This window comes from Lampris incognitus, chromosome 1 (assembly GCF_029633865.1).
Source record: "Lampris incognitus isolate fLamInc1 chromosome 1, fLamInc1.hap2, whole genome shotgun sequence".
NCBI lineage: Eukaryota > Metazoa > Chordata > Actinopteri > Lampriformes > Lampridae > Lampris > Lampris incognitus.
The window spans coordinates 126,139,448-126,211,536 of NC_079211.1; the positions used below are offsets into that span (position 1 = coordinate 126,139,448).

At 42.8% G+C, this 72,089-nt stretch overlaps 3 protein-coding genes and 1 non-coding gene across 4 annotated transcripts in view; 2 read left to right on the forward strand and 2 right to left on the reverse strand.

Annotated features, from left to right (window-relative positions):
* Positions 1–1,186: 1,186 nt before the first annotated feature.
* tent2 (terminal nucleotidyltransferase 2) lies at positions 1,187–15,278 on the reverse strand. The gene is made up of 15 exons (XM_056284610.1): positions 15,255–15,278; positions 14,804–14,946; positions 6,892–7,014; positions 6,527–6,776; positions 6,253–6,367; positions 6,078–6,166; positions 5,903–5,966; positions 5,092–5,158; positions 4,921–4,997; positions 4,607–4,735; positions 4,443–4,486; positions 3,875–4,011; positions 3,090–3,181; positions 2,914–2,993; positions 1,187–2,813 (listed from the first exon to the last, which is right to left on the reverse strand). Exons 2-15 carry the CDS (start codon positions 14,935–14,937, stop codon positions 2,727–2,729), a joined length of 1,488 nt encoding a protein of 495 aa, XP_056140585.1. The 5' UTR covers positions 14,938–14,946; positions 15,255–15,278; the 3' UTR covers positions 1,187–2,726.
* An 18,482-nt stretch (positions 15,279–33,760) lies between these two features.
* Positions 33,761–47,479, forward strand: homer1b (homer scaffold protein 1b). Its single transcript, XM_056285774.1, has 8 exons — positions 33,761–34,048; positions 35,830–35,961; positions 37,865–37,957; positions 40,292–40,443; positions 45,762–45,918; positions 46,416–46,526; positions 46,771–46,851; positions 47,210–47,479. Exons 1-8 carry the CDS (start codon positions 33,761–33,763, stop codon positions 47,399–47,401), a joined length of 1,206 nt encoding a protein of 401 aa, XP_056141749.1. The 3' UTR covers positions 47,402–47,479.
* A 1,867-nt stretch (positions 47,480–49,346) lies between these two features.
* LOC130117078 (junction-mediating and -regulatory protein-like) overlaps positions 49,347–72,089 on the reverse strand; it is a 31,145-nt gene continuing 8,402 nt past the window's right edge. Inside the window, exons 3-10 of the mRNA XM_056285230.1 lie at positions 57,885–58,035; positions 57,035–57,204; positions 56,510–56,675; positions 55,034–55,203; positions 54,524–54,607; positions 54,299–54,388; positions 53,601–54,141; positions 49,347–53,014 (exon numbers count right to left, since the gene is read on the reverse strand). Coding sequence (XP_056141205.1) covers positions 52,707–53,014; positions 53,601–54,141; positions 54,299–54,388; positions 54,524–54,607; positions 55,034–55,203; positions 56,510–56,675; positions 57,035–57,204; positions 57,885–58,035 — 1,680 coding nt within the window. The 3' untranslated portion in view covers positions 49,347–52,706. The remainder of the gene's footprint in view (positions 53,015–53,600; positions 54,142–54,298; positions 54,389–54,523; positions 54,608–55,033; positions 55,204–56,509; positions 56,676–57,034; positions 57,205–57,884; positions 58,036–72,089) is intronic.
* On the forward strand, positions 51,940–52,011 carry trnaq-cug (transfer RNA glutamine (anticodon CUG)). The gene has a single exon. It is a non-coding gene; the product is annotated as a tRNA-Gln (tRNA).

Consider the following 72,089-nt stretch of genomic DNA (forward strand, 5'->3'; position numbering starts at 1 on the left):
ACAGAACTTATCATAACCTAACGCCCTGTAGTTTATGTTTTCCAAGTATCTGATACTGAACCAGCTAGCTCAACCACTGAGTCGAACCAGCTAAGGGCAGCAGCCATGATACCAACCCAGAATGTAAGATGAACAAGAATTGCATGGTCTACAGTGTCAGAGGCTTTACTTAGGATGAGCTACTGAATATTCACAAGAAACCAGAATTGACCGTCAAATACCACCTCCAGGAATTTTGCGGGAGCAACATCAATCAAGCGATTGGTAGACCTCATCTGATATATAGCTGCTTGAGATAGGAGATGAATTAGTTTTGAAACTGCTAGAATCTGCAGACATCCTGCGTACAGATGTGAATCGGGTGAGGTTATTGAACTGAAATGTTATGCGTGCGATGTTATTGACAAAACTATTAAAAAGCTCTTCACAACTCTCTCGGGTGGCCTCCACACTTGGGGAGGAGTCGATGATGAGTCTGTTACATCAACCTAAATGCTCATATCATCACAGTACATAGTTATGAGACCACTGAGATAAGCTGCCCTAGCCTCTTGTCTCTTTATATGCCTTTCATTTCTTCCCATTTCACTACTCTAAGACACAGGCATAGTGATTGACTTCTAAACCTTACGAGGAGTGAGAGCTGCCAGACTGATAACATCATCCTCTATCTGAGCAGTTGATGGCAAACCAGATTCCCGAAAAGCCTCTGATAATTTACTGGCTGATAGAGAGGTAAAACCACAAGGACATACAAGTGCACACTGGATAGGTAGAATCTGTAAATGTGCATTGAATGCAAGAGATTTGCGGTCAGACTTGCAGACACTGCATTTCAACATGACTTCTTACGTCCATCTATCCATCCATTATCTGAACCGCTTATCCTGCTCTCAGGGTCACAGGGATGCTGGAGCCTATCCCAGCAGTCACTGGGCGGCAGGCGGGGAGACACCCTGGACAGGCCGCCAGGCCATCACAGGGCGACTTCTTACGTTAAGCCCAGAAAACAGCAACAAGTCAAGGACGTGTCCTTTGAGCTAATGTGTAGCTGAGCAAACAGACTGGACTGAATTGACTTTTTGGGATGAACAGAAACCATGGACATTATTTGAAACTCAATGAATGCGTTAAATCTATGGATTAAACAGATAAATCGCTCAGACAAACAATGCACTGACTTTTTGTTTGGTCTATAGAAAGACGTTATCATTTATTACAAAACCAAATACTCAAATGAGATGAAATTACCTTGAGGTAGGCCTTTCACAAAAGCTTTTCAGATACCAAACTCAACGACATTCATGTCTAGACCAATGGCAATTCTGTAAACAGTACTAACAAAAAGGGAATTTTGAGGTGATCCGATGGAAAAAGGTAATCGTCAGTTCAAGTGGTTGCTGTTGATAACAATAAGTTATCCTTTGCTCAAAATTTATCAGAATAGCCAGAATAACACCATTAGACCAATGATATGACTCCTTGGAAATGACCTTCAATCTGAAAATTAAATGCCAAAAAAACAACAAAAAAACAAAACAAAAAACAAAACACCTTCTCCAATGCATTTTGTTGTGGATGACAGCTTTTAGTGAAAATACCTATCACCATCAGAGTCATTTTGTGTATGTTAGCTTTACCTAAGAGCATGCTATGTTTCATATTGAGACTAACAACTCAGCATGATGGTGGTTGTCAAGGTTGAAATAAAGTAAAAATTAAAAACCTAATCACACAGCTTCAGAAATTTAATCCTTTAAACAAGCATCTAAGAGTATTGTGCAAAATGTACAAAATGAGCCAAGGAAAAATACAAACCAAATATACCTGGACTAATACAAGGGAATCACAACCAAGTCTCTTTGTAGTCTTGCACTTACCAACATCAACAAATTGACCAAACCTTTCCCAAATATGAATCAGATCAAGAATGATTTTGAAACAAACACAAAGTATGACATGTCCAGTGCAGCCCGAAAAAAAAGAGGCAAAGTAAATGTATATAAAACAATATACATCAATATATAAACTAAACGAGGCAACAAAAACATGGCATCTTTAAACATCTGTACAATATGGCTTTCTGATGGGGAATTAGTCAACTATATATTGACATAGATTGGAGATCAGAAGGCATAACCTTAGCTGAGGCTATTACAACTATTGTACGAAACACTGACCATGCTGTTGACTTTTGAAGTGGCTGTGTCTAGCTCGAGTTAGAATTATTTTGTCTCTTGGGATACTAACATTTATTATTACTTGTTGGCAGGAATGCGGTGTGTGATGGGGCTGGTCATGGTCTGGATGTTGGGGCTGTTTTAGTTGACCATGCAGTTTTCTACCAACAGCGCACTGGGTTCCAGTAATCAGCTTCTAGTAGCAATGTGATTTTGATTTTCTGGTCCTCTGGTGTCACTGCACAAGTCTTTTTTTTCTAGTTTCTGTTACTATATAATCAACAACAACAACATAGAACTGGCAAACAAGGAGGAAACCCTGACAGTGAATGTAAAATTTTTAGGATGTCATGGATTTTATGTAGGGCTTGTGTGAACAAGAATCTCAGGAGAATATAACAGATTAGATTCCAAGTCCTTCTGTCTGTGAGGCCAAGAGTTGCTGGGCATTCCCCTCAGCATGACTCCAGGTGTCTCATTATCTCTGGGGAGAGTCCTATTTTCAGGCATGAGACTGTAGTCCGCTCCACTAATTAGAGAAATCCCTTATCTCTTGGATGACTCTTTGTTAATGATGGCTCTGACAGGGAGGATAGAGTTCAGGTCCTTTCTCTGCTGTAGTATCCTCCATGACTGTTCAGAAACGGAGAAATGAGAAGCAGGATTATGAACAGCCCATAGCTGGGTCAAAGTGGTACATGGATAGCACAACTCAGCTGGGAAAATAATGTACCTCAGCAAACTGAGCTTTAATGGCATCAAACTTGACCTTCTCATGGACTGCTCTGGCAACGTTATTTCGTTCAAACGGCTCTGAAACACAGCAAAGGATTCACTGTCACTCACTGGACTAACCAGTAAATTTAAAAGGCAGTCATGTGATTGCAGGTTTATTTCAGTCATTGTTACCCTCTACACAAATGAATTTGTCTCTCCACTCCCGAGAATTGGTCTTTGGCAGAGCCTTGGCCTCTCGCACAGAGATCACCTGCGAATCCCACCTGAAAGACAAGCCACAAAACAATTTCCTTTTAACAAAAATTTAAATGAATATTGAACTAGGTTTTAATGCAATTCTGCTCTTACCCATGACTGACTTACTTTAGCTTCCAAAAGTATAAGAAAGTATGGGTAAATGTAATCATAGTTAAAAAAGAAAAGACATTTCACATTAACAAACGGATTCTGTTGAAAATGCAACAATGCATTTACATGCATGAAAGGATACATTTGGATTAAACAAATCGATGACAGAGTTTATTTTCTCTTGCACGTCACCCTTTTCCATGTTTGGCACTGTTGAGTGGTTTTCAATCAAAATATCAAACAAGTAGATTCAGTGCGTGTTTGGCTATCGTGTGTATTTTAGTTACCCCCATGTGGCCATGCCAAGACTGTGGTGTGGTGTGATAATATTCATAAACACCAGCCATCAGAGCATTTCAAGTAAGTGCTGCCTAAGGCCAAAGGTCCCACCTGCCACTGTCCCTCGGCCAGAAAGATGAAACCAGAGAGATGAGGATGCAGGATAGAGCCAACAGGGGCAAAGAGAGGGGAAAGGGGAGAATAGTGAGGAGATTAATGAGAAGAGGGAGGTGGGAAATTGTTGTCGGAAAAACAGTAGTCAAAAGCGTTCACTTTAAGGCTTCTGAGGCCCAGAATGATTAACCCAAACTAATTTTTTTAAAAGGCACCTGAAAACTGTGCTGTAGTACTTGAAGAAGCCCAGAAGGAGTTCTCCCAGAGAAGACTGGTTTCGAGAGATGTAGCGGGGGATGTGTCTGGGTCCCTCTGGAACCATGTCAATCTCCATTGAAGGATTGAAACACTCCTGATAATTGACAGACAGGACAGGAGGACAAATACTTAGCATTCGGTGAAAACTACTACATGTAAATGTGTTACTTTCTTATAATTAGTCTTATAATTATGTTACTGTAAATCAGAAGGGTCAAATACAACATATATAGATAAAACGACCCACAGTAATTCCATAATGAATGGCTATATGCTTTGTTGATAATGCATGAATATTTCAGATAATACAGGAATATATTTTTCCAGTTTAACTATCTTTTCATTCTAATGTCATTTTGGTCCTTGCACCACATAATTTGTTGCTTGAAATGTCGGCAACCCACAAATATAAACTTTCTCTAGAGCAGCAACAATTGTGAGCTGCTGTTGAGATTAATATCTATTAAATGCCAAAAATGTTGTTTTAAATGACATGAGGTTGGTGCCAGCTGTTAGGGCACTTACTGGATAGTCCTTCTGAAGAGATGGGAGGACAGGAATTTTAAGAGCTGGAGGAACAAAAATGCAAGACATTAAACAGTCACAGGTGAAACTGCTGTATCAACCCCCACACCCAAAAAAAGGGGGGGGGGGTTGCTGGAGAGGATTTGTTAAGAGTGTGTACTGACTTTGGAGGTAGTGAAGCACCATCAACACAAGTGTGTAGCTGCTAAGTGTTCCTTTGCTGGCGTCATTGATGTCTTGGTACCGTGCCCATTTTTTGATAACGAGGATGATGGGTCTTGTCCTGAGGTCCGCTGAAGCAGCCATACAACCAGAAGTGACAAACTGTATTACTTTTGTCTTTGGTTAACATTTTTGAAGTTTGCTGACTTGAATCTTACAGAAGAACCCATTGGAGAGAGGGGTTTAAAGAAACAGTCATGCCAAAAGATGACTAAGTGTGGCAAGCCTTAAGCAAAGAAGTGTAGCTCTGACTCACCATACGCATAACTCTTTAAGAGGAACGTGTTTCTGATGCCCACCGTGTTGTTGATATTAAGATCAAACTCCAGACCACTAAGGGAGAGATGGGGGGGGGGGATTAACCATCATTTCTAACTTGGATGGGGATTGTAAACTTTGACTACATAGACTGATGTTTTCTTCCTACCTGCCTCGCTCTTTGAATCTGAGGATAGGGACCTTGGCTCTGATCAGCTGTATCTTCTCTAGGTATGCTGTGAATAAGAATATTTGATATTGCCTGATGCTAGAGATAGTTGCTTTAGTTCCCTAACTTGTTGACCTTTAGGCACCGCTTCACCTTAGTAAATTGCTCCCCCTAGTGTACTCCTGGGAGAACATAAAATTGAAATCCCAGTATTGAACTCTATTTGGTCATACAGCCACAATTAAGGTTTATAGGCAAGGTTGGGTGGCATAGTAGACCGATACATGATATCCTGACTCTGAGGTTCACAGGTCAAACCCTGGTGCTGCCTTTGGTTCACTGGGCGTCACAGGGGGAACGTTTGGCAATGCGCCAACCAGGGTTGCGCCACTGTAAATAGTGACTCTTACAGGTAGTGCAGCACCTGTACAGCTGCAGGTTGATTTGGGGGAAATACCGTGGGCATCTGTTACATTCCCCCAGAGAAACCTGCAGCTGGCAGGTGAAACGAAGTGGTCAGTGACTCCACATGTATTGGAGGACACATGGTGTCTACACCCTCCCCGACCACTGTAGCAGCTGTGTGAGAACGAGGAATTGGACTTGTCAAACTAGGGTGAAGAAATCTTCCGACAGATTAAGATTAGGGTTAGGGTTAGAAATCTTTAACGCTTGACAGTGACCATCTAATGAGCCTAAGTAGCCATTTGTTTAAAAACCATGTTCAAGAAAATCAAAATATTTGAGAAAATCTACAGTACTTAAATATTCAACACATATCAGCCTGTCAAGGTGGTTCAAAAATACTCACACAGTGATTTGAACAGTTTTTGAAGTACAGTGAGTATGTAAATGGCATCCGGAAACCGATTCATCTGAAAGACATGGTTACAAAAAAGTGTGTTTGGTCTCTAACCACACGTCATACATCTGCAATCTGCAATAATCTTTGATGATGTTGGCAGTGCAAAGAGAGAGGTACTTACAGATCCCACCACGACCAGACACAGATCAGCATCACTTGTCCTGCAGCCCAATCCATTCATAGAAGAACCAGTCAAGTAAAGACGGGCCACTGTGAGACAGACCATTCCCGAAGATGGATCATAGGGCAAACCAGGACAAGGAATGTATGTGTGTATGTGGTTTTATCTTACATACTTGGAAAGATATTCTGTATGTCTCTTTGTAGCTGGGACCTGCATGTCTCTTTCCGGAGCAAATCGGAAGCTTGTTGTTGGCATGCTTCAAATAGCTCGACCATCTGAACACTTAACTGAGGGCACAAATGCATATATTGACGATAAGAAACTGGAGGTGCCTTCTTGAACATATGTGCATGTGTGTGTACACACACACACACACACACACACACACACACACACACACACACACAGGGAAATACCAGATGAAAATTGTGCTTATCTGGACAAACCTTGTCCTTTGCATAGGTCTGCAGATTGCTTGTGCTTCCTGGAATAGTGTGTGACGGCAGGTAGGGTTGGGGGCTGGAGTGGAAATTATTAGAACTGGACGGGGTCATCCGTGATGTCCCTGCAACCTCTTGGTCAGGACGGTGTAGGGGCAGAGGGGTTTGAATGAGAGGACTGTCTTTTTGTTGTTGAGGGGAGGAGTCAAGGCGCTGGCGCTTCAATCCATTGGAACTGTAGCTGTCATTGCGCCTCCTAAAAGAAACAGAGAAGTAAGGAAATTATCAACTATATCTAAGGGTAGGAAATATGGAAATGCAAAAAGGACAGAGAAACCATTCAATTAGGAACGAACACAGAAATGTCTTACTTCCGCCTGTTGGGCATATTCAATTTGTGAGGACCAGGGAGTGGAGAGCTGGGCAGTGTGGGTTTCCAGTGATATAAGGGCAACGTCGTAGGGCCAACCAACTGGGGTTGGGGAGAGAGGAAGCTAGACACACAAACACATAGTAACATGTGTCATGGAAATTTACCTGCAAACACTCTGGACTCAGAAATAATTACACGATACAATGATGGCTGGTGATAAAAGACACCTAGTATTGTACAATAAAGGACAAAACAAGACAAGAATAGAGCACAAAACAAGACAAGACAAATAGTATCATACAATAGGAGAACACCGCCCTGCATTCTCCCACTGTACCATACGGAGAAACACAGGTCAGAGCCCAATGATAATAATAATAATAATAATGCAATCTATTTGTGGGCGCCTTTCAAAACACTCAAGGACACCTTACAGAGCACAGTAAAAAACAAAAACAAAACAAGCAGCACTGTATCAGACAGCATAAAATCAAAACAAAGTAGGGTAGACAATAAAAAGTTAACACAACAGATAAGTATAAAATCAACATCTGCACAAAACTCAATGAAGGGGTGGATCAGACTGAATATGCCAGTTTGAAAAGGTACGTTTTGAGATTGGATTTGAAGGTTGAAAGAGAGTCAATGTTGTGAATTTCTTGTGGGAGAGAGTTCCATAGGTGGGGCAGAACGACTGAAGGCTCTAGTCCCCATGGTAGTCAAGCGAGCCGATGGTGTAGTGAGTTGGAGAGCAGAAGAGGATCTGAGATTGCGGGAGGGTGTGCGGATATGAAGGAGTTCAGAAAGATATGAAGGAGCTAAGTTATTAAGGGCCTTAACAGTGAGGAGCAGGATCTTAAAGTCAATACAGTATATAACAGGAAGCCAATGGAGTGGCTGAAGAACAGGAGTGATATGATCTATGGAAGGAGTTCTGGTAATGATACGGGCAGCTGAATTCTGGACAAACTAAAGCTCATGAAGACACTTGAGGGGAAGACCAAAGAGGATAGAATTACAGTAGTCAATACGGGATGTAACCAGGGTGTGAGTGAGTATGGCTGTGCTTTTAGGTGTAAGTGATGGCCGAAGATGATTAATATTGCGTAGGTGGAAGTATGCAAACCGAGTAACATTGTTGATGTGGGCTTCAAAAGATAATCTGCTGTTCAGGATGACACCCAAACTCTTAACCTGGGGCGATGGGGAAACTATAGAATTGTCAATAGTAAGAGAAAAACTATCAGTTTTGGCCAAAGTAGACTTAGTGCCAACTAAAAGGACCTCAGTTTTATTACTATTAAGTTTGAGGAAGTGGTATGAAAACCAGGATTTAATTTCTAGTGAGCAGTCAGAAAGGGAAGTGAGTGGAAGAGTGGAGGTAGGTTTGGTGGATAGATAAAGCTGGGTGTCATCCGCATAGCAGTGAAATTGAATGCCAAATTTCCTGAAAATGTGGCCAAGAGGTAGTAGGTAAAGAATAAGTAGGAGGGGTCCCAATACAGAGCCATGGGGAACACCAGTAGTGACAGGAAAGGACTGAGATCTCAAAATTTTAAGTTGGACAAACTGAGTGCGGCCAATGAGATATGATCTAAACCAGTCAAGGGGGGTGCCAGTTATTCCAATGGAAGCTAATCTTTCGAGGAGGATGTTGTATGAGATGGTATCAAAGGCTGCACTCAGATCAAGGAGGACAAGTATGGTTAAGAGCCCAGAGTCAGCTGCCATCAAAAGTTCATTAGTGATTTTCACCAATGCTGTCTCCATACTGTGCATGGAGCGAAAACCAGACTGGAATTGTTCAAACAGATTGTTGTTAGTCAAGTGAGCGTGTACCTGAGATGCGACTGTTCTTTCAAGTGTTTTAGAAAAAAATGGTAAACTTGAGATTGGGCAAAAATTATTCAAATTGTTGGGGTCTGCACCAGGTTTTTTGAGTATTGGAGTTATTGCAGCTGTTTTGAGAGATGAGGGAACAAGACCAGAGGTAAGGGAGGAATGTATGATATCAGTTATTAAATAGGATAGAGAAGGTAGACAGGCTTTTAGTAAATGAGTAGGAAGGGGGGCTAACTGGCAGGTAGATGAATTGGATTTGCGAATAAGACCAGATATTTCTGCAACAGTTGGGAGTTTAAAACTAGATAGTGAAGAACAGAGGGGAACATAGGAGGGTGAATAAGATGAACTGTATACAGTATTGTTTGACGAGGTCAATTGCTGATGAATATTTTCAATTTTGGCATTAAAAAAGGTCATGAAAGCATTACACTGAGCAACTGAATACAGGTGAGGTGCGAGAGTGTCTGGTGGCTGTAAAATATTGTTTACCACGGAAAACAGGTTTCTAGTGTTCCCTTCACCTGATCTAATTAAATTTGCGTAATAAGATGATTTAGCTATGGACAGAGCCTCCTTATAATGAAGTATGTGGTCATTATACATGTCTTTATGAACAACAAGGCCAGTTTTCATGTAAAGGCATTCCAGGCGACAGCCTTTAGCTTTAAGATGGCGTAGTGCAGGTGTAAACCAAGGGGCAGAGTGGGTAAAGGAAACAGAGTGGGTTTTTAAAGGAGCGAGATTGTTTGAAATACTATAAAAGCCATCGTTGTAATGAGAGACCAGTTCGTCTGGGGTGGATAAATTTTCTTTGCTGGGGAGGTTATCCATTTCACTAGTGAGAGCAGATAAATCATTATTTTTAATATTACGGAACGAGATGGAGTGTGACAAATTTGTTTTGGATACTGTTAAATTAACATCACAAGACACTAACTTGTGGTCGGAAATGGGCAAATCAGATGCATTGCAGTTAAGAGGAGTTACACTAGAGCAGCAAATCAGATCAAGTATGTGTCCTTTAGAGTGCATAGGAAAATCAATATATTGCTGTAATCCAAAAATGGGCCTGTCCCTGTATTTTCACTGACCAAAGGAGTTGTCAACCATATAGCTTGTTTGCATATGACGCGCGAACTGTAGGTGGAGAGCAGGAAGTGATTTTCTACATAGGAAGCACGCTCACATCGATTAAACCGAGAAACTATGAGGAGTGTTTATCGAGTACCAAAAATGGCAGTTCATAACGGGTAGAAATACAAGAAACTGACCGAAAACGCCAGAAAAAATGGCTTGCGAACTGTCGTCTACAGTCGGGAGGAGCGGAGTTGGATAATGCGCGTGTGTGCAGTGACCACTTCGTCAAAGGTAAAGAATCTTGTCCAGCATATCTTACTGTTTATACCCTTCTCTCATAATATCATCTAAACTAGCACAGTTTGGGCTTTCCTCCATTTCGTCCACTCTGCTTTTCATTTCCTGCCCTCCATCTGAATCTCGCGCGTCATCAGAATCACGTGACTGCAAACAAGCTATACCCTTCCAAGACAAAGAAAGACTTATCCATTGATCAATTTAAACTCATACATTTTCCCTATATGTTGTACCATAGGCTGCTTTAAACATCTGGTCATCGCCAGTTATATAGGATTACAAGACACCACAAATGCATCCATATAAGGAATAAGATAAGAGGCCTCCCAACCCCCATTCTTGAACATTCTTTACCCATTTCCACTCTGGAGAGAGGTAAGGGCCTAGCACAAGATGACACAGACCTCCTCCGTTCAGGAAATTTGACCAACATAGTATAGACAGTTTCACAATAGTACACAATGAATGAATAAATGACAACTCTTAATGCTTCATATTAATTTTCTTTCACACATTACTTAACCTGTGACGACAACTGACTTAATCACATCTGTTCCCAAGCTCTTAGGACTACATAATGTTGGGACTAGCGGGTCCCTATATCAATAGTTTTGGAGAGCACCCACAGTTGAAACTACAAGAAGCAGCATGAAATGAAGCCACTCAAAAAGACAGAGTCAGACAGCATAAACTTGAATCTGGATTAACAAGACCAAGAACACAGATCTATTCCAAGTTGCAAACCAAAATCCATGTCAGTGAATAAGAGTGTATAGTACAAAGCTTATCCATACATTAAAGGCCAGGGTTTTCAATCCTGCCAACAATGCCAAGTAATTGTGGAAATAAACTGAGTAATCAGTCAGGTTCTATCTGTTATTAAATGAGCTGCAATTTAATCATACATGTATGGAGCGAGAGCGACAGGATGGATATATCACTTCAAGTCATATCAACCCCCCCCCCCCATTTTCTCCCCAATTGTACCCGGCCAATCACCCAGCTCTCTGAGCTGTCCTGGTCACTGCTCCACCCCCTCTGTCGATCCGGGGAGGGCTGCAGACTACCACATGCCTTTTCCGATACATGTGGAGTCGTCAGCTGCTTCTTTTCACCTGACAGTGAGGAGTTTCACCAGAGGGACGTAGCACGTGGGAGGATCACGCCATTCCCCCCAGTTCCCCCTCCCCCCCAAACAGGCGCCCCGACTGATCAGAGGAGGCACTAGTGCAGCGACCAGAACACATACACATCCGGCTTCCCACCCGCAGACATGGCCAACTAAGGATGCCTGACCAAGTCGGAGGTAACACGAGGATTCGAACCGGAGATCCCATGTTAGTCGGCAATGGAATAGACTGCCACACTACCCAGATGCCCAATGAAAGGGTTTTTAAGTTTGCTACAGGGAGGATGGTGCATGAAATTTTCCGCAGCTTCAAAGTCTCAACAGTCTTCAAGGAAAGGACAGGAACACACTATCAGTCTGGTGTGCTATCATATCAGTCTGAAACATACTGGTTCCCAACATTGACCAGGCCATGTGTAATAAAATCAAGGCCTACTGGGGTCACTTCATCTTAACACAGAACGTATTATAACCTATTCTAAACTAACCAAACTCAGTACTGAAGAAGATAAATAGAACTTACATATTAATATACCAGTTAAGCATAGCTGATCTAAGACTATTTCATCTAATAACATAACAATGTAAATGTCCACCCATCCATTATCTAAACTGCTTATCCTGCTCTCAGGTTCGCAGGGATGCTGGAGACTATGCCAGCAGTCACTGGGCGGCAGGCAGGGAGACAACCTGGACAGGCCGCCAGGCCATCACAGGGCCACAATGTAAATGTGATTGGTCAAAATGACTATGCATGATCATGTAAGCAATGAATACAATGTTTGGCAAATAAACATTGAACAAAACAAATCAATAAAGGAAACTAAAAATGTAATTCCATAGATGCCAATGTCATCTGAACCCCAAAGGTTCCTGTGGGTTGCAGTATATTAACAATTTGTTGACATAAGGATTTCTCAGTGTCCACTTATGATTGGTAAAATGTGATCAAAAGCATTTATTCAGCTTTTTCTATTCAGCTGAAGTGCGCTCATTTGGCAGTCCAAGCTGTTTTATGCTGGTGTGGCTGATAAGCCTTTTTTCACCATGGTGATTTTGAGTAAAAATCGAGACTGATCTCAGATGATTTTAATTGTAGAGGCTACTGATATAACAGAAAATTTTGCCTAACTAATGATAGGAACATTGAATGTTTATTAAAGCAAACTTATGTGCAACGTGCATCATGTGTTGCATATTATATCAGGACAGATCTCTGGATAAGCACAGGATAAATCTCATAACATTAGCAAGCAGATGTAACATAACTTCATTGGAACAAACTAGTTTGGAAAATGGTGTTTTTTAATGTCTTTGGCTTTCTCTTGCCTACAGTGAATTTAGCTCTGTTAAACTGACATTTTTAATAAAGATTGCAAGATATTCTATTCACACTGTTAGCTAGCAAGCTGTTGGTATGACACAGACTACTTTTGGTAAATGCTCATAGTCAAATTCATATCTTAATAACAGCAACTACTGTATAATTGCACCTACCAAACTAAACAAAAACTTGTAAACTTAAGGAGGAATAGGAGTACTTGGCTGCAAGTTAGCTATATGAAAATCTGGTGGCTACTTGGGCAATTGTTATAACCATCTTAAACTACCTGAAATTGTCCGTTTTAAAGTTTTCAAAACTATGACATGTTCCGGGCTACAAAAGGAATTAAAACTTAATTCATAAACGTATGTTACCAATTAAACCATCAGGAAACAATGTCCAGGATTATCAGTAGTTTACTGGCATAACCTTAAAACTGGTAGAACAAGAAAGACCTAACTATGCTTCCACCCAGTCACAAAAAAACAGACAAAAACAAAAAAACAAAAAACAAAAACAAAAAACTGTGGGCTTCTCAAAGCTGTAATTTATGGCAGGGATGCCAGGTCAAGTTAACCATTATCATCCCTGAGAGGGAAATTCGATTGGTAGCATAAGACATCTAAGTTAAAAAGCAATGTTAAAATGCATGAAAAACATACAATAAATATAAACAAAACATGTAAGATCTAAATGTAGGAACATGCCCTTTGCCATTCAGAAACCTCTTTTATCCAAGGCCAAGGAAGTCAAAGGATGTCATCAATCCACCATGTCTACTGGCAACTGTTAACAATGGTTTTGAATCTATATTGGTTAGGGCTGCCAACTTTCCCGTAAAATACGAATTCATCCTCTAATTGGAAAGTGAAAAACATGTTCATTATTGAACTCACACAAGATGCATTTTGTTCCATATATTTGATAATTAATTCAGTGCCAGCATAAGGGACAGAAGAGATTGTTTATACTGTGTGATTATGGGCAAATTACTGTAAATCCTCTGCCTCTCTGTGGTACACTGTTCTACTACCCCAAACAGAAAATGCACCTCTCTCTCTTTCGCTCTCACATTGTCCATAAGTGACAGCGCTGCTAGGATACGTCTGACAGTGTCAGCAAAAAGGCAGAAGAGAATACACAAATATAGGAGGGAATGGGAAAATGAATACCCATGGCTAGGGAAAGTGAACAATAATTTCTACAAGGCTAATTGCACCATTTAACATGTTTTTGCTTTTTTTTTTTTAATTTGCCACAGCGGAATCTGCAACATTAAGCTATGTGTCTCTGGACTAAATCACAGGAGGAATTAAGAGTTTGCAGAGGACACAGGATGCACTGTCAACGTTTACCATGTCATTTCAAAGTCAAAGGTTATGTGTAGGCTCACAACACATTTAATATTTAAGGTCTAATTGCTCTTTATGGTCATACAACAGTCAAGGAATATGAAGCCATTTTACAGGTCAAGGTGCAAGCTATGGTGCATACTGTTCCCCTATAATGTTCCCATATTCCAAGACAATAACATCTTAATACACACTGCTAATTCTAGAGTGGTCTTCAAACGGCTTCCACGGCCTCTGCAATCACCAGATCTAAACATCACTGAAATCTTTAAGGAAAGTTCCGGAGCAAAGAGTGTGAAGTAGATTTCACTTCATCCATCCCTCAAAAGAGCTGGAGGCTTTTCTTCAACAAATAGTGTCCAATACCCCACTACACACAGTTCAGGATGAGTATGGTTGCATTCCAAGAGGCACTGAAGCTGTTCTGCTCAAAAAGAGCCCTATTCCTTATCGGGTACTTGATATTTATATACTATTGTTAGGTGTTTGTTGTTTCTTCCACCCTCTGTATGTTGTCCCATCCCTACCCTCGTAATTTTGTTATGTTTTTGTCACTATTGTGTCTTGTGCGTCGATGTCTTTTCGTTTCGTCTTGATTTGTATAGAAGCACTTCGTAAACTTTTGTTTTAGAAAGTGCTACGCTACTTATAGTGATTTTCACAATGCTATGGACAGAATTTTTTTTGAAAAAAAAATTGTCCTTACTAGATGAATGCTGACTTCGCGATACCCACAAATTCTAGCAATGCTTCAGCAAGTGATCACTTTTGTGGGGCTTCTACCAAAATGACAACCTAAATCATTTAGATTTTAAAAATTACATCCTAAATGTTGGTTTGGGAAGTCGATGAGCAGAAGATACACCTGTTCTTTCTTTGAGGGTACCTGTTAATGACATCAAGCTGAGCACCGGCCAGCCTTCGTGGGTTGTGTTGAGGATGCACCGGGGGTAAGGGCAAATGGCCATTGTAGGGATTGCGTGGTCGGCGCCCCATCGGCGGAGGACTGTGGGGATACATGCTGCAGCTCTTCACGGAGAACCAACATCAACGTCAGTCAGCCAGAGTCAACATTGGAGTTAGCCAAGTAAAAAATAATGTGAGAAATTGCGTCAGTCATCACTTACTGACGATAATGCGGCCAGTGTTGCCTGGTCAAAATAAAGCTAGCTAACTTAGCTAACGTTTACTAGCGTTAGTTAAATTATATTTTGGTTGCCAGACATTATCGCTTCATACAAAGAGCTGTTCTGTTTCGCTTCACATACAAAGTAACTGCTTATGGGAATGAGATGAAATAAATGTTTGATAACAAACCCCTACACGAGAGAACTCACCAAAGTAAAAGTCACATGTTTATAAAACTGAAAGGTCCCTCAGCTACCATAACTATTTCCGGTTTGGTCATATGACGTAATCTGTGTATGATTTAAAGGGCCCCGCCATTTTTTTTAAACGCGTCTCAATCTTACGGTTGGTGTCAACTAAAGGCATTCAGTTGAAAATCTTGGGTGGAAAAACCCAGTCCAGAGAGTAAAAATCCTAACTGTGTCTTTACTCCACCCATGTACTAAACCGTCAGGTTGCACTGACTAGTTTCACAAATCAGCTGGTTTATTACATGGATGGAGTAAAGACACGGTTAGGGTTTTTACTTTCTGGACCGGGTTTTTCCCACCTCTGAATCCTCCATCTAAAATGTCATTTAGTTTACATTATATGCGGCTCCATAGAAAGGGAGGTATATATTTGTGGAATTATCTATCACTTTTTTTATTTTGCTTTTGCATTTAGAAATAAACACACTATTTTTTGAATATTAAAGCAACATTATGTGCACCTTGCATCGTGTATTGGAGAGAAATAAACATCAGAGATGCGTTGCTATAGCAGAAACTGCAGGAGCGACTTAAGATGTTGCAAGTTACTGCTCTTGATGGTATTCCTTGGTAACAACAAAACTAAACAAAAACTTGTAAACTTTAGGAGGTTATATGGACATATTTGGATGCAAGTCAGCTATATGAAAATTTGGCGACTACTGGGGCAATTGTAATAACTATCTTAAACTACCTGAAATTGTCTGTCTTAGAGTGTTCAAAACTACACTCCAGGCTACAAAAGAGTTTATAACTTGATTCATAAATTTATTAGATTAGATTTAGATTAGATTGTTTTCATTAGCCACACGACCAAGGCCGGCGGAATTTGCGTTTGGTACACATTAACACATTATGTTGCCAATTAAACCACCAGGAACAAATGTCAAGGGTTACCATTTTACTGGCTGAACCTTAAAAACCAGTTGAACAAGGAAAACTCCTACCCAATCATCATAAAAAACAAACAAACAAAAACAAACAAACAAACAAAAACAGCTGTGGGCATCTCAAGGCTGGAATTTATGGCAGGGATGCCAAGTCAAGTTAACCATTATGTTGCATTTAGAAATAAACAAGCTTTATGCAGTGGTAATGTCCTCAGTCCTAAAAGGGAAAAACTGGACTCACCGGAATGTTCCACCCATGTGTCCATATCTATGCCATCTGTTAGGACTTATCCTCTATGGAGCAGTCATAAACCTTATACCTGATAATATATTTGACTCCTAAGATTTTCTTGTCTCCAAAGTCAGCTCGTGTTCATGGGTATTATTCAACTATTGCTGGGTCACTGAGATGACATAAAAGCACTCTTTAACTGCTGGGTTGTTTCCCCTTAAGGACTAATTCCATCACATTCACTGGACACAGTAGTGTCCATTTTCCACTCTTTTTTTGATTTGAGGAGACTGTTTACACTATCACGTTGGAAAATTTCAATAAATCAACTTTACACAACACTTCAATTATCCTACCAAAATGATTGGAAGACAGAATTAGCAGGAATGAAAGATTATTTTAAATATATATTGTTTTTGTTTATTTTCAAAATTTTGAATAGGTACACCTAAAACAAATCAACTGTTGTTCGTTCTGAATAGTTTGAGTATAGCTATGTATTCACAGGACAGTCTCAGTCTTTTGACCTTTTGGTTACATCTCAAGGTTTAAACATGGAAGTGTGGCACACGGGCAAAAACAACTGTCTTTTCGTTTTATGATTATTCTTCACACACAAAAAACCTGCAAAAAGAACAAAGCATCCAGTGACATCAGTTCCTTGACCACCAGATGACGTAACTGCGGAGGACGGTGTCGTGACGTAGGCAGGTGATTTCAGTAGGACAGAACCGGATGTATCAGCAAGATGTGGCGAACTCACACAGTGATCGTAAAACTCTCTGGGGTATACACCAAGACCGTGTATAGAGATATTGGTGTTTGAGCTTTCTGGATCCGTGACAGTGATCTCCCTACTAATAATTTTCAATAAAAAAAGAAAAGAAAAAGAAAATAATTAATTAGCCATAATCAGTCATTTCACTTATGTAATGGTACCTTATGAGAAAGCCAAAGCCTTCCGTTGGAGCCCCCTCAAATAATCTTGTTGACTAGATAATTGTAACACTTAACACTAACTCGTACCACCACTGGAGTCCAAGAATTAAACACAGCTGTAGTTTCTGGTCGAGAGGGGGTGTAGCCGCCTGTGAGCCTATGGTAATGAGAGAGAGAGAGGGAGAGAGAGAGAGAGAGAGAGAGAGAGAGAGAGAGAGAGAGAGAGAGAGAGAGAGAGAGAGAGAGAGAGAGACACGGCTGATGTGCGTTAGCTACTGGGTAAATGAAGGTTGTCTTTTTCAGTCAAGTACCAAAAGGTTTTTCAACCCGTGCAAGGGAGGATCTTTAATTTACACGACAGCAGTGGTGTGCCGGTCGAATCGCAACATAATTCTATTGGATCCCCGACGGCGCCGCTCCATCATTAAGCGCGAGGCGGACACAGCTGAAGGGCTGCCCATCTGAGAGCAAGAAACGCCTGTCATGCATATGCACCGCTAAACATTTCGCACGTTTCGTTCAGTGACAGTGAAGGGAATGGGGCGGCTGCCATCGAATTCCTTCCAAACCGCCGACGCCAACACGGGGGAGGCTGTCATATAGAGAAGACCTTCATACGCCACCAGCATCAGCGCACAGAGCGCTACGGTGGCCCGCTCGGGAAAACGCGCTCATTGCCGAACGCTAGCAAGTGAAGGATCACAAGTCAGGTGTTGCTTTTTTCATGTCGACCACAGCGATGGGGTAAGTGGCATTATTATATCACGGGCTGAACGAGTTTCGTTAACCCCCCCTTGCACTTTACATCAGTTTGGGGGCTGCTTCAGGGGGCTATGAACTTCCCAGCTTGTGTTGGAAACTATCATGCATGAAGTAATGATGATCAGAAATATGGAAGATGTAATCGTAACTATATGAGTTTTGTATGGTGTATTATACTCTGCACATGAATGCATAGCGCAGGTAAGATGGCTAAGGTGTGCTGTGATTGAATAGTGATTATTTGTTACGGGGGGGCTTGATGTGCTGGTGTCTTCATGTTGACATATCATTTCGTAATTTTTACGAAAGGCTTAAATTGTGAAGTATTACTCAGACTACTTATTTCCAAGTGAAACGAATATATCTGATAAATGGGATACAGTGTAGACCTAATATGATGAGACAGGATTGTTTTCGCATCATCAAACTCATGGGATTAGGATAATGAATTTACATAAGATTAGATGCAGTGTGGATAAGTAGTTGGTATCGGAATCCTATGAGCTATTGACTGACGGTGGCTTGCTTTTTCTGTGGTAGCATTATGACTACTATCCTATACCTCCACATCAACTGGCACCTCTCAGCATTAAAACAGTTTAGTGTGCAGGACTGTTCATCGTTTGTATGCCCTTTAACCCTGAGCACAACGCTCCATTTCCCTCTATGAGTTTGCTGTTTTGTCAACTTCTTGTCTCCTACAGTTCATTGTGATTAACTGCACAGCGGGGGTACAATAATATATCACAGGCCACACGTGTTTTATCAGCCAAACTCTAGCATTAACTATTTATGATGCACCAGAGGTTAATAGGAATAAGACTGCATCCCAGGCACCCACTCTCCCCTCCTACTGTGTGGGCAGTGCATCATCCCGCGGCCCTCTACTCATTCTGCCTCTCAGCAGCCTCTGCTCTCCACTACTGCAAAGCTGCTGGTGACTAAGTTGTTGTTATGCAACTGACTCAACAACTCAGTTTATCTATTCACAATGGAATTAATATAGGAAATTGTGCAATTCACAGCACATGGACCACACGGTGCAACCATATGGACTTTAAGCATGGCTTTGTGAAAGTGCACATTCCTGCATACATTTATGTGGACATGGGTCAAAGTGTATGTATCATATTGCTTAAATAGTATTGCGGAGATCTGTTGTCTCGAGGTGTCTCATCTGCTGCCTGTCTAGCAGTAATAGCAGAGACAGATAGAGTTATATTTGTCTTCTGGCCTTTTGGCTCAGTACCAAGCCACTTACAGTGCTAATGGTAATGGCATAGAGAAAGAACATTAAGGTTGGACAAGAAGTGGAGGTGCCTGTCAACACTTGCTGGTGCACCTCAATTCCCGTGCAAATAGAGTCAATGCAGACTGAGTGAGTTTGTCCGTCTGTACGTATGAGAGAGAGAGGGATTGAGGGGGAGTGTGTGTGTGTGTGTGTGTGTGTGTGTGTGTGTGTTAAGAGCCAAAGTTTAAGTGATTCAAGGTGCTCCCAATAGATGGAGAAGCATAGAGCTCTCTCATTAATGACCACCCGCTACCTTAAATAAGATCTGCCCACCTTAAAGCTCCACTGTTAAATTAATGAAACGCTCTGGAGAAAATGATAACCCCCAGTGCATTCAGAGAGGAGGAGGAGGAGTGAGCAAAAGACAGAGAGGATGCAGAAGTGGCAAGAGAAATTGAAAGATGTGTTGATGTTGCTTTTGAGGACTGTTTTATCATCCTTGTTTCATAGGCAGCTGTTAGAGAGAAAGCTGCATTTATACAGTCATTAAGAGAAAGGTCACATAACCAAGGAGGAGAAAAAAAACTCATCCTATCGTGTTCTAAACTGGTATAAGTGATTTAGCTGTTGTACTGACTAAGAGAAAATTCACATCTGTGTCTCAAACCTCTGATAGAGAATGAGCCCTAAAGGCAACACCTGGTGTCGCTCCTGCAATGGTGTGTGTGTAAAAACATTTTAGGCCAAAGGCCTCTTTCTCTATGCCATCACATACACACATCACGTGTGTGTGTGTGTGGGTGTGGGTGTGTGTGTGTGCACGCGCACGCACATATGTTTGGTCCCATGGGCTCTATGACATGCGGTCTGTACTGTGCATATTAAAACATGTTAACACACACATAGACATACACATAAACCTGTGTGTGACACAGATCTAAAGTATCCATCCTGAAAGCAGTCCAACATCAAAACATAATATTCAAAGCAAGCCACACCTCAGTCACTGTTGTCTCTACATGCATCCATCCATCTGTCTGTTCATTCATGTATCATCCATCCATCCATCCATCCATCCATCTGTTCATTCATGTATCATCCTTCCATCCATCTATCTCCCCGTAGATATTGGCAAAAGGTTGTCTGGGGAAAAAACCCATGGTATTTCAGCCCAACCTAATTTAATACCGTTGTGTGTGTGTGTGTGTGTGTGTGTGTGTGTGTGTGTGTGTGTGTGTGTGTGTGTGTGTGTGTCCTAATGTGTATGTTTGTGTGAGCAATCACACCCATCTGTGTAAAGGCCAGGTGAGCGTGTTTCAAAAACTTGAACATCCAGAGAGAGAGAGATTAAAACAATACAAACGTATGCTCAGAACCAAAGAAACACAGTACATCTCTGAGAAACTGACACTAATAAAGGAGTCAGTCAATACAAATCAGTTCTGGAATAATTGGAACAAACTGAAAAAATCCAAACAAGAAGAATTGGCAATACAAGATGGGGAAATATTGACCAACCATTTCCAAATGCTCTTTAAAAAAGTTGAATCAAACACAAACCCTAATCAGGGCCATATAAACAAAAGACTTGAAGAATTAGAATTGGCTATTAAAGATAACCAGAACCCACTAGACTTCCCTATTACTGAACAGGAACTTAAGGACAAAATCAAAAATGTAAAAACTAAGAAAGCACCTTGACCTGACAGCATCCTAAATGAGATGCTAAAATGCCTGAGCTCAAAATTTCATTTGGCCATCTCAGAATTGTTTAATTTGGTTCTGAAAGTACGTTATTTCCCTGACATCTGGACTCGAGGACTAATAACCCCGATCTTTAAAAATGGAGACAAATTTGACCTTAATAACTATCGAGGCATTTGTGTGAACAGTAATTAGTCCATGGGCCAGACGATATTTCGGTACACTCAAGGTGGCAAAACTTACTTATAATTTTTGAAAGGATCCATGTCTGTAGATGATATTTTGGTATGATAACCATTCCTGAGTGGCAGCTGTATCACAGTTATCAGCTCATGAAGTTAACCACCCGCTAAACTAAATTGCATTTTAGACGCTGGTGCATATCCTGGTTTAGCCTCATGGTCAGGACATTTTTCAATGTTCTATAATATTGTCTTTGGTATCATTTTAAAGGGGACCTTCTTAGCTTTCATTCAAGCCCTGTTGTGGATATTTCTCACAAATATAGAGGTCACTTGAGCTCTTCAACCCGTCAATAACACACATCTTTCTGCAATTTTCGCCTAAACTATATACTTTCTTTTAGCCCTGTGGCATCTAGGAATATCAGGGACACAAAACACAAAAACTGGAATACTCACAGGACTGTAAAGATTCAGAAAATGTATAATATACCCATACTATTTCATTGTGTGAGGTGATTGTGAGCCTTAAATGAGAACTAGACCAAAGCCAGTTAGGTCACAAACTGGTCTCTATACATTTGTTTAAATACACAATCAAAATACATGATAAAAAGGAATACCATAGTGAGGTAATGAACTATTTTAATATTTTAAACAACATTGACATTTACATATACTTATTCAATGATACATGTAATCCCATATCATTAGTGGGTATATGTAATGGTAATGGGTAGGGTAATGGGTATATGTGAATATGGTTACATTATTGTTATCAAGCTCTGGGTAACCAAGTCCAGAATCAACATCCTGTGCATCAATAGACTACTACCACAGTAATACCATCAGAATCATCACACTGTCATTCATCAAACTGCTCGTTTCTCTCATCATCTGACTCCCCAAGTTCAAAGTCCAGTTCTGGACCATCCTGCTGTTTTTGGTTACTGCAGGTCTGTAACCTGCACATGTCTGTGCATGGAAGTCCATTTGACAGGCACATGCAGCTTGGCATTTTGCATGAATGCACACACTTGCATGTTAGCATTTCCAAGACCACATCTGGTGCAGGTGGGGAGCGCATCCAGTAAATGGCCAGCTTGCCTTCATCGTCTGTCCATCCATACTCAGTAGGGCTTGGCACCACAGGGTTAGCCTGCAGACAGCACTTCCATATTGCTGCCTGATAGTTGGCTCGTTGAACATGCATAAAGAGACAGTCTCTACATGGTGGCAGCTGGCTGGACTCAACCTCTCCCCTTTTGGTGCAGAAGAGCTGGTAACACAGTTTGTTCACCTCAGCAGTGCTGCTATTAGCAACATACATCCGACAGGTGAACTGCTCAATTTTCTGGAACAGCTCATCACTCACATTCCATGTCTGTCCCAGTTGACTAAAAGTCTCTTGGCAGGAAGTGTGCTTTCTCACTATCTTCAGGGCATTCAGCTTCCCTCGACCAGCGAATGCACTGACAGTGCCGCAGCCTGTGAAGGCATGTAAGCCAATTAGGCTGTCACAGATGCTGTCTCCAAGTGAACTTGCCAGTTTGGTGATGTCGACAAACCTAGTGCGGTTCTGAGTCCCACACTTCTGGTAGATGGGAAAGGTGATGTCCTTCTGGAAGCCAAGACAAAGCACCATGACATCAGTGTCCTCAGCTGTGATGATAACTGACTTTGAGCCCGCATTTGCTGCATGCAATGCATGCAGGAGCAGACGGGTGTCAGCTTCTTCATGTGTGGAGTGCAGTTCTGCTGCTTCCTCACACCCATCTTCTGTCAACTTGTAGCAGGTTTCCTCACAGGTCATGTACAACACCTTGCCATGCAGCATAGCTCTGTATCGTGGGAGTTTCCACTCTTCCACCAGAAACTTGATGAGACTGGTCTTGTTGGAGGAACTGCACAGAAATTTTCTCCACTGCTGGACGTGGTGTCCCCCTGCAAGATTCTTGTAATGGAGAGTGATGTCTCCACCCCGGTTCAGTCGTTCAGCATCTTTGATCGAAGTCTGGTGATAGACATCAAAAACAACATCATCCTCCCACTCTGTGCTCCCTCATGGAGGACCTGGGTCAAGGCTGACTCTGCCACCTGTGCAAAGGTTTTGTTGTTGCCATTCATTTTTTGGACCAGGCTCATCCCATCAATGATGGAAGTAGATGGGATTGGGATGTCTTCTGCAGGAGATACATTCTTTTCAAGCTCTCTGGCAAGTGCAGCCTTGTTTGTTTTTCGTAAGGACCCATCAGCATTTGCCAGTGCCCATGGTAGTGGGCCCAATGGGTAGGCAAGGACATCCTTCAGATTCACCTTCCTGCTTTCAGCCACCAGGATCATGTGACTGAAAAGGTTTCTATCTGCCTTCAGAACCACATCCTGTGCTTTCTTCTCATGAGCTTGTTTTGTGCTGACATTGGAGAATGTTTTCAGACTTTGCTTGGTCATCTTGTCGTGGAATTTCACAGGTGGTGGGTCTGCATCTAACCTTGTTTGCTGGAATGCTTGGTAGGCCTCTTCTCCTTTCTCAAGAGCTCTCAAGAGATCTATGGTCACATCAGGTGGAGCCATGTTGCCAGTGGAGAGGCTAACCAAATCAATCTCATCAGGGGACATAGGATTGAGCCAGTTATTCTCCATAAGGTCCATGAGAGACTGGACATCTGCTTCATCTCTCTTGATCCTTGGACTCTGTAGATCTGGATGAGTCCATTTGCACCTGCCTTGACCTGTCAGGTCTCTCAGCTGTATGAGGTACATGCTTCTATACTCAGCTGTGAGATAATATTTGGTCACAGCTCCTGGCTTCAAGCTGAATCCCTTTGTCCCTCCAGCTGTTTGGGTGTCTTTGTTCACCGTTTCTTCTATAGCTTGGTCAACAGGGATTCGGCCAAAGGGATTGGTGGAGCCCAGTTGGACTGAGAAGCCTCCTTCCATGAATTCTGTGTACACATCTGGGTGTGTGATGGGCAGCTCAGACATCTGGGCGTAGTAGTAGGGGAGGTAGCGTGCATAATTCATCCTGTCATAAGCAAAGCACCATGGGATCATTGCTCGAATGCTAGCCAAGTGTAGCATCCAGTCTCCCTCTCTGGATGCTCGGATGAGCCCCAACAAGATTTCAACCATGTCCAAATAGGACATCCAGAAGTTCGAGAGGCTGCCGTTTCCACCTCTAAGGAACTCACGGTAGACTTCAAATAGATCCATGATGCGTGTACAAGAGCTGTTCTCGAGGACCTCCTTCAAAGCATGTTGTGAGACTTCTTTCCCAAGGCTGTCAATGGTCTTCAGTGTCTCATTCAGGTGAACCATGTCATTCCTGTGAGTTTCTTCCAACCAGGACAGGAAACCATTCAAGGTCAGTCGCATGAGAGCCTCATACAGGAGCTTGTGTAGTCGCACTGCCCTGTTGTACTTGCGGCCATCCATAACACCAGCAATTGAGCCTTCTGCAATCATGCCAGACTCAATGCAGAGGTCTTTGAGTCCAGCATCTTGGAAACGCTTTCCTATTATTGCCAGCAGTGTGCAGATGGTGTGGAATACCCCAAGCCTAACGATGATATCATGGAACTTGTCATGGTGTTTCCATGTGATCTCGACAGCCTTAGCATACAGGGCTTGGTCAAAGACACAGACAATCTTCCTCAGGCCTAAGCACTGCATGATGCTCAGTGACTGGTTAAGCACCTCGTTGACAGTAGACATTTGTGTCGCTGGAGCATTGATGGTAGGCAGATAGCCTATATTGTCGGGGATGACCGTCATCTCTCCTCGAGTCAGGATGTTGAAGCCTGTCCAGCTGCTGACTGACTGTTCTTCTTGTTGGGACATGCGTGCTAGGACCCAAAGAAGGTTTTTCTCTCTGGCAAGCTTAGTATTGGCTGCAGTATCGGCATCTGACTTTTTGCTTTGTGGTGGCCCTACCCGTTGTCCAGCATTGTAAGTAGGTAACATTGGTGGGGGTCCATCAATGCTTCTCTTCTTTGTTGTGGGAACAGTGGGCATGGGTTGGACAGGAAGTGGGTTGACTGGCTTTGCTTGCACAGCAATCCCATTGACTCTGTGAGATGTTCCCTCACCACTGACAGTTTCTTCAAGACGGTCGATATTGTCCCAGGCTAAAGTTGTGAATATGCCAGGATGGATGTTAGCTGGAAGGGCAATGCCACTCCCTGATGATGAGAGTTTCTGGAGACACAGGGCAGTGTTGATCTCTTCCATCTGTGAATAGGACACACTGTGACCAAGTCGGTTGAGGATGTTTATCAACTCTACATTTCCTGTCAACGATTTGACACTGAATGGCAGAACAATGTGCTTGGAAGGCTTGGTATTTCCACATGTCACTGCATATACTATGTCATGGCCAAATGACTGCAGAAGGCACTGCACTCTCTGGGATGCATGATCAGGATCATTTGAGCCTGTGAGTAGAGAGTACAGGAAAATAGTGAGCGACTCTGGAATGGTAGGACATTCTGCTTCTGGTTTGACTTCAGGCGGCCAGGTTTGAGGAACATCTTGACTTTTCATGTCTGCTCTCAATTTGATGGCTGCTTTGGCTATAACATCTTGTGCACTGACACTTTTCAGGGTCTGCAGCTCCCTTTTGAGAGACTGATTTTCTTTGGCAAGTTCCCTCATGGACAAGTTATCGGGATAGAGGAGGAATTTTCCTTTCTCATCAGGGAATATCTGCAAGGCTCCAGCAAACTCACTCTCCAGGTTTCGCCTTATGTGCTTCTTGGTTGATTCCTTGACTTGGGCAATGCCTTGGGAGTTCATTGAAGCTACCAGTCTAGAAGAGAGATCAGTCATTGTCATCACTTGAGGATTGCCAAAAAGCTCCATCCTGATGAAGAGGAACAGCTCATTGTATGCCTTATTCACAGCAGCTTCATACTGGGCTGCAGCATCATCATCTTCATTGCTGGCAACCTCTCCTTTGGAAACCTCTTCTTTGGTGTAAAGTCTATAGCATGACCTGTGGTAGTGCCCTTCAGCTGCTACAAGGTCTCTACTCACAATGGCAAGGATTCTGCTGTCCCTTTTCTTTGTGGCTGCACTCCTGATCTTTGCAACAGCTCGCAGTTCTCGACACTGCACCAGTACTTCTCTCGTATTCTGTCTCTTGGAATATTTGCTGTTTGTCTGACAAAATATGCACTCTGCATCATAAGTCCTAGATGTACTTGGAGCATGTCGAGCTACTCTCTTAGATTGTTTCTCTTCAGCAGAGACACAACTTTTCTTTTCTTTTGCAAGGAGGCCATCAAGAATTTGCTTCATAGTGAAGATACTGCGACACTTTCTGTGGTAGTAGATTGCTGGAATCTGTCCCTCAGGAATGTCTTTTGCCAGTTTCAAAACTGGTGCATGATTTCGTATCTGAGCTGCCCTGAGCAGAGTTCTCCATGAGTCGACACTTTGTAGTGAAACCAGCTTATCTGTATCATCAGAACAGTGGATAATGCACTCCACCCGTGGGCGCTTTGGTATTGGGTAAAAACTTGCTTGTTCACCAGTGGCCATATTCAGTCAGTTTTCACCTGCCACATACAAACAAATACATGTAACTTAGGTGTATGAACACTACTAAAACAAAGTTTACTTTGCTTCACCAGCGTCATATTACCATTATTTATCTTACATAGCCACAAATAGATACATTACCTAGTTGCTATGCAACAGTTGTATTTTGTCCACATGAGGCCGCTAAAATCAACACAAGATGAAAGTTCCTCGTAGCCACTTTAACTAATCATATTAATATATACATTAAAAGAACATGCTAACATTATGGGAAATTAGCTTACAATCTTCTCCAGAGTGAGACAAGAAGATAGATACCAGTTTCCTCTATATGTGTTTAGTAGAAAGCTATCTGGCTGCACGTTAGCCTAGCTTAGCACAATGAATGGAAGTACACAGTACTGGTTATCCTTGGTTGTTGGCCAACTAAGAACTGTCCCAGAGTTTAAGCTAGGCTAATCAGCACCAGGGGTGTTGAAATGCTATATTTGTAAAAATCTGGGCAAATACACAATCGTGAGAGGCACAGAAACAGGTTTCCTGAAAGAAAAATGAAATAGCTGCTCATTTGGAAAGGTTATCATGTATTATTTTACTTCTGTTAGTGTACCAAATAAAATGGCACCAGTGAAGTTGTGTCACCTTGGGTGATATCGATATCTGGTCTGACCCATGGACTAACTGGCTTTGGTCTAGTTAGTTTCTTAGTAATAATGCCCTTCTAATTTAAGGTTCACAATCACCTCACACAATGAAATAGTATGGGTATATTATACATTTCCTGAATCTTTACAGTCCTGTGAGTATTCCAGTTTTTGTGTTTTGTGTCCCTGATATTCCTAGATGCCACAGGGCTAAAAGAAAGTATATAGTTTAGGCGAACATTGCAGAAAGATGTGTGTTATTGACGAGTTGAAGAGCTCAAGTGACCTCTATATTTGTGAGAAATATCCACAACAGGGCTTGAATGAAAGCTAAGAAGGTCCCCTTTAAAATGATACCAAAGACAATATTATAGAACATTGAAAAATGTCCTGACCATGAGGCTAAACCAGGATATGCACCAGCGTCTAAAATGCAATTTACTTTAGGGGGTGGTTAACTTCATGAGCTGATAACTGTGATACAGCTGCCACTCAGGAATGGTTATCATACCAAAATATCATCTACAGACATGGATCCTTTCAAAAATTATAAGTAAGTTTTGCCACCTTGAGTGTACCGAAATAGGAAATTTTGGGCTCTGGCCCATGGACTAAATCTAGGGAAGATTTTTTTTGTAATGTTATAAATTCTAGACTGCTAGACTTCCTTACGAAGCACAATGTCTTGAGTAGAAGTCAAATTGGATTTTTAGCAAATTACCACACATCTGATCATATTTACACCCTGCACACCCTAATTGATAAACATGTAGTCCAAAATAAAAACAAAATTTTCCATGCTTTATTGATTTCAGAAACGCTTTTGACTCTATCTGGCACCAAGGATTGTTTTACAAAGTTATTGAATTTGGTGTAGGGGGTAAAAACTATGACATCATTAAATCAATGTACACAAAATAAGTGCAGAATAAAAATTGGTGATAAAAGAACAAATTTCCCCTCTCAGGAGCATGGCGTGAGACAGGGATGCTGCTGGAGTCCAACTGTGTTCAACATTTACATCAACAAATTGGCAAAAACTCTAGACCAATCAGCAGCACCTGGACTCGCTCTACACGACTCAGAGATCAAATTCATGCTCTATGCAGATGACCTGGTTCTGCTGTCTCCTACTGCACAGGGCTTACAACAGAACCTGGACCTGCTGGAGCAGTACTGCCAGACCTGAGCCCTGGCAGTAAACATGAAAAAGACTGGATCTTTTTCAAAAAAGATCCAGATCTCAGGGAATGAAATATACATTCACATTAGGAGGAAACCACATTGAACATTCCCAGAACTGTAATTATTTAGGACTAAAAATCAGCAACACAGGAAGTTTTAACCTGGCAGTGAATGAACTGAGAGAAAAAAGCACGCAGGGCTTTCTATGCCATAAAATGACAAATTTTTGTAGACATTCCAATTAGAATCAGGCTGAAAATATTCCAATCGGTAATCGAACCAATTGCCGTTTATGGCAGAGAAGTGTGGGGTCTAGTTACAAATCAAGAATTTAGCAACTGGGACAAACATCCAATTGAGACCCTGCATGCGGAGTTCTGTAAAAACCTCTTACATGTCCAGAGACAAACAACAAACAACGCATGCAGGGCAGAATTAGGCCAGTATTCATTACTGATCAAAATACAGAAAAGGGCAATCAAATTCCGGCAACATTTGAAAACAGTGATCCCCACTCATACCATTACAAAGCCTTACAATACCAAGAGTTGAGCATAACCAGTCCCCTCACTCAACTGGTCCTGACGCTCAGTTCACTAAGAAACACTAACACTTCACAGCCTGCGGACCAGAACATCAGCATCCATCAAATTATAACTCAACAAAAACTAAATTATATTACTTATTGGGACACGCAAACTAAAAACCAACATAAAATGCAATGCTAGCTGGTCCTAAAAAGACAGTACACTGTGGCAGAATATCTACACACAGTGACTGACACCAAATTGAGAACCACCTTGATGAAGTACAGACTCAGGGAGCACGGCCTGGCCGTAGAAAAAGGCCGACACAGACAAACATGGCTACCGGCAGAAGAGAGGCTGTGCCCACGCTGTGACACGGGAGAGGTGGAGACAGAGCTGCACTTCATCCTCACCTGTCCTAAGTATAACCAAAAGAAATCATTGCTACCCCAAAATTGAACAGATCCACCCAAACTTCAGAAGCCTCCCTGACATCAACAAACTAGCCATCCTACTGGGCGAGGAGAAGATGAGCTGCAACAAGCAGCTAAATATATTGTTGCATGTCATAATCTGAGGGACAGTGAGTGAGCCCCCCATCCACACACACACACACGCAGGTTTCTTCCTTTTCGATTTTTTTCTTCTCTTCTTTGTCCTTCTAGTTCAATTAACATTTGCATTAGTAAATGTATTGTTAAATTGGTTGGTTGGCTGTTTGTTCTTTTTGAACAATACAGCAACTTTTTTTTCTATTATAGTTTGTATGTTCTCAACTGTAATGTACTGTTTTGTACCACCTTGTGCTTTGGCAATACTATATAACAGAATATGGTCATGCCAACAAAGCCCTATTAAATTGAATTGAGAGAGAGATTTGTCTGTTAAGAATGGGAGAATAAGAGAAGAAAATGGAGCCACATGCAGCAAGTACATCTGCGTTCAGCAGAAGGCATGCTGCTCTGGTAATCGGCATGGTCGGTGTGCGCTCTCTCTGAGGGTGCTTGGGAGACGTTAAAATGTCTCTCTGCCTGCAACAGAGAAACACAGAACCATACTGAGAAGTAATTCAGGGCTGGGGACTACATTAAAGGCTGGGTTAGGAAGACTCATGCTCGTGATTCTGTCTCTCTCACACCCACCCACCCACACACACACCCACCCACACACACACACACACACACACACACACACACACACACATACATACCTCCCTCTCTCAGGGCTGAGTTTGAACCACTAGACTTTGTGAAACACAATCTCCTGTTAGTTTTCTAAAAAGTTCAGGGTTGAGTTGAATGAGCTCCATAGGTCCCAAAATCTTTCTTTTTTGTTTCCCCACCTTTCTCTCCATCTATCACACACGTACTCTGCACTATTTGGTTTGTAGTGCATTTGTGTGCGTGTATATTTCGAATCGTAGTTAATCTGTGTGTGTGTGTGTGTGTGTGTGTGTGTGTGTGTGTCTTCAGCATGTTCAGTTCAAACGTACCTACTCCCCAGTCTTATTCCCCCTAAGAGGATAGGTAGCTACATCAACACTCAGTCCGTTCCTCCATTCATCAGCATCACCACTTCTTCCTCTCCCTTTCTCTTTCTACCTTTCCTTTTATCACCCTGCCCCTTCCCTCTCCCTCCCTCTGTGCCGGTCTCGCTCTCTCTGTTCCCTTAGTTTTAAAATTCACATTCCATCACCTGCCCTTGTGTCATGCGCCATACTCTGCATGTTAAAACCACGTCATCTCATCTATTCTCCCCTTACTTTACCCTTCTCTGTCAGTGGGGTGGATTGGAGAGACCTTATCATAAGTCTTTGGGACAGACCGTTACAAGCCTTCCCAATGAAATGAACTGACCCTTGTCTTATCATTCACACTTTGGTGGTTTAGCATGCATGCACGTGCACACACATGTGCATAGACTCCATCTCTCAATGCATACTTGCTACTTTTAACTCCCTCATCCTCATTCTGTTTTACACACCAAAGGTAGATAGAATCTCAAGTTTCTACATTTTTTTTGGGGGAGGGTCTCCTTTTTTCTCCCCAGTTGTATCCGACCAATTACCCCACTCTTCTGATCCATCCCAGTCGCTGCTCCACCTCCTTTGCCGATGCGGGGAGGACTGCAGACTGCCACATGCCTCCTCCAATACATGTAGATTTGCCAGCCGCTTCTTTTCACCTGACAGTGAGTAGTTTCACCAGGTGAACATAGCACGTGGGAGGATCACGCTATTCCCCCAGTCCCCCCCCGCCCCCCAAATAGGCGCCCTGACCGACAAGAGGGGGCGCTAGTGCAGCAACCAGGACACCTACCCACATCCGGCTTCCCACCCGCAGACACGGCCAGCTGTGTCTGTAGGGACGCCTAACCAAGCTGGAGGTAACACGGAGATTCAAACCGGCGATCCCCATGTTGATAGGCAACGGAATAGACCGCCACACTACCCGGACGCCCAGGTTTAGAGCTTTAAACAATGGCACTGTATATACACCTGTGGCTAAATCTGTGTAGCCACAGTGTAGGCTATACACTACTGCTGGAGTTCATCACTAGAATGCAAGCGGATCAGCGTCCTCTGAGAGGCCCTCAATACAGTCCACACACCCTTAACTCTAGTCCTGGTATTGGCTTAGACCAGAGCTGTAATCAATAAGGCTGTGTAGCGGGAGCATATCTGTTCGTACGTCGGAGTGCATATGAATGCATGCGATAAGTTGTGATTGTGTTTGTCGCATAATTATGCCTCTGTCGATGTAGAAGAGTAAAACTGATTCGTAGTTTTCCGGAAAAATTCTGCCACCTGTATTCTTTAATTATACATTCTCTTTTTGAAATCTTTATCTGTCTTTAATATTTTTGTAAGGAAGTCGTGACTATGTTAAATAACAGCCCATCATGTTGGTGCTGCATATCAGTGTTGCATGCCTTCCATAGGAGTAGTCGTTGCTGCATTTTTAATCCTCGATGTCTCGTTTTTGAATAAAACGGTTTTGCACAGTGTGATCGAGTGCAACTCTTAGAGCAGAAATCAAACTGTATTTGATGTCCAGATACAGTTAGGAAACACCAGACATAAAATCCAAACTTCAGCCTGATGAATATTGCCAAACAGTCATTGCACAGGAAGAGATCTTTCAGGACAGCCATGTCTGTGTGATGTGAGCAGGAAGACAGCTGAAATGACTCACAGTCCTGCCACTGAGACTGTTGTCGATGATTATGATAATTCACACGCGCCGCTCCACAAGCAGCTTTGTGGAGTGGCATTAATCATCCCAGATTCACTCTCCTACTTCCTCTTTCCCCACTCTCCATTGCGCTCTTTCTCTTCCTGTCTAGCTACCAACCCCCGCCCCCTGTCCTCATGTTTTTCTTTCTTTCCCAGTCTTGATTAATCATGCACAGGAGGGGTGCTGCTGCGGAATTTTAATATTCATTTATACAGCAAGCCTTTGATGTCCCCCATCACCCCCTCAGTGCAGTGTAAGCACTTCTCTATCTCCTGCTCTGCCAGCACTGCCATCCCAGAATACACCCCCCTTCCCCTCTTCCCCCTTCCCCTTTCCCCTGCGCCCGCACTCATGGGATGTGTGTGTGTGTGTATTTGTGTATGTGTGTGTGTGTGTGTGTGTGTGTGTGTGTGTGTGTGTGTGTGTGTGTGTGTGTGTGTGTGTGTGTGTGTGTGTGTGTGTGTGTGTGTCTGCCTGTTCACTGACTTTTGATATTACCCTAGAAGCACCAACTGAAATACATAAGAGCATTGTAATGCTTTTTAGAAACCCCAAGATGAAGGGATGAACAGACGTAGCATGAAGGTTAATGGCCGGAGGACGGTTCAGCTAGAAGCAACATTGATATGAGGGCAGGCGACTCAGTGAAGGTCAGTCAGGACTGTGCTTCTCCAGGCCAGTCTATTGGGCAATGCTGATTATCTATTGATCTACATACACACACACACACACACACAAAGGCAGGCGTACATGTACTACACTATCACACAAGGATACTGATACACACATTTAACATCGCATCGCCCCTATTTCATACCATGGACGTGTGTTTGTGCATATCTATGTTTGTGCACATGTGTTTTGCATATGTATATACATGTGTGTGTATTTGAAGGACCAGCCCCCTGGGCTGTCTTTAGCAGTTTACTGTCTAAATATAGTCTCATGCACCCTCCTTCCCCCTCTCTGTTCCCCTGTGTGACCCTCACTCAACACTGTGGGCATTCCCATATCAGAGCAGGGTGAGACTGAACCGCCTTACACAGCTGAGGAGTGGGACAGAAGGAGAGGGACAGAAAGCGACAGACAGAGAGAGCGACATTCTCTTTTCAGCTAGTGTATGTCACATGAAGTCTCTGCTTAGCTTGGTTGACATGCAGGGACAGGGTTCATGTAATTAGGTGGACATTTCAGGTGCGTGAGGGAAAAACGGGTCTTAAGTGTGATGCAGTTTGGTTAGCTTCGGCTGTGCAGTTGTTTGTGTATGTATAGAATGACCCGTTGGTACATATGAAAGTGTAGGTAGGTGGTGTGTGTAGGTAGGTGGTGTCAAGGCCTTCAGGGAACCCCTCTGTCCTTCATCTCACTCTGAAACCTGTGGTGGTCCAACCATGGAGGATGGTGAACTGGTGTTTCAGTTTCCGGGACAATCTGGCTCGCCGGTAGAGAACCGGAGGGGCTTTGGTGAAACTTTGGTTCTACGGCACAAAGAAGTTCATCACTTCTTCTTTGTCCCATTCAGGGAGCAGCCCATCTACAGCACGCGTGCCCACGTCTTCCAGATAGACCCCAAAACGAAGAAGAACTGGCTGCCAACCAGTAAGCATGCAGTCACTGTCTCCTACTTCTATGACAGCACCCGCAACGTCTATCGCATCATCAGCCTGGATGGCACCAAGGTAAGCTTCTGCACCTTTCATGGTCACCACACCCCCCGGCACTTGGCTGTTTCTTTTCACTGTGGGGCCACACGGAAACCTTAAAGAGGCTGGAGGCCTTCTACATTACTGTGGCATTGTGGCAGCTACCAAATGTGAGTAGTCTCTGTGTCTGATGTGCAAACAGACCTTAAAACAGTTCAGCACTAGTCCCTGGTCTGGGTCTGGGTCTGGTCCCCTGTCTCAAGTGTGACAGCTCATGTTTCACTATGTCAATCATTTGTGTATATGCGTGTGTGTGTGTGTGTGTGTGGGACTATTTCTGCTGAGCTTGGTTGGCCTGGTGTAGAACCTGCTTGGCATGACTCAAAGCAGATATGAGCTCTTTATAGGGACGGAAACAGTCAAAAGCACACACATGCAATACACACACACACACACACACACACACACACACACACACACACACACATGCACACACATCCCCTCCAGCCAGAGAGGAGAGCGAGACAGAGAGATGAAAAGGAGGGGTTAAAGTGAGATGGGAGAAACAGATGAGAGAGGAGGAGGCAGAAGGAACTAGAAGGATATAGATAGAAAAGTGTGACGAAGTGAATTGCATAAGATTGATGGGAGTAAAGCAGGGCCACGCAGTCCTTTGGTTCAACATTTTCAAATGATAAAACCATTGAATCACAAACTCTCTGCATTAAAAAGGACCATCTTTCATGGTCTATCCCGTGACTTAAGCTGCTGTTGATCAGTACATCCTACTGTGATGTGAACCCCCCCCCTCCACACACACACATGCACACACATGCACGCACACACACACATCCCTCCCAAACTAATCACCCTGTATTGATGAAACTGAGAATGTCAGCAATTACACAACATCACAAATTAATTTGCAATCATTCATCTCTCCTCATTGTTGTTATCCAACTATGGAAATTGTATTACATCATATTTAGATGTCCCCTTTTATTTATTTATTTTTTCATTTATTTTCTACAGACTTCAGATACCCAGCTTTATATATATATATATATATATATATATATATATATATATATAGTCAAATTCCTTAACTCGCTGTTGTTTTTTCAGTTGTCTAACATTCCTTTCCTGGTTCTTTTATGACATTTTTGTCTTGCTGCTTCTATGACATCCATCCGTGTGTGTGTGTGTGTGTGTGTGTGTGTGTGTGTGTGTTGTATAGTTAAGTACTGACAGTGGGCCACTGCAGCTTTAGTTGAAGGCTGTCAAAGTCAAACTCAGCTGCTGCTTGTTAGCTTTCCAACCCTGGATTTCGGTGTGTTGGTGGGTGTGAGCCTGCTCCCATAAACAGGAGCTGCTCTCACTGGATTGCGGTCTTTTTTTACACACACACCCCCCCACCCCCACCCCCCACACACACACAAACAGAAACACACAACGATACATGCGTCTGTCACTCTCTTACTCTCTCAGCTAGATTTTTCCATAATTTTAGGTATAGATATACTTTTTTGTTAATGATAATAATAATGTCATATGTTATTCTTTTATCTGTGCCATAAAATGTTGTGTTCATATCCTTGTGCTTTAATGAGACAAATTTGAACTCTTCCTCGATCTTTTCTTCTCTCTCTCTCGCTCCCCCCTTTCCTTTATACACACACACACACACACACACACACACACACACACACACACACACACACACACACACACACACACACACACAGGGCCACACTAATAAGGGCAGTAATCAAACGGGGGTAATATGTAATAGAGTGTGTGTTTGTTCCCTCCCGCAGGCAATAATCAACAGCACCATCAGTCCCAACATGACGTTCACAAAGACCTCACAGAAGTTTGGCCAGTGGGCGGACAGCCGAGCCAACACTGTCTACGGCCTTGGATTCTCTACTGAGCACCACCTAGCCAAGGTACCTGCCCTCCACACGCACCCACACACGCAAATCACATCTACCGTGCATACCTGTATACTGCCTACTTAAAATATCAAGGACTGTGTTATTCCTGTTTTCTTCTCCCCAAACACCTGATGGATGAAGGCATTACACTCTTTGTGTATTTGTTTTTATCTTTTCGGTTTCTTTTTTCCCACTCTCTCCCTCTCTTTCTTTCTCTGCCTTTCTCTCTTTCTCTTTCCGCTCTATGTGTAGAATCTGTTTCACAGTTGGCCTTAATGAGGCATTTGTCTCTCTGCGTGTGTGCGTGTGTGTGTGTGTGTGTGTGTGTGTGTGTGTGTGTGTGTTTGAATGTGTAGGCGGGAGTTTCTCTCCTCTGCAGTATGATTAAGCTCTGTCGTGAGCTTGGGGAGCCTCACAGCGGCTCCACTGTCAGGCCATAACAACACACATATTCAAACAACCAATCTCTCTCTCTCTCACACACACACACACACACACACACACACACACACACTGGCTCACAGGCACATATGCACATGCACAGATACACATTCACACACACTATAGAGTCTAACACAAGGATGTTGTAGAGCGAATAGAAGCTGTAGCAACTGAAATGTGAGCAACACTGGCTGTATAGGATTGGCACTAACTACTTTATATGATGGATGTGAAGCTGCAGGTTTGTTTTTCAAATGGGCTGTGATGACTTACTCCTGAAGCTTTGATTCAAACCTAGAGCATTTTAGACTGAGACGTACTATACTTACTCAATAATTTACTTAAGTTACTTTTCGAGTCCATTTGTGGGAGACACCTGTCTGACTCCTGCCGAGGTGTTGATTTGATTCCTCCATCAGCCAATATTCAAGTCTGCCCGGTATCTTCTACTTTGCCCCTCTGTGTACTCTGCACGGACACTCAGCGACGAGCCCACCTCATGGTGGTCTGGAACATGGGTCCACGGTGCTTGAGCGTGCATACTGTATTTATATGCTGTGTGTTTTTTTTATTCAATGCCCCTCAGCTGGGCTCACCTTACCCTTTCAAGCCCACCAGATGGATCTTTGCTCGCTACAGAAATAGCCTTGGAGATCAGAATTGATGCAACTTATTAGGTTTAAATATTTTTAAAGAATTGAGCCTTCTCATAGTAGAAGGCTAAGCTCAGTGTGTGTGTGTTTGTGTGTGTGTGTGTGTGTGTGTGTGCATGCACGCGCACATCTGAGTTTATGACAGAAAGGTTACCAGTGGTGACCTAGTTAGCTCATGTTCCTATTGAGGTATTAAAGGAAAGGGCTACTTTTCTAAGCTCAGCTGCTGGTCACTATTGGCAACTACTTTTCTCTATCCCTCCCACTGGCTTTATAACTGGCTCAATACACACTGATCTGTGTGTGTGTGTGTGTGTGTGTGTGTGTGTGTGTGTGTGTGTGTGTGTGTGTGTGTGTGTGTGTGTGTGAGAGAGAGAGAGAGCAAGAGAGTCCATTTATACGTATGTGTGTGTGTGTGTGAGTGAGAGAGAGAGCAAGAGAGTCCATTTATACGCATGTGTGTGTGTGTGTGTGTGTGTGTGTGTGTGTGTGTGTGTGTGTGTGTGTGTGTGTGAGAGAGAGAGAGAGAGAGAGAGAGAGAGAGCGAGCAAGAGAGTCCATTTATATGTGTGTGTGTGAGAGAGAGAGAGTCCATTTATGTGTGTGTGTGTGTCGGTCTGTCTGTGAGAGAGAGTCCATTAATACATAAGCCTGCATATATGTGTGTGTGCGAGAGAGAGAGAGAGAGCGAGAGTCATGTAGACCCACACACAATGGTCCCACTGTCAGACAAGGACATGTATGGTTTCTCAGAGGAGATTAAACCACAATGTTGTGTAAATTGCAGTGATACTGATGTCCTTGCTGTCCTCTGTGTCCAGTTTGCAGAGAAGTTTGCAGAATATAAAGAGGCAGCACGGCTCGCTAAGGAGAAAAGTCAAGAAAAGATGGAGCTTGCCACCTCTCCGTCACAGGTATGTCCAGGTCACAGCGTCCCAACCCAGAATAGCACTTTGCAATTTCCTTGTACGGCACATATCGTAAGAAAATCACTGACCTTTCTGTGCATCACCATGCATTTGAAAACATAATTAGCTTCATTGGTATGTAGGGATGCATATCTAATAATAGCATGTTTTAAGGCGCATGTAATGGCATCGGAGAGAAAATTAGCTTGTTTCAGAGGAGAATCCCCTGGGGAATCTGTTCTTTAATATAAAGGCTGTTTACTGGCTTCAATATCCTAGTCTGTTCATTACAGAGGCTGAGGAAACTGCCTCCCGCTGTATTGCGGTCTCTTACTACTACTATTAAAGCTTCAACTCGAATGGGTTGAAATGCTCCAGTACATTGTCATTGTAACTCTCTTGAGGTGGGTGTTTTCGTGGAGCGAAGTGTAATATCTCGCATTCACTAGGGGTTGATAACTGCATGCTTGTGTGGTGGGACTTGAGGGACTGGCGCGCCTGGAAAGCCTGCGGTTTTCCTATAGTTCAGCAATGCTCCGGTGGTGCTGTCTGACCTGACCACTGACCTCTGTCGCTGTGGGATGTTAGGACTCCATCCCGGTGTCTTTTGGTTTTACTCTTAGCTCCATACATTTTCCACTGTGTCCTCTGGACAGAAGCGCGATAGAGAGGATGTCACAACTAAGCGATATATGCTGGCCCCAACGGATGAGATCCCGAGGGAACCGCATGGTGCACAGATATTAAATGGTATATTAATGACTGTCGAGAGGCGAACGTAACGGCAGGCATAATCTTCCTCTTATCTCTCATTTCCTTCCTGTTCACTTGGGATGTATGGGTAGTGTCATTGTGGTTCTGTATTGTGTCAAAGCCCAAAATCATAATGGCTCTGTTTTATGTATGTGCAGCTGCTAAACGATTTGTCTCTCATATAATTCTATGGTTGTATGGGATATAAAGATAAGCGTTAATCTGTTATTCTGTAATTTCCCAGTGCAAAAGTAAGCTATTTAATGGCCTATAGGTATGCAGAACTGTTCACTAAGACAACCATTTTTAGTGCCAGTACCAAAGGATTATCTGTGCAGGCAAAAGTTAGCTGTCATTCTCTCTCTCTCTCTCTCTTTCTCTCTGACTGTCCCTGTTTCTCTCTGACAAATTCTTCTACTTTTTGGGGAAGATAATATAACCTCTGGAGCTCCAGAATGCTCCAGATGTAGAGAATTGCCAAACAACTTAAATAAAGTCGTCGTCAAAGTTCCGTTTTATTATCTTGTCTTATAAGTTCACGTGAATATTTTATTGCATCTTTGAGAAATCAGCAGGACAGAATCAGAATTGAATTGGCTTATTGTGTTGGTGCCATACAGGTGCATGCTGGGTACTTGGTTGATTTGGTCTCTGGTCATAAACTGTCTGAACACACTAGAGGATTTGAACCCCGATTTGGCCACGGCGACTGATTTTCAAGATGGTGGAGAGTCTGAACCAGGCTGTGCAAAAAAGTTGAGGTTGGGCATCCGGGTAGCGTGGCAGTCTATTCTGTTGCCTACCAACACGGGGATTGCTGGTTCGAATCCTCGTGTTACCACCGGCTTGGTCAGGCGTCCCTACAGACACAATTGGCCGTGTCTGCGGGTGGGAAGCCGGATGTGGGTATGTGTCCTGGTCGCTGCAGTGGCAACTCCTCTTGTCAGTCGGGGCACCTGTTTGGGGGGGAGGGGGAACTGGGGGGAATAGCGTGATCCTCCCACGTGCTACGTCCCCCTGGCGAAACGTCCTCACTGACAGGTGAAAAGAAGTGGCTGGTGACTCCACATGTATCGCAAGAGACATGGTAGTTTGCAGCCCTCCCCGGATCAGCAGAGGAGGTGGAGCAGCAACTTGGACAGCTCGGAAGATTAGGGTGATTAGCCGGGTACAATTGTGGGGGAAAAAGAGAGGAACCCCCCCCCCCAAAAAAAAGAAGGGATCAGGTTGCCACGGACAACGTTAGGCACACATTATCTTGCAATCAGTCCGAACTGCCATGATTATACCGAACATGTTTGATTTGTGTGGTCAATGACTAAAAAAAAAAAGTTAAGCATGTGCGCTTCTTAGATTGGAAAGAGTAGAAATCTGCAAAATTCATTCACGTTTGCATTGCCTTGTCTTTTCACAGTCTGATATGATTATAGAAGTTTTTCTCTCACTCTGACTCTTTCTTGTGCTTTGACAGCTCTTCTCTATGATTTCAGTGATTAAAAAAGAATATAATTGATTGTTCGATCAGTTTATTATGATTTAACAACGGTTAAGTGTACAGTAATGACTAAATGTGTTCCTCTCGTGTAGGAGTCTCCAGGTGGCGAGCTCTCATCACCTTTGACCCCAGTGACTCCACCCACAATGGAGAACATCAATGGCACAGACGAAATCTGTGACGTCACTCCCAACTCAGAGATCCGCCCAGAGCCGTCACAGAACGCACTGGCCTTCGCACACAGGTAGTTAACACAAAAAAAGCACAAATTGGCATGTTTGTTACGAGGCAGTGCTTTCAAATGAGCCATTCATGGAAGCATTCGTATTTCACAATGGTCTCACAAACGCACAATAGAGAGATCTGTGGAATTGTGTGTACCTGTTGTGCTGTGTCTTACCAGATCATGAGCGTTGTTTGGGTTGCATTTGAACATATATGTCTGATGCACAGAAATATGCCCATCTCCTCGTCTTCTATCTCATCTTCTGTTTTTTTTCTTCTCATCCCCTGCCTCTAGTGTGCCTATTGCTGTTATTATTATTGCAGTTTACTCCTTTTATTTACCCCACCTTTCTTGTATCTCTCCTCTCTAGGGAGCAGTTTAAGACTTGTCGGGTCTGCTCTCTCTGATAGGGTTCTCATTACATGTCCTGACTACTGTGCCAGCGTAACTCTCCACTAAGATTGTCAGACACAAGCATGTCCAAATATGATAGCCTGGCTTCAGGTCAGCCAAAACAGGGAAGTGTCTTCCTAACAAAATGCACTGTCCGCTCACTAACCGCTACCAGACGTGGCACATACAGCTGATGAGGACTTTAATGGCTACGAAGGAGAATAAGAATCACTTTGATTCCTGAGCACGAGGATTTTTTTACGATGATAACTGAGTCAGAGTCGTATCTGGGGCATTCCTATTCACACACACGGGCTTCACGTGGAGCAGCTAAGAGAAGGAGGTCCAGACATATGTTTTCCAGGAGTGAGGGAGCACTGACGTGTTTTATGTTGTCCAATCTAAGCATGCACGGCGAGGAAACCGCCTGTACTCTTGAATGATACTTTTCCCCTCCATAGTGTGGGAATAACTTCTGAAAGATAACTTGAAATCAAAATCAATGTAAGCTTGCTTGGTGATGAATTTCTACATTGTTGGATGTATAATGGAGTTTGCGACAATTTCGCCTCTCTGTGGCATGCTTTGTTACTTTTGAATACACTGCTGTCGGCTCCGTGTCCTGTGAGCAGGTTTTCCATGTCGGGAATGATGATGCATACTGCTTGTGATGTTTGAATATCGGTTCATATAGATTCTAAGATTACGTAGAGGTGAAAATGTCATGTGAATATTTTTGCTCTGTATAACGGCCTCCTGAAGAGGTGCGGCTGTGAGGTTCATCACCAAAGGTGTTTATACAACGTTTATGTAACACTTATATAATGTACTGTAGGTAGTGGGAGGCAGAGAGAGAGACAGAGAGACAGAGAGAGAGAGAGAGAGAGAGAGAGAGAGAGAGAGAGAGAGAGAGAAAGAGAGAGAGAGAGAGAGAGAGAGAGAGAGCGAGAATGTATCAAGAGGCTGTGCATGAGTCACTGACACCTAAAGATGCACTCATTGCAAAGGCGCGCACACACACACACACACACACACACACACACACACACACACACACACACACCTTAAAAAGAATAGGAATTCCTGGAGAGTCTTGTCGATTATGGCCGAGATTTAAGTCAAGCAATCACTTCTAAAATGAAGGAAGGCTCCTTTCAGACTGCAACCTCAGGTCTTCTTTGAACAACTGGCTCTTTAAACTTGCGCACCATCTGTAACCTTATGTTTATGTAATGATTATTCCAGTTGCTGATCTTATTAATTAAAGATGTCAATCAATTTCTTAATGTATTATCATTCTTCTTTCCCCCCACAACTACTGCCATGCTGAGATATAAGGGACATATTTTTTATGCTTTTATCACACAACACAAATCTTTAATTGACACATTACAGTCTATAAAGCTGTGACAGCGCCATGTGGAAATGCTCAGTAATCCCCGATGCCAAGCCATGAACTCTTGAAAGGCTCTACAGATCTTTGCAGTGAGAGCTGGCAGTAGAGAGGACACCCACTGCCTGCTGCAGCTTGACTGCTGCTGTGTCTATTGATGCTGCATGCGTGGGAGAAGGGGTTCACTCTCCCCTCTTCTCACTGGCGAGCATGTGGAGAGCAGGCGGACATCACACACGCACCACAGTATCGCATTACTCAAAGGCGTATGCAAGAGTACACCCTCTTGCTCTTCTTTTACACTCTTTCTGTATCCCATCTCCCTCTCCTCGCACCCACGCAGCTTTTATGGCCAGTTTGACTCGCTGTCTGGGGTGTAACGGCGAGAGCAAGTTCCATGACGCCCCCACTTCTTTTGCGCTGGGCCTATCGGCCCAGGTCCTCCTTATGCCTCAGAGTGCAACGAGTGATTGCCGACATGTCACGGCCTTTGTGGAAGATGATACGCAAATTCTGGCGTGTTTTGACCTGGTGTCGTCTATGGTTTTGTGTGACTAATTTCTAAAACCCAAAACAATTAAATAAAAATGAACACTTCATTTAGAACGTGTTTCGTCGTTTTATTTTTGTGTGAGGGCTTACAAAACCTCTCGCACACATGCACAGTGCACGCATATACACACACACACACACACACACACACACACACACACACACTGGTGTTTGCTGGTTTATATCACTTGTTAACAGGAACTCTATAGTGGCCTTGATACGCTGTTGCCCCGTTTCTGAATAAGAAGGCATTTTATCTACATAATACATACCAGATACTCCTATTTAGGGCTGTGTAGGCACTTGTGTGTGGGTGCGGGTGACAGTGGAGTCAGGCGGGGGTGTTGAGAGACAGTTGTCTGCATTGCTGATGCAATTATGAGGGGTTATTCTATACTGGAGGGTGTAGGCGTCTTTTGGTGGGTCTGCAATATGCTTGTGTAAATGGAGTCATCGCTGATGTCATACGTCAGGGTACCATGAGCTCCATCGTCCTCTTCCACTGCTGCCATGGCAACTGCTAATGGCTCCGACTCCCTACTTCTGTGAAGAGGGAGAACTTAACTTGGTTGTCTCTTTCAGTCAGCATATTGCTGTCAAGACGGGTTGTAAAAATCCTCAATATCATGCGTCTTTTTGTGTAAAAGTTCATTGAAACTTGAAAAGGAGTTTATTTCAATATTGGAACGCAATAAGACACAAAGCAGAATATTGTTATTTTGTTTTATTCATGAGTTGTATCATATTGGCATGTATAGCACTGTGGATCAGGCAGGTTTTTTGCAGATCTCCCCTAAAATTTGCACCAAAAATTTTTTATTTTTATTTTTAATGAATAAATAAAACTTTCCCCAAACCCCACAGCCCCTCATTGTCTCTTATTATCTATCTTTTTCTCTTTAGACTGTCCATGGCTCAGATAGGTTACAGCAACAGAAAACGTTAGACAACTGAATTTCCACAGCATTAGGATAGAGGAATCAACCAGATTAAAAAAAATGTATTTTTTTTTTATTCTTAAATAAAAAGTGTTTGTAAAGTTTACTTTATAATGACAGTAACAATTATGTGCTCACATTTTAGCACTGTAAGCCCTAAAAGAAAGCACAAATGGTTACTGCAACATTATAGAAACAACCATATGCATTATTCATTGGCCAGGTGTGCATTTATACATTTGTGTAGTGCACAGCTGCAGGTACTTCCATTACACAATAATAGACATGCTCAGACCATAAAGCTTTAACGCTGAGTTGTACCAATAACTTAGTAGCAGTTCACTGGTAAAGCGGCTGCAAACTTACCATTCTGAGCTCCTTCCCTCTGTCGCTGGACTCTTCCTTTCTTCCACGAGCCTTGTGTTTAGCAGCCACAGCTCAGGTGCCCTCTGAAACCTCTGGGTCAGTGAAACCCGTCTCAATATCGCTCTCTGTCTTTCCTTGTTGCCAATTTTTGCTCCATCTCTCTCTCTCTCCTGCACTCGCCGTCTATCGCCCTCTTCCCATGCTGACGTCTCGCCTGCTCTCCTGCTCTCTGTGTTGACGTGTGCGGTTTATACATTGGCAGTGCTGTGTGCCACAGTGACAGCATCGCTGCGTGAGTGTGTGTGTGTGTGTGTGTGTGTGTGTGTGTGTGTGTGTGTGTGTGTGTGTGAGAGAGAGAGAGAGTGTGTGTACATGTGTAGGTTGAAGTGTCGTCTCCCTCCTATACGTCACACATACAGGCACGCGCACAGCTCGGAGGGGGTGGTGGTTGTGTAAGAATGAAGGCACCGTGGGAGTACTGAGTGAATTAGATCTGGGCTTTCTTTTGCACTACTCAGAGTGGGTGTTGTAACACGGTGGAGGATTGTGCGTGCATGCATGTGTGCATGTGTGTGTGTGTGTGTGTGTGTGTGCGTGTGTGTGTGCAAGCATGCGCACATACAAATGGTGTGTATGTATATGTCAGTGAGGGGGCAGTACAGAAATGAAAATGGCGCTGTTGTTATGATTCATACAAAAACCTTCACGTCTTTGAACAAGACTGAATTTGTGTGTGTGTGTGTGTGTGTGTGTGTGTGTGTGTGTGTGTGTGTGTGTGTGTGTGTGTGTGTGTGTGTGTGTGTGTGTGTGTGTGTGTGTGTGTGTGTGTGTGCGTTTCTGCTGCCGTGCTGAGGAATTACTGCAATGTGTGTGGGTGTAAGAGCTCCTATTCAAAGTGGTACTCCGCAACGTTTAGGTCCCTTATGCATTTCCCAGTCAGCCCTTCAAATCAGCTTTTGTATGAGAGATGGGGTGAGTGGGCATTATGTAAACCTCAAATGAAAGCCTGGCGTGTTCAGATCTATGCCGGGAGATGCACAGTGAATGCATGCTTGCACCTTAGAAAGTTTGAGACAAAAGGTCGTGCACGAATCTAATAGAATAGTTCTACCCGACACCGGCTGTACACTGAGGCTTTTTTCACCGCGTTCCCATCTTTCTTCTCTCACCCACGCTGATCTACTGCAAAATTCAATCATACTCAATCACTCCTCTTCGCCTGCCTCTCTTCTAGTCTTTCTTCTGTGAGTAGCTAGACCAGATTAGGCTCTATCCAGTCTGAGTGAATAATCTCAGATTACAACCCCATGTGGCAAGACAGCTGCTTTCACAGCCACTGGCCAGCTAGTGCTGAACTCTGTTGTGAGTGCCCGCTGCAGCCCCCGTCAGCTTCCTACACTGGTACAGAGACTGATGGATGGAGGAATTTGTGTACATGTTCTCTCCGTGTCTGCGTGGGTTTCCTCCGGGTGCTCCGGTCCCCTCCCACCATCAAAGACATGCATGTTAAGGTTAATACTCCCGCCTGTGCCCCTGACCAAGGCGATGACAAAGAACTGGAGTTGGTCCCCGGGCACTGCACTGCGGCTGCCCACTGCTCCTAGTGTGTGTATAGAGGATGGGTTAAATGCAGAGAATGAATTTCATTGTGTGTATGTACAGCGACAATAAAGTATTTTCTCTTCTTCCTGCAGCCCCACTATGACCAAACACTGGGAGGCAGAGCTGGAGGCACTGAAGGGAAATAACGCCAAGCTAACAGCAGCTCTGCTGGAGTCCACAGCCAACGTCAAACAGTGGAAACAACAACTGGCTGCCTACCAGGAGGAGGCAGAGAGACTTCACAAACGGGTGAGGCATGTGGAGGCAACTCAAAGTTTGCATGGTCTGATGTTTGTGTCCTTCTGTTTCATATTATTTCAAGTTATACCATTTATCAGCGTATTTGTGTTCTGGCTAACCTGGTGTTTGCTTGTAGGGTTAAACTTTTCAACTGAAACTGGGGCATAACATTGTGGTGTTATTCCTATTCTTACTCCTTTTCTCATTTTTTTGGTTCTGACTTTTTTTTCACGTGTATTCTCGTTTGCCGTTTTCTCTCCTGTGCAAATGATTGAGATCAAATCAAAAAGGTCAGAGGAGCAGAGCAGGAGGTGTTGAGTGAGGTGAAAGGCGACGAGGCATGAGCACAAGGGCAAGCAAAGAGGGCAGGAAAAGGGTGACATGAGCCAGGATGAGGGAGCATTTAAGCAAATTAGAGCATTGTGCTGGTATGAGGTTGGCATTGTGACCAACTTCCTGTATGGATTACAATCAAATTTTCCATCCTGTTCATCCTTTTCCTGTAGGTGACAGAGCTGGAGTGCCAGAGCAACCAAACCCCAGCAATCAAATCCCAGAAAACAGAGCTCAACCAAACCATAGAGGAGCTGGAGAATACACTAAGGGACAAAGAGGAGGTGTGTGTGTGTGTGTGTGTGTGTGTGTGTGTGTGTGTGTGTGTGTGTGTGTGTGTGTGTGTGTGTGCGCGCGCGCACGCACGCACATGCATTCACATGTCTTTGAGAGAGAGAGTCCTTGGCCTTATCTTGTTTCCCCATGTTAGTATAACCAAGTCCTGCCCACTGAGGCACATTTGTGATATTGGGCTATACAAACAAAACTGACTTGACTTGACCTTCACTTGTTGTTGCTGTCCCACAGGAAATGGAAAGGTTGAAAGAAGAGTTGGAGAATATGAATGACCTGATGGAACAGAAAGACACCCTCACCCAGAAGCTCGAGGTGAGAGTCACAGTCTCTCAGGATGGCTGTAGAGGTGGAGACTCTGCTTCAATTTAATCAATTTAAATTTGATTCGTGTTTTTCATTATTATTTTGTATTTCCTTCACTCTATTTTTTATCTTCATTATATTTTGATAAGGCATACATTTTCATTAAATTTCATTTTCATTTATTTGTATTATTGGGAGCTGTTTTCTTCTATCTTTTCCTGAAATTTTTATTGTTATGTGTGTGTGCTTTTGCTTAATGTAAAGCGCATTGTGTTGCGTTTTAAATGTACAAAATCAATGCCATGTCAATCACGTTTGACTGATAATGCCGTAGAGATGCTGAAAGCACTGCCCTTGTTTTCTTCAGGAGACAGAGTTGCGCAGTCGGGTACTGGAGGAGCAGCTGGCGGGGGCCGAGCAGCGACTGGAGGAGAACCAGGAGGAGCAGGAGAATTTCAGGAAGAGCCTGCGGACGCTGTTGGAGCTCCTGGATGGGAAGATTTTTGAGTTGACGGAGCTGAGGGACACGCTTGCCCGGCTCATAGAGGAGGCCAGCTAGAGATGGAGGTGACCCTGGGTCAATGCCGCCGAACTACACAGATGGAGCCATATGATTATATGCCCCCCCCCACCGCCACCACCCTCCTCCTAAATCCCCTACCCCCTTACCCACCACCACCTCCAACCTTCACCCCAGTTGCTGCCCAATCTACTGATTCAACACATACATTGAGACACGGTGCACTATCCCAATTGCTAAACAGGAGTAAAGAGGGCAAACTGACCTATACAGTGTGCTGATGGAGGCATCTTGCTCCACCCCTGTCCTGGCTCTCCTATAGAGCTGGGATGATCTGATAGTTCAATGCAATGCAGGGATTACCTCATCTAGCCATCTATCCTTTTGAATGGCTGGTACAGGGGGTAACTGTGGCCCAGTCTATCTTTCCAGTCCTAGAGATGTTTGCTGGGGGTTGACTTGTGATTTCACTTGCAGACTTTGCACGGCGACACACAAAAACTCTCTCTCACACACACATGCACACACACACACACACACACACACACACACACAGACACACACAAAGACTCAAAGTCTTAACACGAGAATTGTCTCGGTGCCATTGCTGGTGGATTTACACAGTCACAAGCCCCTCCCCTTCCTCTCTTAACTGCCCCCCCCACCGAAGGGCATGATGTAAGTCATATGGAAATAGTTGCTATTAAGACACAGAACTGCGCCAAAGCTGCCATATCCCCCATAAGTAAAGTCTTCTAGTTAGCATATGCTCTCATCCAAAGTGACTCACTGCTGAATGGAACAGTGCTTTGTCTGTGCTTGGGTTGCCAGCAGGGTGCCATTGAAAGCGGAGAATTTAAGGGGTGTCTCTCAAACAACCAATCACTGACACCTATTGGCATGGAGTGACGTCGCCACAACCTAGATGCCCACGGCTGCTGGCAGATGAAGTTCTGTTTACAATAAACTGATTACTTCTCGGGCGGGAGGTCGACGAGTTCTGTATATTCGCAATCTATTTAAAAATGATATATTATCGATGAGTACGAAATCTTCCAGAGGAATCGTTTATGCCACCAGACAAATTGGAATTGAGGAACCGTGCCCAGCAGGCGATGAGACGAGACTCAAGAATTCCTGTTTTCAAAAAACCGTTTCCACCATCATGGAGAACTGACCTGTCTTCCTGCCAAACTCGGTGCGGTCTATGTTTGAACTCCCAACAACAAATGTGTGCCTTCATAGCACATACAAGTGAAAACATATTTGTATATAATATTTATGTATTTGTGCAGTGACATGAAAAAAAAACAACCCTGCCTATACACACGCACAGCAACAGTGAACAATTACCAGACAGGTTCAGGGTGACACCATACACACTAACTATCAGGTACTCTACTCAGCGGACTCACAGATAAGTAACATACAACTCAGCTGATCCCCAGTCCAACAGGAAGGGATCTACTGTGAGCCTGCGCATGGCAGCCCCGTTTGGTCAAAGTAGTGCATTACGAAGGGCTTCGGGTGTCCTCTAAATAACAATCTACACACTCAAAGTCAGCCTGTAGACTCGATTTTCACTCTCAACGGGTGACTCTAGAACTGTCCTCAGTTTCTAGTCTTTTGTACACGAAATGTATTAAGGATGTAGTTACAGAACCGTACAACTTTCTACACAAGTGAAATGACTAGATGGATAAACAATTTAGTAATGCTCTTCTTTACACTGGCTTACTTTAATGTACTGACATGGATCTTCGTGAGTATATTATTTATCGCGAGATTTCCAAGTCCCGACACATACCTGATAATACATGTATGTACAATGTTTTTCACTAGTGAAACACTCAAGGTAATTCACTAAAATGAGGCCATTATAACACAATGTCTAGGCAAAATTCAACTCTCTGGTATAATTAAAGTATAGCAGAATGATGGAAAACCTTAACGTTAATGCTATTATTAATGAATGCCTTTGTACAGTAGTGGATAAGAAGCTTTTCATTCTCCTGTTTTGTAACCTATGGTATTTAATGTAGGTATTACTATTGTATTTAGAGGTATGAGAAGACTGGCAATATTTTTGACTAAAGTAATTTTGAACTCATGATATTTAAGAGGTACCTCAGGCTTCTGATATTTACGCTAGATTGTTGAGACTTGTGTGTTTGCAGGTGAGAGGATTAACCAAATGTGGGTGAAGTTGATCAGGACACACATCTGTTGGTGCTTCAGCCAAACTGAATTTCTTTGTTGACCTAAAAAACAAAGACAGCCCCACGAGGCTAAGAATACACCTCTGTGAACTGAGAAATGCTATGTTTTATATGGAAATACAGTGACTGCAGAATTCAGTGCGTGCAATTTTTTTTCGTTTGTTTTTTCTTTCTATTATTTCAGTATTTTTCAGTGACACAGACAATCTCCACATTTGTTTCTCAGAATTTTATTAAATTGCGGGGGGGAAAGTTGTAAATTCAAACAAAAGATATCAATAAATGAAAATGGCAGGAGTAAAGGCAAAAGGTTTTCTTGGAATAGTATGTCTATACACTACTGTGTAAAAACAAATTGCAATTTTCAAAAGGTCCATAAATTTAGGCAATCAAACTGAAATAATCATCCGTTAAGTGGTTTCAGCTTCTTCTTTTTTTCAATTTCTCAATGTGTGTTATTGCACTTTTCTAGTGACTGAATGATTTATTCGAACCGAAGGTCAAACAGTCAGCCTGTATGAAGCTGACGGGACTAAAATAGGAAATGTTCAGAAAACTGTTACATCACAAAACATTTTGGCTGGAAATACTTTGGAAAAATAGGATAAAAATGAGACGATGCAATGCAAAAGATACAGATATAGCTTAGAAAAAGGCTGTGTACAGGTAATTTCATAGACCGAGTTAAAAACACTCAATACTGTGCTGCTCTCCCGTTGTTCCGAGTCAAGTTTCCCAAAATTGTCTTGTCACAGAGCGTACCTTTGCAATTCATGCAGTGGGGACAAAGAGAACCTTAGCACTAAGATTTTTGTGGGGAAACCTTTCCCTTGGATGTTAAGCATAAGTCAGTTAAGGTTTTGGCGTGGTTGAATTGAGAGTCTGGTCAGCCATGGCTTCCTGCCCTGTGCTACATGGTGATTGGAAGAAGTCTGTGCTGACGGTGACAGCGGATGAGACTCTATATGTTGGGTTCTAGTTCAGGACATGTGCCTCAGATTAGGTCTGCCATGACAGTGATGATGAAGTCTCTCTTTACTAATTAAACTATGTTCAAGCTGAAAAGTTTGACACAAACTTTCATGACATTCCTTCAACTTTAGTGTCTGCTTCATGATAAATCAGTAAATAGCCACCCTCTTATAATAAACCCTGAATGCATGCTTTACATAAATAAAAATGGCACATGTTCTTGCCTCAAAGGTGTTTAATACAGCACATGCTATGGCTGTTCCCAACTCAGAGCTCATTATATAGATCCACGTATCTTGTTACCACGAGTACATATACACGTATATATTTGTGTGGAAAACAATGCCATCCTGCTTCGTTAGGTCTATTTCTTAACGTTCTTCAGTGCCCTTACGCTCATCAAGCTTGAAAAATACAATGCCTCAACAGAGATAAAACAAACAACCAAAAAAATGTACAGTTAATCTGATTTCAAACTGTAAGCATTTCATATTGTAAAATTCTAAAGCTATGTTGGAAAAAAAACTTTTAAGCAGAAACTGTGGATTCACTCTGACATGAACATGAGCGAGTGCATGTGCGAGGTGAGCATGTGTGCAGGAGGGTGCCTTTGCTCCCAGCACTGTGAGCACCAAACCTCATGCGTGCCTCTGCCCACTGCGTGGAATGAAACAGAAATGATGTAAAAGAGGCACCCAAACAAAGAAGAGAAAGGGAATAAAGAGGCAAGAGAAACTGCATCATTCTGGACCTCCCACTCTACGGCCCACAGTAGGTTTCTACGGGAAGGGATGAATCGAGCCACCCCCATGCCTAACCACCATTCAAAAAAGCGGGACCAGCTTCAAAGCGCTTAGCGTGACTCTGCTGCCCACACACTAACTTTGGGAATCACCAACCCAGTCTGCCTACACTCATAGAGGTTACCTTAGAAGACCCCTATACCAACTACTGTGGTTCATCAGCTTCAGCTCAGCATGAAATCCGGGCAGATATGATAGGATGTCAAATGATGAACTCACTGTGACCCTCCATATCCCCCACCAGCCCAGCCATATGCTGCTATCAGGCAGATGGGCCAATACATATTCCCTCATCGAGAGAGAGAGAGGATTGGGGTGGGGTGGCGGTTTAGGACATAGCAAGCAGGGGGAGGGGCAGGAATGTGGTAACATGTAGGCTAACGGATTTGCTGTTTTTGTCCAGCGTCAGATTGAAAAGAAGCGGTCACAACATTCTCTCACAAGGCCACAAGGCCACACCTCCACACGTGCAACAGGAGAAAAGCGACTGAGTGACACATCATGGCTCAGAGTATTCCAGTTGACTATAAATAGAGGTGACAACTGCAACTGATTGCCATACATCTTTCCACACTGACCATGTGGTTCCATGGTGTAATGGTTAGCACTCTGGACTCTGAATCCAGCGATCCGAGTTCAAATCTCGGTGGGACCTTCTACTTATTTGTTTGGCACTGTTCAGATTTGAAACCCATTAATGTATGCCCCAAGCAAGACAGCAAACAGAGCTTTCATGACAATATTAATAAAATACAACATTGTTGACATGGATACAGTTTTTCAGACTGTTTTGGGAATCAGTGGAAAAGACAACATGCTTCACAGAATGACGGCTTTTTGCATGAGGCATTCTGTTTCACAAATCAGTGCTGTATGTTGGTGTGAAATGTGTGCTTTCTCTGTGACTGTTGATGTGGCCACAGATTGCCTTGTGCAGAGTTCTTGAACAGTACAGTAAAATTCATCAATAATCATGGCATCAATACAGTGTGACTATAGACATAAAAATCAAAGCTACCTACAGTTAATAATAAACATAAAATCATCCTTCATCATGGTTTCATGGTTAAAGTAGTGGGGAAAAACAACTGAACAGGGTGACCATAGACCTTTGGAATATTTGGTGCTCTTTTGATGAAAGTACAGTAAGATTCAGGCCCTGGCAAAATCATTGGATACATATAACATTGGCTGTGCAATTTTGTAAATAAAAGTGTTTGTGTATGTGTTTGTGTGTGTGTGTACAGTACAATGCAGCACTGTACCGTACGGTGCAGTGCAGTACAGTGTGTGCAGTGCTATAGGGTGCAAGCATCTGTGTGCATGTAATTTGTTGTTAAGCCTGTAACCCTAGCTCTCCCAGTCTGGGCAGGTCAGGCCATCGTCATCTGAGTCAGACTCCGGTGAGGCCTCTTTGATGCGGCGCAGTGCCTCATGGATACTCCTGGTTAGTGGGTCAGTGGATGCTGGCAGCTCCCCATGGTCCTTTCTCTCTTTAAGAGGTACACGCCTCAGCTTGACTCCCTGGCGGATCTGGACCAGGATGCTGTTGGGATCATCTTCACTCTTGACAGGAGGCAGGGAGCGCTGGTCAACCTTCTTCAGGTGGAAGCTGCCTCTCTTCAGAGAGGCCAACACCTCATCCATGGGGGAGCTCACTGAGTAGAAGGGAGAGGGAGATGGATGCAGTTAGTAGAAACACTACTTCAGCTGGCTGTTGCAGGGCTCCCTCTCTTTTCCGAGGATCATTTTTTTCAGGACTTTTCAAGATCATTTTCCATGACTTTTGCATGGATATACATGACAGCAGTTGCTCACGGAAGGTCATATTATTCAGTATTAAATATCAATTGAAGCCTTGACAGTCTCTAAATGCACTGTGTAACTTTTAGCTGGTCACTGAACACACCCTCCAAACTTCATGCAATAATATGCAATCTCTGTGGCCAAAAGTAAGTGATCTGAGCCAAAAATGTGTTCAAAAAGGGTGCGATCTTAGCAGGTACAAATGCAATTTTATAACCTAATTTTACATTTAACTATAACCTCAACTACATTTCCAGGCCATGTGATCAATGTTACCATTTTACATGTGTTTTTATGAATGGAAAACCAGCCTATATATTTCCAGGTTTTTGAAGGATGCGTGGGAAATCTGCCATCGCCTCCTGGGAGACTATAGACTCTGTTTAGCCACTACTACTGTTTGATCTAAAACAGATTGAAGGCATCTATTTCGTGTACCTCTCCTGCTGTGGGCATCCAACTCTGGGGTCTTCCTCAACTTCTTCCTGGCGCTCACCAGTTGGCTGCTGTCGAAGAAGCGAGGGATGAAGGGGCTGAGTGGGGAGAGAGAGGGCTCCTCTGGCTCACCTTTGCCTTCAGCTTTCTTCCTCTGGCCCTGGTAGCCTGGGCTCTCAGAGGGCGACAGCTCTTCCTTGGGTGGAGGGGGAGGTGGAGGCGGAGGTGGGGGAGGTGGGGAGATGGGGGATGTTAGCAGTGAGGGCAGGGAGCAGGGAGAGCAGGGGGAATCAGGAGGGCCAGGTACAGCCAGAGGAGGCAGTGAGGCTGTGAGGGCTGCGCTTGGCTGGGTGGTGAGCGTGGGGCCAGGGCTGGGGCCAGGGCTGGGGTCAGTCTGGACACTGGTGCTCAAACACTGCGGCTGCTCCACATGCTCCTCTCTCTCCCTCCCGCCTCCGGTATCCCCGCTCCTCCCTCGCTCTCTCCTTCTGGTGTGGGCAACACGCAGACGGGTGGACTTCAGAATGACTTGACCCGGGTACCGCTAGAAAGGGAGAAGGAGAGAGAGAGACCAGGGGCGAGTCAGACAAGAGGTAAATAGAGGCAGGTTGCAAGGAAAGACAGTAAGAAAGAACAATGAGATAGCTCGTCATTCACAAAAATCATGTTGAAATATTAACAGTCAACAGGAGTGTACAAACCTGTTTGAAAGTGCGTAGTCTGTCAAGAGTTCTCTGCCTCTCTTGACTAACTCTGCTATTTTTCCTCTCCTCAACTTCCTCTTCTTTGCACTGCAGAAGGGGAACATATGAGAAAAGATAGGAGATAAGAAAAGATAGGGAGCAGAGGAACTGATTATACTGTAAATGTATTGTGAAGACATTTCTCACAGAATACAAAAAAAAAATCATGTAAACAAGTTGTACCTGCAAAGCATGTTGGGATGCAAAGTCCCTCTGGCCAGCGTGGTGTTTTTGCTGCTTCCCAGTGTGGTTGGACACACAGATTTCCTGTAGGGGAAGAGATAAAACACATCAACACATTGTTAAAAACAGTCTCATATGTAGTACCTACACGCAGACAACTCTAACATGGACATGTAGGGCTTCAGAGAGTACTGTATTTGAATGTAAAGTGGTATAGTACTTCTTGCAATAGCTTTTTAATCATATCATTGTCAACAATGTGTCAGTCGGTATTTTCAATGGTTTTCTGCATTTGATATTGTTTATGTTGTGAAAGAAGAATGTTAAAAGTTAACACGGTATTTTAATTTGCCATTTTTGTGCATTGTACAATTTGTTCTGTATTTTAGATAGAGAACGAAGAGTAAACGCTCTGCATTTTATATGTGTGACAGGTACTTTTCATAAAATGTAATTCACATACAAGTAGTCAAACACAGTGCTTTAAAAGATTATGATATTGCTACAAACCCGCTTGTTTCTCAGGTAGGAGCGTTTGGCTGTGATGCGACCCCTCCTGGCCTCTAGCTGCCGGGCGCTGACCTTAAGTCTCCTCAGCTCCTCCCTCTCTGCAGCATCGTCCTCACCAATAGCATCTGGACTCTCATAGGTGTCATAGTAGACGACCTCGTCCTGACGCTCTGGAAACACACGCATGCACACACACACATGCACACAACGCACACACACACACACACACACAGTCAAACAGATGGTTAGGTGACAAAGGTGTCTGACAGAGACTACACTCAATATACATAGGGTAATATGAATACTGTATTGTCATCAGTCATCCTTGAAAGCAGCTCTGCTAATTCCAGGAATGCAACCAAATGATGCAATATGACTGTTTTCCAGGACTGAAAGATTAGCCTAAATCCCGGACACATCGACACACACACCTGTTTCTGGGTCGTGTTTTCCAGGACTGAAAGATTAGCCTAAATTCCAGACACATCTACACACACACACGTTTCTGAGTCCTAACCTTTAGGGACAGATATGTTATAACCAATTAGACATGAGCAGATAGACTTGTTAAGATAATATGGGCTTGGCCATTGCAGAGTGCCATTAAAGCTGCAGTTGGTAACTCTGGAGAAAAGAACAAGAGAGAGCGATTTCGAGAGATTTTGAACACAAACACCAACACCTCCTCCCCTCCTGCTCCTTCTCCAGCCCCTCCCTTCCTCAGGTAGCCCTTCCCCCAAACAAAACTCAGCCTCGTTCATGAACTCACATGAACAGTATTTTTTTTTTCGGTGAAAAAAAAAGAACGGTATTTTTTTTGGTAAAAAAAAAGAAGTACAAATATCTTCAGTATTTTTAGTTTTTTTTTGTGCTTGACTATGCAGTTGTTGGCAACCGAGGAATTGGAAATTTACTAGGAGTTGATTCCAATGCTGCCTGAGCGTCATTGTCCGCCATTGTTATGGATGTCTTGTGAACACTCAGGAAACTCAGACAGCAATATGATTGACAAGAAGTAGGGACAGCCCCTCAACCTATCAGGGCGGAGAGGCCAGACAGAGGCCCTGATTGGTCAAAGATTACAGGAGCGGTAGCATTTTCAGATTCCTGAATACAGAGGGAGGGGATAACACTGAGATCCCGATTTATTCTCAGACCACTTATATTACTGATAGCTGAAAGGGTATTATGGCATTTTTACCAAATAAAGCACATAAAAAGTTACCAACCGCACCTTTAATTAGATATCTCTTCACGTTTAGATATTCTGTAATGCAAGTCAATATAAATTGCCAAGTTAAGCTCGACCAGCTTAACATTGGCCCTTTCTGTAATAAAAACATCATAAGAGAATATTCTTGGTATTGCACACACACACACACACACACACACACACACACACACACACACACACACACACAGACACACACAGACACACAGACACACACACACACACACACACACACACACACATACCTGTCATCTGTCTGCGTATGCTCTCTAACTGAGCAGTGAGAAGCAGCTCCTCACACTGTAGTATCTCAGCCTGGATGTCGTACAATTGGAGTTGGAGCTCATAATACTGTGCCTCTAGGTGATCTAAGCGAACGATTGCATCCTCACCACGACATAGGCCCTGCATCTGAGGGACAAGTCAAGAGGCAAGTCAAGCTGGGAATTGCTACACAAGAAGTGGCTTGTGAGGGATGAGCTCCGGCGTGAGTGAGTGAAACAATGAGTGAGCGAAACAAAATAATCTATGGACTTATGTAGTTTTTTGCTCTATATCTTAATTATGTGTGGCTATGTGTTTGTATATGTATGTGTATGTGACAGTATGAATGTGGTTAGATGGGTGCATGCATATGTGTGTGTACGTGTGCATATATGTAAGCCCTGAGGCTATTAGTCTACTGCATAATGACTACATCCGCTCTTTCCTTGGCCTGTACTGGACAACCCCCACTTAAGTGTTACTGTGTGTTGCGTGTGTGTTACTACCTCCTCCCTGAGTGCATGTTTCTTCTGTTCCAGGCAGATCTCCCTGGCTCTTTGGAGCTGTAACGTTTCCTTAGCGACTGAATAGCGAAGTCTTTCCATGCGTTCCACCGCAGCGGTCCATGCAGCCTTGCCAAACTTACGTTGGTCTGTCTTCATACGCTCATAGACCCCTACACACACACACACACACACACACACACACACACACACACACACACACACACACACACAGAAGAGTGGGTTATATGCAGCAGGTGGCAGAAGCAGTGGGCAACTTCTCATGGGACAGCAAGTCAATGATCAGATGACTTTATCAGTCTGAAATAGAGGAGTGTGAGCTGAATATGCTGGCATTCTCTCACCAGCACAACACGGGGGTTAAATTTGGGTTTAGTGAGTGAGGTCTTGGGAGGACATGCGGAAGATTTTCTTTATGGCGTGTAGGGAGACCCCTATTGGCAGCATTTTAACACTACAACCATTCCATAATGAGGTTGTGAGTCGATAAATTACATTATTTTTTATTTAATATGTGTCAGATAAACTGAAATAATACCACTAAGTGATTGAGAAATACTGGGACAAACGGAGGTGCATTATGGAGTAACCCTGCAGAGAGACATACTGTTGGCAGAGCGCTGTATGATCAATAGATTGTCCTTTCCTCCGATCTTTGTTTAACCATGGCAGGATACACTCTCTCATCAATACCTAATCACATCAACCCAGATCTTTGAAACCTCACAGAGGTCAATACCAGGCTACCGTTGCCAGTATGCGTGCATGCATGTGTGTTGGTGAACCATTCGTGTGATTCAATTACATAATGTTAACAGTGATAATACTATACCTCTCTGAGCTCTGGCAGTGATTTCAAAGTATTTTACAGTGAACTCCTGGATGTTGAGGACCGCCTCCTGAGCCTTCTTCTGCCAATCAGAGTCCTCCTTTTTCAGGGCCTCAATCCGCCTGGGGCCTAAGTAATCATTTTCCATGGAGATCTGTTGAAAGAGAATGGACATGTCTTGACTCTCTTTCGATAGTGAGACCAAACACAATAGGTGTTTCACCTATTGTGTTTTCACCTCAGTGATAGATTATGACAAATACACATTTCATGGGACATCAGAATATTACTTCATTAAAGACTTAAAGATTAACACTCTGCATGTACATTCAAAACCTCCTTCAGCACCAGTGTCTCTTTTACATATGTTGTGGGGGTAAGGCATGGTTTGTGCACAAAGCCTGGAAGAAACTCTAGTTGATAATTACTTGCCAAAATGGACCATGTTAGATAAATGTTCATCTGAAAAAACAGACCAGGAGACTGCATGAAACTGCTCCTTTCACCACAAACAGCAGGCCTGTAGAGGGAGCTCAGTAGCTGTATGAGCAGGCATTGATGAGTTACTTTATAAAATAGCCTCACACACACTGTTTGGGTGTGTGTGTGCACAGACACACCTGCATATTCAACCACACACACCACACACGGGTATTTACCAAAACTAGGCAAAAAGTACTGCTAACTTTTTAGTGACTTTTTATTTTTCACACCTTTATTCACTGTTTTGTATTGCCAGGTTTGCAGCAAAGGCTGTAACTTTGCATTAGTGTATTTCTTTTGCAAGAGTGTCATTTCTCTAGCTTTCTCACAATACAGTACTTTATTGTCAAAGATAACATAAACAGTATAAAACCAATTCACAACAGCATGTTTAAAGATTAGGTGGGCTTATCACAATGTAGGTATGACACAAAGGATGTCAAACGATGTAAAATCGGAAAAACTTTTTGAGAATGTTTTGGTTATAATATCCCAACTGTGTGAAAAAAGGATAATGCAAATAAAGACTGTTTTGAATAGAATCAGAATCAGAAATACTTTATTCATCCCTGAGGGGAAACTGATTGAACTGTCTGACTGATTGATTGATTGATTGAATAGAGATATTGCGTTCTGTGTGGTGGAATATTTTAAGCACTTAAAAACAGATTAATATTTACCAATTAAGCTGCTAATACATATTAACTTTGATGTTACTAAATACTTCTATACAGTTCTTACACTCCAACAATAAATGAAGCTTAACAACTATCTACATACACGGAATACTCACAGCATGGTTGCACCATCTTTTATCAAATGCTTAGTTGAGTCTTTTGTAAAAAATGGATGTTCATTATGGAACATGGTAATAAGTAACCACCTCTGGGTCAGCCCTGCAGTAGTTCTCCTCCTACCTCTCCGACAGGAGTTTCTGTTGGCAATTTCACCCCCTCATCTGAAATTCTATATTGTGGTGTGTCTCAAGATTCAGTCCTTGGCCTATTCTGTTTGTCTTGTATATGCTTCCCCTTAGACAGATAATAAGGCACTTTAAAGGTATCTCCTATCACTGCTACGCAGATGATATTCAATTATATGTCTCGTTTATACCTCAAAACATAGCTAAATTGTCAGCTTTAAATAGCTGCCTAAATGCTACAAAAACTGTATGGCAGATCATTTCTTACAGCTAAATGGAGACAAAACAGAAATCCTTATTTCTGCCCCTCCTAGTCTTATCCCTCAGAAAGGGATGGTCTTGCGTCTCTTGCTTCATCAGTTAAATCCTCTATAAGAAATATTGGTGTCATTATGGATCAGGCTCTGATTCTGGACCAACATGTAAAGTGTCTGATTTGCTTTTGTTATTTTCCAGCTCAGAAACATTACAAAGCTCAGGCCCATTGTGTCTCAAGCAGAGATGGAAATGTTCCTGCTTTTATATCATCCCGTCTTGACTACTGTAACTCCCTTTTCACCTACCTCAGAGCAAAACAGCCCTGGATCGTTTACAAAAAGGTCCAAAATGCTGCTGCCAAGCTCTTGACCAGGTCCTCCAAAAGGTCTCATGTGACACTGATTCCGATTGCTTGTCACTGGCTCCCCATCAAATTCAGAATCCAATTCAAAGTTCTAGTGATCACCAATAGAGCTCTGCATGGTCAGGCTCCTGCCTACATTAGATCTGCTGCAGCCCTGTGTCAGGTCTCTAAGGTCCTCTGATCAGGGTTTGCTGGTTGCTCCTCGATTCAGGCTTAAAAGTAAAGGAGATTGAGCTTTTGAGGGCGTGTCTCCTAAACTCTGGAGCTTTCTCTCTTTGGACTTCAGATCTGTGGCAACTGTGGACACCTTTAAAAAGCAGCTCAAGACCCATTTGTTTAGACTTGCCTCTATCATTCCTGTCTCCAAGAAACCAACATCCACATGTCTGAATGACAACCGACCCATAGCACTCACCCCCATTGCCATGAAGTGCTTTGAAAGACTGGTTCTGGCTCACATCAAAAACATGATCCCCCCCACATTCGACCTACATCAGTTCGCCTACCGTCCCAAAAGGTCTACTGAGGATGCCATTGCCCTGCACGTTGCTCTGAGCCACCTTGAACTTAACAACACATACATCCGGATGCTGTTTATAGATTACAGCTCTGCCTTCAACACTATCATCCCCGCCAAACTAACCACCAAACTCCTCTGCCTTGGCCTCAACCCCTCCTTCTGTAACTGGATCCTGGACTTCCTGACCAACAGATCTCAGTCTGTTAGGTTAGGTGACCACTCCTCCTCCACCCTGACCCTCAGCACAGGTGCCCCTCAAGGCTGTTCTGAGCCCCCTCCTTTTCTCCCTCTTTACCCACGACTGCCTGCCAACTCACCCTTCAAATGTTATAGTTAAGTTTGCAGATGACACCACAGTCATTGGCCGTATCACCAACAATGACGAGATGGCCTACAGAGACGAGATTGAGCACCTCACATCATGATGTACTACCAACAATCTTGTCCTTAATGTGCAGAAGACAAAGGAGCTGATTGTGGACTTCAGGAGGTCTAGAAGCTGCAGCCACTTCCCCATTCACATCAATGGGGTGGAAGTGGAGCATGTTTCCAGCTTTAAATTCCTTGGAGCCCACATCAGCGAGGACCTTTCGGGGACATTAAACACCCAGGCCCTTGTGAAAAGGCCCAACAACGCCTGCATTTCCTGAGGAGGCTGAGGAGCGCCCGTCTACCCCCCAAAATTCTCACCAACTTCTACCACTGCACCATAGAGAGCATCCTGACCATCTGCATCTCAGTGTGGTACGGCAACTGCACCTCAGTAGACAAGAAAGCCCTGCAGCGGATCGTCAAGGTGGCCCAGCATATCACCGGTACCCAGCTGCCAGCCAAAAAAGACATTTATCACAAACACCGCCTTTGAAGGGGTCTGAGCATCAGCAGAGATCCCACCCACCCCAACCATGGACTGTTCTGCCCCCTGCGCTCTGGGAGGCGCTACAGCAGCCTCAGAGCCTGCACTACCAGGCTCAAAAACAGCTTCTTTCCACAAGCTGTTGCGCACCTGAACCTGGCTACCCACTGAATGTCTGTAGATATTTTTAAATATTTTGTACTCCAGCTCTCTTTTAACTTATTTTTAGCTTTTGGTCTTCATGTGTGTATATCTTATATTGTGTTTGCTGTGTTTGTCTGTGTCTGTCTTGCACTGTTTGGTGAAGCCACAGCCCTCATTTCATTTTTAACATGTGCCTGCACATTGTTTTTAATGACAATAAATTGAATTGAATTGAACTGAATTGAATTAAGTAATTTTTCTATTTTCTATTCATTTCTGTTTTTGTGTTTTATATCTATATGTATGTTTAGGCTTTATTTCCTCTGTGAAGCACTTTGTGACGTCTCTGCTCTCGAAAGGTGCTTTATAGATAAAGTTACTTACATACTTACCTCATCTTTACCTTACCTAACCTTTAAACTAATACGCCTTTGCGTCTTATCAACTATGGATAGGTCTCCATCAACCCATCTCTTAAACAAATCCACTTATAACAAAACACGGGGATGGAAAAACATACTGAATGAAAGAAAGGGCAAAAGGAGAAGCATGCAGCAGGCTGAAAGAGGGCATGGCACTGCAACCTAAGCAGCAAGGGAAGAGACAGGACAGGTGGCGAAGGACAGATGCTCACCCCAAATAACCTCACCTCAAATCAGCTGACACTGCACCACACTGAGCTATATCTGCATCATTTCACACTGCAATCCCTGGTGGGAGGGTGCCAGTGGTCATTCATTTCACATTCTTATCTGAAGCTTTGATCACATAGGAGGAAACAACAATGCACAATGCATAAAACTGCCCTGCTCACACACCCCTCCCTCCCTTCTCTCCATTTGTGAATATTAGTCGACCAAAGTGGCTTGAAAGTGCAGTGGATGTGACACTGCAGATGCACAGCGCGCACACACACACATACACATACATACACACACACACACACACACACACACACACACACACACACACACACACACACACACACACACACACAAATATTCCCTTCAACCACTGTTCCCTAACATAATATCAAGACAATGAGACATACCTATGCTCACACAGCACTCCAGAGAAACTTGCATTTGCGGTGATGCACAGATTCTCATCATGAGCGCAAATTAATATGACACCCCCGTGATATGTGAGAATGGCAGGAGAACAGTACTGCTATGGAGAGGAATAACATGACTACCAGTGATCATGAACGCTATTTATCAGTGAATAAACAATGAAATTTTACCTTAAAGTGCTTAACACCCATATGAACAATACAAAAAAAATTAGTAAAACACAACATGTCTGTATCAGAACAGCAGTTATACTGAGACAATGGCCTCTACGCAGGTTTGCAACAGCCAACATGTGGCCAAACCTATTATAATAACTCATGGAAATTTGCAGTCCAACCAGTAACAGTATGATTGCTGCAATGTATGAATATTACCACAGAGGAGAATTTGGCAAAGAGTGGAGCGATGAAAATTTTGTAATCTAAAATAAAGCCATGAAAGTGTTCATGAGTCCCAAAACTCTTTCAGTTTAGATTAGATTCAGACGGAGGACTTATAAACTAAGAAACATTTTACTGAGCCTCACTGGGACAGAAGAGAATCCGTGGACTCAGCTCAGTCAAATAATAAATGCTGCCTTACTTCACAAGCATACATTCAGTCCAACATGCAGCAACCACCGAGACTATTATTTGTGATTATGTGTACAGTAATTATTGACATAGGCTGTACAGCTATAATAACTAAGTATTAACAGCTGGATCCATCAATTTACAACCACCAACCTAAGTTACCAAAAATAAAAAATATATAAGACTCACAAGACTACTGTGGTTTTCATCAGGTGGTATCACGCTGCTATATAGACTAAGAAATCAGGGAGAGAAGTGGCTTGGGCTCACAGCTGCCCCCTCCCCCCAAAATTGCCAAAACCATTTGGGGGATCATCAACAAACAAGCTGAAGAGTAACAGGGGAATTATATATTGTATGGCTGTGGTACTCTACTGTACAATATTCCCATGGAATTAAACTTGCGATAAAATCCCATTGGACTGGGGCATCCGGGTAGCATAGCGGTCTATTCCATTCCCTACCAACGTGGGGGCTGCCAGTTTGAATCCCTGCGTTACCGCTGGCTTGGTCATGTGTCTCTACAGACACAACTGGCTGTGTCTGCGAGTGGGAAGCCAGCTGTGGGTGTGTGTCCTGCTCACTGCACTTGTGCCTCCTCTGGTCGGTCGGGGCGCCTCTTCGGGGGGGAGGGGTAACTGGGGGGAATAGCATGATCCTCCCACGCACTATGTCCCCCTGGCGAAACTCCTCACTGTCAGGTGAAAAGAAGTGGCTGGCAACTCCACATGTATCGGAGGAGGCATGTGGTAGTCTGAAGCTCTCCCCAGATCGGCAGAGGGGGTGGAGAAGCGACCGGGGCAGCTCGGAAGAGTAGGGTAATTGGCCGGATACAATTGGGGAAAAAATCACATTGGACTATCAGAACATAAATGTATAGGATTGATATAGAGGGAAATGACATGAGTGGGTGGTTTTAAACAAACACTGGTTTAAAATACAATGCAATCTACATAAATACTGTTTACAGATACTAGCGGTACAACCTATTACTCATCTAATTCCTATTTTAATCATGATAGTCCATCCATACAGTAATGTCAGTTCGGATAACAGTGAAAACTATCTTACAGGACAGAGCCAAAAAATGAACCCATATTGCTTATCTAGGTGAACACAAGAAAGCATATTTACCAGCAAGTGGCATACGGTGTAACTCCATCTCAAACTGGCGGAAGTTGCTTTTTCAGCAGATTTTCGCAAACCATATCTTTTCACCTTTGACTTAAACTTTCCCAACCATCTCAATTCAATACCATGCTTTGCTTTGCTTTGCATCCTATTTTTCACCCTTGTTATCTACATTTTCCTCTGGTCTCCTCACATTGGGGAAGTTTGAGACAGCGTGATGATTAACAGAGATTCCCATGGGGTTTAATGATCAGTACTGACTCACATGCTTTTAAATCTCAGTGAACATTAAATTTGACAGAAAAGAGTGACAGTCATTATCAGAACTAAACAAGACAGAGGGATATACTGTATGCACACATATATAAGACATATACAATACTATATCTGTATCATGTATACATATGTATACGTGTGTGTGTGTGTGTGTGTGTGCGTGTATGTGTGTGTGTATATATATATATATATATCAATACAGATGCAAGAAAAAAAACTTTTAATACATAGCAGTACAGGCCTGTTTCGTGCGTCGTGCACTCATCAGCTGCTAATGTATATATATATATATATATATATATATATATATATATGTGTGTGTGTGTGTGTGTGTGTGTGTGTGTATAAAGACGTGTGTGTGTGTGTGCGTGTGTGTAACTATTTGACTAAGACCCTTTCTTACCAAATTCATATCTATACAATGAGTCACTGATAGTCCCTGTTATTACAGCTTTTGAGACTATCTCTCTTGATACTTTGACTAAGCTCGCATCAGCTTCTAAACCAACTTACTTGCCTACTTGACCCCTTACAAGCAAAACTTTTTAAAGACCTCTGGCCTTTCCTGGGACCTACAATGCTAGACATTGTTAATTTATCACTTACTATTGGCACTGTTCCCAGCAGTTTTAAGACAGCTGCGGTTAAACCTATATTTAAAAAAAATATACCTCAATCCAGTGTCTCTTAATAACTATCGACCAGTCTCTATGCTTCCATTCTTTTCTAAAGTACTAGAGAGAGTTGTATATAAACAACTTTCGACCCATATAAAAGAAAACCATTTATATGAACCTTTTCAATCGGCTTTCAGGCTCTGTCACTCCACTGAAACCGCTCTGACCAGGGTGGTGAACGATCTTCTACTAGCTATGGACTCTGATTCCACTTCTGTGCTTCTACTACTGGACCTCAGTGCAGCCTTTGACACCATTCATCACTGTTAGACAGATTAAATTGTAATTTTGGTGTCTCTGGCTTAGCTCTCTCTTGGCTTAAGTCCTACTTATCTAGAAGAACACATTGTGTCTGCTATAATAACACAATTCTCTGACGTTAAATATGGCATACCTCAAGGCTCAGTTCTTGGCCCTCTACTTTTCTCTCTTTATATTTCACCTCTTGGCCAAATTATACGCAGTTATGGAATAAATTTCCATTGCTATGCTGATGATACTCAGCTGTATGTGCCTATAAGGGCTGATGATCATACTCAAATGACTAGTTTAGAGGCCTGCTTGGCTGCTGTGCAAAATTGGATGTCACTAAACTTTCTGCTTTTAAATTCGGATAAAACCAAGATGCTGGTCATTTGCCCTGCTAGACACAGACACCAATTTGATCAAGTAACAATGACAATCAAGAAGTCTGTAATTTCACAAAGTGTGGCAGCCAAAAATCTTGGTGTTACCTTTGATCCCAGCCTTTCCTTTGATAAGCACATTAAAGAAATCACCAAAAGTGCCTTTTTTCCCTTACATAACATAGCTAAAATTTGGTCTTTCCTGCCTATGGCTGATGCAGAGACTCTAATACTTGCATTTATTTAATCCAGACTTGATTACTGTAATGTTCTGCTTTCAGGTCTGCCACATGCTAGTACTAAAGGTCCTCAGATGGTTCAGAATGCTATGGCTAGAATTCTAACTAAAACCAGAAAATATGACCATATTACGCCAATTCTTGCCTCCCTTCATTTACTTCCCATCCATGCTAGATTAGACTTCAAGGTGCTTCTGTTGACTTATAAAATCCTAAATAGGCTTGCCCCATCTTACTTGTCTGATCTTCTTAGACTTAAACTGCTTTTATTTGTCATTGCCTTGTATGCATGTCTCATACATACAAGGGAATTAAATTATGTTTCACATGGACCCCTGTGCCACATAAAAACAAATACACAATAAATATTAAAAACAAAAAGTGCATTAAAAACAAGAAGTACTTCACAGACCTAAACATCAAAAGCACACCTGACACTGACAGTGAGTAAGAAGGTCAAAAAGTCATTTTATAGAAGGTCTAAGTGTTCAGACTGTTGAGGAACCTCACAGCTTGAGGAATGAAACTGTTGCATAGTCTGGTGGAGGCAGCATGGATGCTCCGGTACCTCCTGCCAGAGGGTAGGGGGGTGAAGTGGCTGTGGGAAGGGTGGGTGGGGTCCTTCACGATGCGAAGAGCCTTCCGGGTGTATCGTGCATCATAGATGACCTGGATGGATGGAAGAGCAGTTCCTATGATCTTTCCAGCTGTCTTCATTATCCGCTGGAGGGATTTGCGGTCAGAGGCCTTGCAATTCCTATGCCAGACAGTGATATCGCTGGTCAGAATGCTCTCTATAGTGCCTCTGTAGAATGTGATGAGGACAGGTGGTGGGAGACTTGCCTTCGTCAGACACTGCAGGAAGTGAAGACGCTGCTGGGCCTTCTTGGAGAGTGCCGTGACATGTGAGGGCCCGGAGAGGTCCTCTGTGATGTTAACTCCCTGGAACTTAACACTGCTGACTCTCTCCACATCCATACCATTGATGGTCAGAGAGGTATGGTTGGCGCTGGTCTTTCTAAAGTAAATAATGGCCTCCTTAGTTTTCCTATTTTTAGGGAGAGGTTGTTGTTTTTGCACCTTGCCGCCAGTTGATCCACCTCCACTCTGAATGATGATTCATCATTGTTGCTGATGAGACCTACCACTGTGGTATCATCAGCAAACTTTATAATGAGGTTGGAGGTGGATGATGCTGTGCAGTCGTGAGTCAGCAGGGTGAACAAGAGTGGACTGAGCACGCAGCCCTGTGGAGTACCAGTGCTCAGTGTGATGGTCCTGGAGGTGATCTTGCCAATTTGCGATTTGCACTGACTGTGGCCTCCCCATGAGGAAGTTTAGCACCTAGTTGCAGAGGGAGGTGTTAAGGCCTTGAACCGTACATTCCATCTTGAGCCCTTTGCTCTCAAAATACAGGGCTCCTGTATGTACCCAAAGTTAAAAAGAAATTAGCTGGTGGCAGGGACTTTTCCTATCAGGCCCCCTTCTTGTTGAATAACCTGACTGCTGCCATTAGACAATTAAGAGTCTGTTGAGTCCTTTAAATCCAAACTTAAAACCCATCTTTTTGCCTTAGCCTACAACTAGTTGCCTTTAAGTTGAGTGCTTCACAACCTGTACTGCATGGTGGGTCGGTTTCTGTCTCAATGAATTTACCAAGCACTGTTCTGCCGACAAGATTATAGCATATAGATTATTGACGATTGCAAACTGTTCTCTTCTCTCACATGTCTTTTCTCGCTCTCTGAATGATGTCTTCTCCTTTCCCTTCTTCTGTGTGTGAACGGTGTGATGTGAGTCTCCCTTGTGTCACATGCAATCTGTCCTCCTCCCAGGTCTACATGGTGATAGTGGTCGCCAAATGGACACTGCTTGGCATCCCCCTCATCACATTTTCTTTTTATATATTTTATAAATCCATATAATTTTGTTATCTTGTTTCAATGTTATATCCTTCTCTCACCCAGATGTGTGACTAATGCCTTTTCTTGTCTCTTCCCCCGGGTATATGAATGGTTTGATTTGAGTCTCCCTTGTGTGCATGTGTAGTCTGTCCTCCTGCCAGGTCGACATGGTGATGATGGTCATGTGGCTCAGGTCCTAGGCTGTTCCGGTGCGTCTGGACACTGCTTGGCATCCTCCTCATCATATTCTTCATATATTTTATAATTCTGTTATCCTCTTTCAATGCTGTATTCTGTAATTTGTGTACACACAACATCCATTGCACGCTGTCTGTCTTGGGAGAGAGATCCCTCCTCTGTTGCTCTCCCTGAGGTTTCTTCCTAATTTTTCTCCCTGTTAAAGTTTTTTTTTTTTTAAATTTATTTCTGATTTTCTCCCAATTTAGTGGCCAATCAATCCCTATTTTAATTCAAACACCCACCCTCGTACTGCATGCGTTCACCAACTGCATCTCTCCGGCCGGCAGTCTCGAAGGAGACCGCCTCCCCACTTTCGTGACAAGGCGACTCCAGGCCGAACCACTGTTTTTTCTGACACACACAGACGCATTCACGTGACGAACACAAGCCGACTCCGCCCCCCTCCCGAGGACAGCATTGCCAATGATTGCTGCTTCATCGAGTCCGGCCATAGTTGGATCTGACGAGACCGGGGCACGAACCCCAGTCCTCAGTGGGCAACTGCATCGACACAAAGCCGATGCTTAGACCGCTACACCACCGCGGTCCCTAAAGGGTTTTTTTTTTTTTAGGGAGTTGCTCCTTATCCGATGCGAGAGTCTAAGGACAGGATGTTGTGTTGCTGTTAAACTCCCTGAGGCAATAATTTGTGATATTGGGCTATACAAATAAAATCAACTTGACTTGACTACTGATGATCACATAATGCACAGTGATAATTTTCAACTAAATTAGTAAAGAGTAGAAGTATGTTCAAAATGTTTTTTTTTTTTATCTGGCCTGATCAATGACAAAACTAACTACGGTGGAAAAGTTGAATTAGGTTTTCTTGGCACCATTTTTGGCACCATTTGAAATTGGTTCTGGTATAACCCCCATAGAGAAAACACTGTTATATGAAAACACGTGGGGCTAACAGGCACAGCAATAAGCTACTATATATCTGGCAACTGAAAATAAAGGTCAAACCTCTCGACGTTTGTGCATACTTCCGTATGTAATGGTTAGCACCCTTGATTCTGACTCCGGTATGATTTAGATGTTTAGATGTTCCTTGATCTATGGAAAGCATTCGATAATGTTAATCATAACACCCTACTTCATAAACTACTCAATTTCAATCTTTCTACAGAATTTGCCAATCTTATCAGAGGCTACCTCTCATCTCGCTCCCAACTTTGATAATTATAAAATTGATAATTATACATCTAATTCCCTAGATCTATCAACTGGCTCTATACTGGGTCCAATCCTATTCAGCATGTACATTAAAGATCTACCTTCTGTGTGTGGGAAATGTGACATCTTAATTTATGCTGATGATACAGTTATTTTTACTCATGGTAAAACTAAAGAAGAGGCTGCAATCAAGTTAACAGATGTTATGTTGAAGGTCACAACTTGGCTTAACCAATGTTGTCTGCAACGTGTTGAAAACAATTTGTATGTTTTTCTCAAAAGGCAACATCATAAATGTAGAGCAAGATATTCTCATCCAGGGAGAGAGACAAGTTGTCTCAGAATACAAATACTTGGGAGTACACATAGATTCAAACCTCAGCTTCAAAACCCACATAAAAAGGGTCTGCAATAAAGTAACGTTTAGTTTGGCAAATTTCAGGTTTTCCAGAGACTTCCTATCAACTGAGGCAGCAAAGATATGCTTTCACTCTATGGTTGTTTGTCTGATAAGCTGGTCTAACACACACTCTACAGCATTAAAACCACTGGAATCATTATACAAACAAGCATTCAAAACCTTAGACAAGAAGCCATTCAGTTTTCATCATTGCCATATTCTAAAAAAGCATAATCTACTTAGCTGGGAAAACCTCATCAAATACAAAAATGTCTGCTAATTTTATAAGATCATACATGGTTTAGCTCCTCCTCCTCTGTCCAGCTTCATCAACTTCAAATCTTCCACAAACTGAGTTACTAGAGGAGAAGCTAGAGGGGGCTGCACAATCACACTCAGGAGAACTACATTTAGCCAGGCCGGTTTCTCCTTTAGAGCATCAAATCAATGGAACTCAGTACCACAATCAATTAGAGAGTACCCATCCTATTAATCATTTAAGTGTAATGTCTAGAAATGGCTTATTAGGAACCAACAATGTCAACATTGATGCTATTTGTACAAACTTTTAATATGTTGTTTAACTGCATTGTACATTAGTTGTGTTGTATGTCTGCTTTTTATATATATTATTTTCTATATTATCATTATTATCTTTTTCTACATTATTTGTATATTCTGTATATATTTTCTGTATATATTCTGTATATTTCTGTATATATTTTTTGTTTACTCTTGTTTTTCTTGTATATTAACTATGCTGTAGGTTTATTTTTATTTTTTGTTTTTATATATCACACTGTCGTATATTCTCTACCTACTGCATGTTGTATTATTATCCTAGGATGCCAAACAACATCAGGCAAAGGGACTGCTGATAGAAACTAACCTCTTAGCTAACTCAGGTACATTTACTTTTGTTCAAATGTTGATTAATGTACATTGTTCCATCCAAATAAACGTTGAAAAAAAAGAAAGTACTCATCATGGGTTAACAACATTCCACAGCATGCAGCATAACCATTAATGAAATCATTTCAAAACCGCACCTTTTAATATGAATAATAAAAATGGCCCTCTATATCAGAAGTCCAGTCTGTTACTTATCTTTATCACTTTTAGTTTGTTGTGTGGGAACCAATAATTGAGAAGAGAAAAGAGAAGAGAAGAGAAGAGACGAGATCAATAGAAAAGAAAAAAGTCAAGTGAAAAAGGAGACTAGGACTGTGAATGGACACCCTATAATGTTCCATGATTTAATTGCTAGCTCTCTGGAAACAGAATTCCTCAGTGTGAATTAAAAATTCAATAGAACCCGTATAACCTTGACTTAAACAGCATCACTCCATCAATGGGTGTAGGCAGTCTAGAGACCATCACTAACACTATCCCATAAAGCACTTGGATTCTTAAAGCGCAGTAAGGGAAGTGAAGGGTGTTTGGGGCAAAATAATTAAAATAACAGCCACCTGCAAAGTTTATCCTGAAGGTAATTATATGATGTTTGGTGCATAAATGTGTCACAGCATTGCATATTTATAGAACTCAAATACTGAGGAAATGAAGTGAACACTTTGGGAAATAAGATACAGAAAAACAAACTAGCAATCAGGAATAAAATGAGCTCTGGAAAAGCTATAGAAAGCCATGCATGTGTGCTCAAGCTATGAACAGTATGACAGGCTATAAATGGAGCTCAAAAGTGAGGTTTCAATCACTTCACTGTTGTAATTTTGGCTGACTGGAGGTTCGGGGGAGTACTGGTTAACACTGTGGACTCTGAATCCTCTCAGTTCAAATACCTGTGGAACCTCTAATTCCTATGGCTTTTGTTTCCTTTCTTGTCTAAAAATCACAGAGTCCTGTCTTTATGTGCAAATGGGCCAGAATGCAATTAAGACAAAAAGGTGCAATAACACCGTGGCAGTAAGCAAGAGTTCACATCCTGGCAAACGTCTGCTTAGTGGAGAAATAGTGTGAGGGGAGGAAGCAGCCACAGCTACCTTTAACCAAGCACCACAAGTATGTTCCTGCTTTGAGAGAGAAACGTACACGGGAAACACATGCAGTCACTGCACTTGTTTCGGAGGCCTATTGGTTGACTAACAGAGCAGCCAGGACAAACAGCAGCTAGCTGTGAGACGGACATTTTCTCTGTGCAGCTTGCTTAACCAACAAGTCCACACCAACCCAAAATCACCACTTCCACCCGGCAAAAATGGTAGCCATAATGTGTGAAAGCAGTGAAGGCTGGGGGAAAAATAGAAAATCATCAGAAATATTATCCAATCAATATGAACATTAGTATCTCATGGCCATCATATTCGAACCATACTCACAGACA

What these genes read in the sequence shown, in the direction of transcription:
- tent2 (XM_056284610.1), bottom strand. Translation starts at nt 14,937, where the DNA reads ATGTATCCCCACAGTCCTCCGCCGATGGGGCGCCGACCACGCAATCCC. An exon ending in TACTACAGCACAGTTTTCAG is followed by an intron (nt 3,182 to 3,874) that starts GTGCCTTTTAAA and finishes CTTGTCTTTCAG; the next exon opens with GTGGGATTCGCAGGTGATCT. An exon ending in TTAAAGCTCAGTTTGCTGAG is followed by an intron (nt 2,814 to 2,913) that starts GTACATTATTTT and finishes GTTTCTGAACAG; the next exon opens with TCATGGAGGATACTACAGCA.
- homer1b (XM_056285774.1), top strand. Translation starts at nt 33,761, where the DNA reads ATGGAGGATGGTGAACTGGTGTTTCAGTTTCCGGGACAATCTGGCTCG. An exon ending in GCACTGGCCTTCGCACACAG is followed by an intron (nt 40,444 to 45,761) that starts GTAGTTAACACA and finishes TTCTTCCTGCAG; the next exon opens with CCCCACTATGACCAAACACT. An exon ending in CACTAAGGGACAAAGAGGAG is followed by an intron (nt 46,527 to 46,770) that starts GTGTGTGTGTGT and finishes GCTGTCCCACAG; the next exon opens with GAAATGGAAAGGTTGAAAGA.